Source organism: Diadema antillarum, unplaced genomic scaffold, assembly GCF_040938485.1.
Source record: "Diadema antillarum isolate AM-2024a unplaced genomic scaffold, OU_Dant_1.0 seq00000649_RagTag, whole genome shotgun sequence".
NCBI lineage: Eukaryota > Metazoa > Echinodermata > Echinoidea > Diadematoida > Diadematidae > Diadema > Diadema antillarum.
The window spans coordinates 113469-185557 of NW_027271563.1; the positions used below are offsets into that span (position 1 = coordinate 113469).

Sequence of the window (72089 nt, forward strand, 5' to 3'; positions counted from 1 at the left end):
TTTTCTATCATTAATGATTGGGTTGGAGTTTATTTCAAATTGGCATTAACAAGGTCACAGGCTATACCATATATATAAATAGGACCTCATCCACGTCAAGCTCTGCTTATGATGACGGTCCCCTGTATTGATTTTTCCACTGTTCATAGATACAGTATGCCTTGATATGTTATTTTGATTCATTATGTCACTACAGACTGATGTTGTTACGAAAATTATATTTCGTGTATTGATTTGTATGTTAAACTCTCTCTTTTTTTTTTTGGCATACTCTGTATTACTCTGTTTTCATTTGTAATTGTATTTTTGAGAAAGAAAATGCAGAAATAAACCAAACCAAACAAGGTTTCTATAGTGATATTCAACAAACCCACAGCACGGATTATAATATTTGTCAAATTATAAAAGTATGTCATTGTTGCACACTGGTTTTCACCTATAAACATTTTATGTATTGTTATTTAACTTACCAACAACACAATTTACCGTGATTGTCAAAATACAATTCTAGGAAGTCAACGTCCCATCACTGCCCATTATTAAGAGACATACATTTTATTAGATTTCACTTTTCATGACTTACTATGGTTGTATGTACGTGAGTTTCCATGTGTATGTGTGTGTGTGTGTGTGTGTTTATAATTATGTAGAGGGGAGGTGTAGTTGTTTGTTTTTCATCGAGGGTCGTCAACAGAATGAAATAAATTGCTGATGTAAAGACCTCTCCACAATAATCAGCGCCAAACTTCACTGAAAAAATAAAGAAAATCTACTATAACATGTTAAGCAATAGATTTGATATTTAAGAATTAGTTATTGGCACATATTATGGGCAATAAAATCAAAGAAAAGGGAGGGGAACAATATCCACAATAAATCAATGATTGCGGTATAGTAGTATTTTGGCTAATGTTGGAAGAAAGAACGTTAGAATTTAACCAACAGCCCTTCCAAGAAATCAACATTGATTCAGGCTCATTCGTATGATTGATGTGTCCTTCTCATTTACATATCGCGATGAATTTCTTCAATACGAGAACATATTCTTCTAATTTCATCCAGCTTGAATGTCCTTGAGAAGGAACTCCCACTCGTCATCTGACGTCACAGGTTTGAAGGACGATACGACATTTTGGGCAAGGTGCCATGAAGAGGAAGGCGCGAAGACTGGCAGAAAATGATACCAAAATCTACTCGGTTTTTAAAGAATATTAGGAAAATTCCAAAAACTATGGCAACAATTTTATGAATGTAAGATTATGCTTATCAAAATCAATCTGTCTTAACACTTTAAGATGTTCAGAATCCACACCCAAATTTTCTTTCAGGCCCCCTATATAAAGGTAGTAGTCGATTATGCTATTCACATTACTGGTTGTTTGTACACCATCGGTAATTTGTACGCCATTTAAGTACCAGATCACGTGTTCTGAGCCAAAGATTTTATCGGCTGTACATTCGGCTGTAAATTCCTGATTTGATGTCAGCGGGCTTGGTACATTGAGAGTCACACTGGTTCCACCTACATAAACCAATAAAGATATGACAGAAAAAAAAATGGGACTTAATGAACATAAAACAATATTCGCCTCCTATTGAAATCATCATGCCAGTTTATTTTCTCGGGAGCTAGCGGTAATTATCTTGGTCGTAAACAAAAAACACACATTTTGCAGAATATCATAAGCAACAATGTCTTGTCTTTATCTTTGTGTAGTTTAAGAAGGATATTAAAAAACAGCAATAGATATGAAGCCTGCTAATAAAAACAAAACCAACAACTAACTCACTTGTAAATACATACACTTTCCGTATCTTACCAATACAACGGATAGTGATAGAAACTATCCCAAGTAGGACGAATACTCGTCTTCCAGTCATCATTCCTTGACGCCGTTAGATCCTGGAAATGGAAGATAAAAGACAGGAAAGAGAAAAAAAGTATGAATATTCATCGACTGTAAAACAGTTTAAAGAGTTTTATCGCAAAGACTGAGCACAAACTATATAAGCTACGGATACAGTCTGTAAAAGACTTGACGAAGTTAACCCAGAAAATTCACTTTACATAGTTGCATTTGCTTGAGAAATCAAGAATAGACATTATCTAAGACCAAGGGAAAACCAAACTGGTTTTCTTGCAACCTGAGAAAAATGCCAAATCGATTTTTATGTAATGACCGTGAATGAGAACAAAAATGTTTACGCTGTTAAACGATGTAAAAACCTCGGCAAGTTTGATGGCCTGATGTCTGCTCTCTCTGCCGCCCTTTATTAGAATGTGTGTGCAGACTATTCGACCATCGCACACTATTCCTGCATAAGATTCTTCCGCGTTTGTTGCTGTTGTCATATAGTTCAAAATATTTGCCCAACACACATTACACATAAGGTGATATACCCAAAAAAAGTTTGTCAAAGATTATAGACCTTCCCATTACAGATACAATTTCCGTGGCTTCCAGTGTGGAACTATCTACCTCTTTGCGCCATGATAAAATCATAATCATGTATACATGGTATTGTACTCCATAACGTATGTCAGTTTGATATATGAACCCCTGTTTATTGTGTGCTTGTAACAAAGACTAAACTGATGTCACAATACATCCTGGTTTCCAAATCCAACACGACGTGTATGATTTCTTGCTACACTGTCAACATGATAATAGTTGATTATAGAAGAGTCACAGTGTGTGAAAACAATTAATTGTTGAGCTGACGAATTTCAGACCCGAAATTGATTTGATGTGATTTTTTATTTGATTTGATTTAGTGAATTAAGTGTCACTATCTGAGAAAGACTGTAAAATATCAGTAGACCTTTCTAATACTCTGTGATATGCTGTAATACTGTCTCTGAAAGTAAGTTCAGAAACACATTATCGACATTATACGATCTATGCACCTACAGCTCCTTTTAGGTGCACACTCACATACATCACTTTATTATCAATTTGCAAATTACTCAATCCTCGTGTAAAACAATAGATTTGTCTTTCCTTTATTGAAGGGAGGGTTACAATCTATATGGCAACTATAATACAAATGGCACTATAAAAAAGGACGCATTTTCCTGCTATTTCTTCAATTCAATTACTCGTCTAGAAGATGCTTTATATAGACGGCTAAGACTTAAACCCTGAAAATTAATTCCTATGTATCAGCCCAGTACCCAAACGTCTGGAAGGAGTTTCTTTTCTTTGTCATGCAAAGTTCATTTGGAAGTAAAACCCCAAAGAAAATGAATTTTTAGTCGACTGCAAAACATGGGCACCAGATTAGAAAGATAAAATTTGGCATCAGTTGCATTAATTCTATCGATAATGATTCCGAAGAGGGAGGAATTAGTGCTGTTAAAAAATTCACGAGAAGAATATTTTTCATGTGGTGTTCCTCAGGGTTCCATTCTGGGACCATTATACTGTTTGTATTCTATACATGGTGAAAACAGATGACGTTAGTAATATTCACCTTTGCACTGACGACGCAGATCCCAATCCACACACAGTTCAAATAGTGTTACAAAATGATTTTAATAGGGATTTTACTTTGTTCCGTAACAAAAGATTAAGTTTGAATTGTGATAGAACAGTTTGCATATCAATTGCAAAATAGAAAGTTATTGAATAAATACAATACTTCAGATTTAAATGTAAACGCAAGAAAATTTGATGAAGTTAATCAAGTGAGATATTTAGATAATACAGCTGATGAGGAGTTGAATTGGAATATGCATGTTGATAATGTTTGCAAGAAAGTAAGTTAAATTATTAATATATATATATATATATATATTTTTTTTTTTTGTTTTTTTTTTGTTGCAAAGGCTCAGAAATGTAAATGAACAAAACATAAGACTGATATACAAGTCTTTCATAAAACTGCGATAAGATTATGCAGATAGTATTGGACTCTGGTGAAAAAAAAAACCCCAACCAAAACCAAACAAATAGATAGGATTCAAAAAATTCAAAACAGAGCAGCGAGAATTATTTTGAAGATTAATAATTACTCTCATTAATAAACCACAAAATATATTGTAAATTTTAAGTGGGATACTATTGTTTCTAGACACACCCAACATTTACTTCAATTATGTTTCACTCTTAAAGAAAATAATATGCTTATTGCGATCTGGAGATAATTAAAGTAACCCAAGACAAAGCAGTAATTACTGTAAGAAAATGGTGTAATATAGGGGCAGTAGGACTTTTAATTCACTAAAGCCTTCTCTGATCATAAAAACGCATCCACTTGTAATGCCTATAAGGGACTCGTGAAAGAGGATATTTCTTCATGCATGTAGAGCAGCAAATGTGACTGATAGCCAAGGGGGAAACAAAAGAAGATGGAAAACTGGGGGCAATATATGATTTTGTAGGAGCACAAATTTGCATTTGTATAAAGTGTATAGTTTGACGTGTGTGTTTGTGTGTGTGTGTGTGTGTGTGTGTGTGTGTGAATTTATTGTCAATATGTTTGATTGCTTCTTTTATTTTTACGCATATGTCATATGTATCAAGTCAATTCACTTACAATGTAAACTGAACCCTCTTGCAAAACAACGGTGTCATGATGGCTATTCGTTGAGTGAGGTATCCATCTCTATTTGCCATGTATCATAAATTGTTGTGTTTGCACGATTGTTTCTTTTATTTTGACGGAAATAAATACCAACTAACGAATCCATGTATATATTGATACGATATCTTTTCAAATGTGAATATTTTGTACAAACCCTGGGAGAGTGCTGAGGATATACCATCTTATAAGCTGTATGAAATCTGCATGTGTGATGTCGAGGATAGACATAATCAGAAGACATTTGAAACATTTAACATTTCTAATAATCCTACGTCATTACTATGCTGTCTCTGTATTTTCTCTAATCAATTTTTTGAGATTTAAAAAAAAAAGGTTTGAGCAGTAACGCATAAAATGTGTTCACCATTTATTTTTCAACCCGACTGAGATTTCTATTCTAGAAAAAAAGGCAGTAAATATTTTGCTCCTGTTTTTCTTATACCACAGGGACAGCAGCTAGAAAAAAAAGATCGCTGGTGTCAAATGTTATTTGCGATTTGAAATCCAGTTTCTTCACCTATAATTTACTTATTTTTTTCAAAGAATGTATCGTTCTGGAAGCATACACCACATACATATGAGCAACCTTCCTCTTTTAATCGGCAAGAACATGAAGTCATGATCGGATATCACAGAGCACATACAGCCATTGATTTCCGTGATATCATGATAATCATGTCATGGATTGTTGTTCTTTCTTATTACCTAACAAAACACAGGAAATGGCTGGTATTGACTTTGTCAGCAGACACGTTGTAAGAGAACAAAGAACCATAATATGACACGACATGGACGGACCCCTTCTTCTTTCCCCAAAGTTTCGAAATACATTTCAACGAACCGCATATCACATTAGCCAGACGGGGTGTATACTTCCGCATAAAGGAGTGCACACATATCACTCCACAAGCTCAAAGTGCGTTCTACAGTCGAAATCAGTCGTAAAATGTCAGAGCGATAAACCTTTAGTTATTCTTGATCAACAGATGAATCTTTTCCTGAGTAATTAATGGATATCGACGTTCCCTCAAATGAAGAAATGAGTCTTTCGATCTTGATGATGATAATAATGATGATGATAATAATAATATAAAAGTATTATTATTATTTTATTATTATTATTATTATTGTTAGTATCATTGTTAGTATTATTGTCATTATTATTACCATTATTATCATTAATCATCATCATCATCATCATCATCATCATCATCATCATCATAACATCATCTTTATCTACGGTAGTCTCTTCAGTGTTAAGTGTAATCCTTAATCTCAAGCAGTTTTCATCCCTCTCTGCCATTTGTATGTCCCATACATTTTTATTTTGATATACATAGATCTTCAATTATTTGAATGAGATTAGCCCAGGCTATATACTTTGATCAAGAGAAGCAGAGGATACAATTCTGATCCATGAACAGGCTCTAACCTACGCCATCACTCCGGAAAAATAAAAGTAAAAGTAAAGTAAGAAGTAAGTAAGGTGTTACCACTGCTCTACCAGAGGACCCTTTTTTGATAATGACAATGTTGTATTGGTTCCTCTTTCCTTTTTGTCATATTCATATTAATTTCCAAAAGATGCATAGCAAATGTCTTATCAAGGCACACAAGAAAGGTCTTACCTCTCTGCGCCAGGAGTGCCACTGTGTGACAGACATCAGTGACATGGCGCATTAAAAGACTCCATTAAGAGGTACTAGGTGTTTCAAAAAACATTTCCCACTTTTGATTCTTAATAATTCAAAAACTATATATCAGATAACACTGTCATTGATATGAATGATAGCTGAATAATGTACAATTTGGTTGAAGGTGGTTTAAATATGAAAGCATAAATAAGTTTCATGAAATCCATGATTAATTTCACAGTTAGGTTCCAGACTTTGCTCTATTTTCAACCCTCTGTACAAAATTTCACTTTGCACAGGGGTCAATGGGTGTGTATGGGAGTGTGTGGTTAACACCCTGACAATGGTCCTGAACAATGGCCAGGGTTTGAATGCTTCATTATTCATTCATGAGAAATTCCACTATCACAGCTAGTCTTTATTCAGCCTCTGGCAGCATCTGTGTAAAGTCAAACGCCTGTCGATACTGTCGTTGAGTCGCGTCAGTGCTCTCCCTACTTCTGAAAAACAAAATTACAATGAATACCTTCTGTTCTATTGTAAACGTGGTGACAGGAAGTAAAGAAAATCAATTAGAGTATACACTTGTGTATGTGGAGCCTTGAATAAATCTACTCTGAAACAAATCGCCCCAATGATAAATGCTGCTGAACTCTTTACCAAAAATGATCTCTTTTTATCGAAAAAGCGAAAAATTTGTCAGACTATTTAATTAGTAGACAGTTGTATTAAAAAAAGGAATTTAAGATCATTTATGCTTATTTATATCCCAAATTTAGTGATATGTCAGAAGCAAAATTTGAAAATGATTGCCAGCTGGAATGAAATGTGGTGTTTGCAAGCACTTTACCGTGCATGAATCCAGACTAGCAGTGCCCAGGGCAATCCACATGAATTATTGATTAAGCATTCATGTGCCTGGGAGCACGAGACTGACGCCTAGTCAACAGGTGGTTCAGGCATGTCCATTGTTCAGAGCCATTGTCAGCACACACTCACATACACATCATTGGTTCCTGTGCGAAGTTCAATTATTGTACAGAGGGTTAGAATTTGACCAAAATGTGAAACCTTGCTTCAAAATCAATCTTAGATTTAATTAAACTGATTTATGCTTTCACGTGCAAACCACCTTCAACCAAATTGTACACTATCCAGCTATTACTCATATCAATGACAGTTTTATCGAATGAATAGTTTTTGAAATAATTATGATCAAAAGTGGGAAATGTTTTTTGAAACACCTAGTATGATGGCAGTCGTTTCTTTTTCCTCCTGATACGTATACGGCCCTGCACACACACACACACACACACGCGCGCGCGCACTTACATGAACATCACATCACTTTTGGGGTTTTGTAGAAGTATTAGTTTGTGTCTCCGAAAGATCTCTTTTCTGTGTATGAGTGTCTCCCGAATGCGCAAAAAATAATACCAACGTCAAGTAATTTCATCGGTTATACCATACTAGATAGACACCATACAGCTTATATGACACGCACACACGTACATGCACACACACACCCACCCATACTCGCATGAACATAGGCTTCATGATAGTTCTTAATACCTTTGGGGTTTGTGGAAATATGAAAGATAAACGAATGTTTTGTGTCTCCAAAAGTTCCCCTTTTTTGCGTCTTGTGTGTCTTCTACTGCGCCAACATTAACGACGCTCTTTAATTTCATTGCAAATACCAGGTCCTTTTACTACATGCGCACAATACACATAACTCTATGACACAATCACACACAAGCACACACACCAGCAATCACATGTACATAAACATCACTTTTTGGATTTTCCCGACGTATGATAAATATAGTAATATTTTGTGTCTCCAAAAGGTCTCCATGATGTCGTTCACAGAATAACAAAACGCAAAGGAAGCAAAAATTAACTGACGACAATGTATCTTTATTCAAAAATATACGACTGGTTTCTTTAAAAAAACACGTGGTGTTGCGATGAAGTTACACAGGTTTCCAGCTCTTTCCTGATACGAATTGCGCTACGGAATTAACATAATGCGAAGTATTCCTCTGATTTAAACATCCTTTTTATTCAAAATATGTCGGGAAGGATGAAAACATCATACTCTGAAAAAATAGAAGAAAAGAAATGGCTGATTCACATAAAATACTTCGAGGAAAATAAATGGGCCTCAGTCGTATCATTATGAAATAACTAGTCTAAAGCCTAGTTTACATAAAGACTTCTGCATTCCATTGTCTATACTATTTAACAAGATTTAAGAAATTGTCAGCATAATCGTACAAATTCTACGCATCCATAAACATTATATACATTACAATAAAAGGAAAACTAAAGAAGAGATGTACAGTAATACACGTATGATTTTGAAGGTACACTAGCAAGGGACACTTTTCAAATACAATTTGGTTTTGAGAAAAGAATTGGAAATGCAGGGGACCGTCTTCATAAGCGGAACTTGAATAGAAAGATGGACCAAGGTAATATTGCAACATATCAAAAAATAAACCTTCATAAAGAAAAGTACAGATCTTGCCTCTCACTGAGTGTATAAATAGGAAGCAAACAGCAATTGTTTGCAAGTCCGCCGGAGATCATAGATTTTTTTATATCATAATTATCAGGGAGATTGTGCATGGAATCACTAATGGTATACAATTTATTGATGATTACATTATTACGAATAAGGAATGTTGTAATACATTCTTTCACTGACTACTTCTGCTTTCAAAGCATGCTAGTCATTTCGTTTTAAGTCACTTCCAATGACGTAAAGATCGTTGGTAGGCAATAACTCTATTTCGGAAACTGTTGATAAATGATTTCCCAACTAGGTTATACACAAACTATAGAAATTATGATTCTTCAATAGGAGGAAAAATACTTGTTGCCATGAGATACGTCCAAAACTTTCCCTCGTGTTGACCTTCGCAGTGTTGCATATCTGCAGAAAGAATATCCAGAAAAGATTCTTGTCATCGTTGCCAAAGAAACTTAAACAGGACGTTCTGAGTGTTGCTCAACCTGAGCTTTTCGGAGTAACAGATCCAGATCTAGATCCAGGACAAGATGTCAATGGGAAAACAAACAAACAGACGGACAAGCATGGACAAGAGCACCGCGTGTTCTACAGAAAACCAATATTTTTTTTTTCTGTGAGAAAGAAAGTGGTACCAAAATCGTCAAAGAATAATAGAGGAACTCCTGCCATAGTAGAGTGTAGCACAAGGAAGGCAGAGAATACACAGTGGGAATAGGAAATCATAATGAATCAGAAAAGGAAGGATATAGTGTATTCATCAGCTTCTCATGCGTGAATGAGCGATGGAATGAACGATGAAATGTATCGGTACCAACATGTGAACCTCGGCGTGTTCATCAATTAATTGTCTCAGTATGTTTTCCAAGTTTACGTAGAACACAGCATGTGAAACCAGGAGTGTAATTTTTCCGACGAAAATTGTTATTCTAATTTGTTTTGATAAACGATATCATTTTGGAGTATCAGGCTTTCCTACCAAGTACTTCCACAATGATATGGTAATAGTGATAATGGTAATAATTATAATAGTAGGCAGTATTGATTGTAATGGCAATAATGATGAAGAACAGTGTTTATAAAGAACATTACACATTGAAAAAAAAAAGAAGAGAAAAAATAGTGAAAAAAGATACAATATCATATCAATATACAAGTTCATGTTTCATATTTACTGAATATGGTAATATGGTAACAAGTAGAGATTGAAAATGCTATTACATGCCACTTCTTGGTTACTCTGTCAAAACAGCAATACTGTAAATAATTCACCATGTGAATGATTATACTCACATCAATCAGTAGACAATCTTTCTCTTCATGAGGACAGTGAGACAGGTGATGATGGAGAGGATGAAAATAACGATGAGAAGAACGTACGTGGTCGACGATTTCTGAAGGAACTCTTGAAAAGGGCTGGCTATGGGACCCTCTGTCAATAAAGCACCAATGGACAACGGTAATGTTTGTTACTTCCTGGTTTATTTTCTCTTCATTCTCATAGTAGTGTCTGTTTTATAGCTTGCCTTTTTTTCTTCTTTTTCTGTTTTCTTACCGGAACAAGATACTACTGACGCAAATTCTGTCTAGTTGTAATTCGTTACGAAGAGAGCAATTATGACACATTCTTTGCCGATACATAGCATATTTTTCGATTCAAGTCTTTCCTACCTCAATGAAAACACTCTATATACCTTTAGGCAAAACCTTGCAGACTATATACCTATAGAAATGCGAAATAATTCACATGTACTGTTCAAAGTAACTATCAAGTGTGTTGTTCCAATTTCATGGAAACCTCGAACACAGGCAAGGTGTCCGTAATGGCGAACATCCGACAAACATTGGATAACAAGTACATCACCTGTTTGTATAAATTTCAATCAAAACTTTCGGTTACCCTCTGGTGTCGCTGGGATCTTGCATTATTATCTTCTTATTCAGTACTTTGTGAAATTACTGGGACATTTCTGATCCCCACCATACACACAGATTTACAAGTGAGATAGATTTAAGAACGTTGTAATTTGCGTTACTTACATGGTGAAGGGATCACATTGTATGCTTTGCTTCTTCAAGAGTGATAGCTTTTGTTACATTCTGACTTTCAAGGACCTATAAAATGTCAATGCATGCTGACTTGTACTGATATATGATGCCTTGATCATTACTTATTTAGTTAATAGATTATCTAAGTATGTGCCATAATTACGTTCATGATATTTTTTGTTCTTGTTACTTCCACATAAAAAAACCCACAACAAAATTTTTCAACCAAGGTTCTGCCGATGACATCATCTACTGCTAGATGCAGTCTAAATTATCTCCTGCTAATATGATTGCCACAAGACATTGGGATGCACTTTCCCTAGATTGAGCATAACATTTCTATACGATGCGAGTTTTTCAGTCGTATTTGTAATTTCTTTAACATACCAGAAAAAGTTTCTTTTCGGCAATGTTCCATCCATGACAACGTATCTCCAACTCCGTTGGTGGCAGAACACGTGACATTGATGCAGCCATCGGGGAGTGGAGACAGGATCGCTGAGGCACAGCTGGAGGAGGACAAGATGACATTATCAGCTGTAATGTTGTATGTGTGGAGATGTGGGTAAGGCTGGTCAGAGAGGTCAACATGACAGGTGATGATTAGAGTTACCAGGTTTCCTTTACGTCTGATTTCCGTCGTCTGGATCCTAAGGATGTGGCTACCAGGTTGTTGGGGGCCGAGTTCTACAATGAGATCGAATAGTAACAAAATGGGAGGATAAAAAATGAATAGCCTGAATGTTCCATTTCATAAGGCCAACAAAGATACTGAAAGTGACATGAAACGTGAGTATAGGGTCTGACTGATCAGTCGCCGGGACTGAGTATAGGGTCTGACTGATCAGTCGCCGGGACTGAGTATAGGGTCTGACTGATCAGTCGCCGGGACTCGTGCTAATCTAAAGACCATGAAATGGCATGCACCCTCGCCAAGAAGGCGAAGAAGGCGACTACAAGAAATGTCCGAGACGTCTCTAAAACAAGATGAAAACTTTTCGTCTGAAAGTTCGGAGGCATCACAGTGACGTCATCGTGACGTTTCCGGTTGATGGGTCTAGGCAAGGTGTCGCCGTTAAGTAGCAGAGACGTCCCCGAGACCAGCTGAAGACTGTAAAAGTAAAAAAAAAACCAAAAAAAAAAAACCCAAAAAACAAACAAACAAACAAACAAACCCGGAACATGTTTAATTCTCTCGCTACTCAGGGTAGTTTCCAGGAGACGTCTCGGAGACGTCGCGGAGTTGTCTCCGCGACCAGCGAGACTCGAGTCGCCAACAGGGTCGCCACCCAGCCTACAAGCAAATGAAACACCCACATTTATGCGCAGTTTTGACTTTGATTTTCGGAAAGCTTTAGTTCCTTTCATTTCTTAGACACTCGTAAACGAAAAAGGGGACATTGTAAACAATTCATGTTGTCGTTTTCTGTACTCTTCGTAAAGTGCGATTAGTCGCTATAAATGTAACACAGGCCAATGATCAAGACACTACGCAAAATTTCCCTAGTGTCTAGCTCGTGGACCAAGTTGCTTGTTGACTTGTTTATTTTTCTTGTCGAGCCCGAGGGCCTTGTTCACTAAAGCGTCTACCTGCTGGCTGTATGACTTATGAGCTGTAGAACTCTTGGGCTGTATGACTCGTGTACATTATGACTTCGTTGGCAGTATGAATCGTGAGTTGCATTACTTGTGGGCGTCTACTTTGTGACGTGCACCCGTGACATTTACCTGGTTGTGAAGGACAGTAGGTCTTGGTCGCTTCAGTCTCCCCGTATTCATTTATACCAGTACACACGACATCGATGCATGTGTTGGGTTGAGGGTCAATCGTCACCATAGGAGAAGCTGAATCGGAAATGACGCTATTGTCGACTGCAATGAAAAACGTGTTGATTGGTGGAAAGGGTTGGTCTCCTGGATCCACGCGGCAAGTAATGTTAAGGCTTGGTTCGTTATCATCATCCTCTTGAGTCTCAAACTCTACGCTGATGATTCCTTCTGCTGGCTTATCTGTTGGATAGGATTATTTGTTATCAGTGTCCAAATCGGCAGTTGGTTACCAATGAGAAATAATGATAGATACGAGGTAGCTAAGTTAAAATGTGATCGCCTTAGATGGACAAAAAAGGGGGCAGATATTGTTTTAACAAGATGCTTAAAATTCGTAGGAGGTTAACCTTGACTTCCAGGCATTTAGTAAGCATGTGTTATATAAACAAAGACTAGCCGTTTTATATAGTGACATTTAAGATGACTTTGTTGATGGCTTCCATAAGCATAATAGGTCCGCATGGTTGGAAAAAAGGTATCAACAAGGATGCTTTAATGAGCATGATAGATTTGTGATTTAACACGCTGCGTAACATTGATGAGAGCGTGAATGAAAACGTATACACTTAACACTTAAAGAGGTTGTTCGACTACGACGAAATCATAAAAGCAAATACCTATGTTTAAATCAAAATATCCCAACGAGTTTTGCCTCATTGGCATAGCTAACATACTTATTGTACCTTGAGGACAGTGTGTGAACGTGGCTGAGGTCGTTCCTATCCCGTTCGTCGCGGAGCACGTTAGTTCGATACAGGCGTTGGGGCGTGGCGAGAGGATGGCTGAGGCGCTGCTTGATGACGATAGAGTTGTATTCTCAGTCACGAGGGTGTAGGTGTGGAGGTACGGAGACGGCTGATCAGTGAAGTTCACGTGACAGGAGATGACCAGATTAACCAGGTTATCGTCGCCTTTAATCTCTACAGCATCAATGGATAAGATGTTCTCTCCTGGGGGTGTACCGGGACTTGGAGTGATACATGGAGTGATGGACCGGGCGGGGGATGGGGTTACAACACCTGCCAAAGTGTAATCGCACATTATCCAGTCAGTGTTAAGACTTAAAGGATAAACCCGACAACCCTATTTCAAGTGTAATCGTGGATCATATAAGAGCACAAGTCTAACCGTAAGAGGGAAATCATGGTTGATGATGGAGTCTAAGACGATAAATGATAAATACAGCTCTTGAAACGCTCATGTCAAATGCGTTACGAATCAATAATGTTTAGGGTTCGCTTCGAGTCCTTAGACTCTAATCCATGAAGATATTTGCTGCTTATTTTATTTAGCAATATCATATGGAAGACATACAAGTGTATATGGGTGTAAGTAAATTTTAGTCGAGTAAATCGTATGAGAATGAATGTTTCGACACTGATTTTTGTTCGTGAATATATGTTCCTTGTTACAAAGAAACGATAATTGGACATTACTACAAAATGTGGAATTTATATCATTATTGATACTTCTCGGTCATTTGGTCTTATGGAGAGTTTATTTGGTGTTCCAGATCCACACGATCAAAGTAACATAAGTATGATAGAACGAGTGATGACATGATGTTCATTATTCCAAAGTTTCTTTAATCATGTTAATACTATAATGAGTTAAAGTTCGTTATTTCAACACGTCTTACAAGGACTTTAATAAACATGTTATAGCTTCTAATGATATAAGAGCATTAGGCCCTACATATATTTACATATGACATTTGCCTAGGGATCGTTTTCAATAGGCCTATACTTTTGTGATTATGATTCCGCCACTATCATGATATTTGGTATCGTGTATTTTTTATGCAAACTTTGTAAACCTGGTAATTATTTAACGTGGAAATCTGAAATGAAATGAAATGACATGACATGAAGTGAATTACTGGAAATCAAGAAAAGCGCCATAAAAGCGTGACAATGTTCTCATAATAGGTGAAAATGCTAATTCTGTATGGGATAATTTACGTATTCAAAGGAGGGAATTAACCAAAACACATTTCTTCCGTGTACTAAATTCATGGACGGACTCAGCCGTAAAAACTATTTTCTCTTGGGAAGAAATCAAAGTCCGGCTAATTAATATTATCGAAATGACACGTACATCGCATTTTTTTGAATTCCCTTGACACTAAAGCTGACTCTAAGCTTATTCAAGTTGTGAACAAAGGTAAAAAACGAAGGCTATATTTAAAGAGTTTGTTTGCAAAAACCGATAAGTCTATATTTCCCAAATGGAGACATTTGCGATTAAAGGTCAAGAAAAATAAAGAGAATGATAAGAAAATTTTTGCTTCTTTTGACCATAACTTCAAAAATATATCTTTAGATGTAGTGACCAATATATCATTTAAAAGGTATTATTTTGTACTTTATGACAGAGATCGTACTTCAAAATCTTCAAAAGTGGACTTATCGGTTTTTGCAAACGAACCCTTCATTTGGTTTCTTTTTCTCAAGTTTATTTCCTGTGGAATTTTATACCAATACAAGTTTTTATTAAAAAAAAAAACATGCTTTTTTAGCTTCATGTGGTACCTCATAAACACGTTTCATCACCATCAAGTTTCAGGGTGTTTGGATTATGGCTGTGATATTATGAATACACATTTTGTCTCGTACATATTATATTATTTAGACTTTTTTTTTCGAAAAATGCGTTGGACGTCATTAAAATTAATTTCGTATCTGAATATGAATTCATCAATACCTATAAATAAGTATGTACAATGTATGATTATGTAGTAACGCAATTGGATAATGTGTACGGATATCATATTTGATAAATTTACCTGTAACCTCCAGAGTTGAAGAGCGCACGACACCGTACACATGACACTGAAGTATACTACCGTTGTTAGCTGTGGTTGGGGTGAATGTCAGTTGACTGGTGATGTCATAGTAAGTCAAGAGATCAGCTCCGTAACCCAGACCTGCATTCAAGTCTCCGTTCCTGAATATTGCCTCCGCAGCTTCCGGATCTCCTGAAATACAATTCAAAACTATATATTGAGTCCCTCACCACATCAGTACATCAAAGCATTATGACCATTATCACTCCTTGACATCTGATCAATCAGAGACAGCAGTAAAACTAAATTGTCAGAAAGAGGGGGGTGGTCATACTTCATCATGCATCTCTGGGATGTCTCATAATATACTAAGCCTTTTGAACCGATCTGCCGTATGGCAAGCCTTTTTTTTTACATTTAAAGTTAATTTCTGATATCAAGAATTCCATTTTGTGATATCAAAAAATCAAATTTCTGATATCAATGATTCAATTTGTGATATCAAGAATGAAATTTGTGATATCATAAATTCCCGTAAGTGTAGCACATGAACTTAATTTGTGATATCAAGAAATCGAATATGTGATATCATAAAAATCCATTCTTCATATCACAAATTCAATTTGTGATATCACATATTTAAATTCGTGATATCAAAAATTCAATTTGTGATATCACTGAATGAATTTGTGATATCAGAAATTCGAATTCTTGATATCAAAAATAGGTTTTACGTGAAAAACCAATGGTAATTCTTGCTGTCACAAAATCAATTTCTGATAAGACAAATTCGAATTTGTGATATCACGAAATAGACTTGTGATATCACTAATTTGAATTAGTGATATCAAGAATTCTTATTTGTGATATCAAAAATGCGAAATTGTGATATGACAAATTCCATTTTGTGATATCACAAATTGAATAATTGATATCAGTAATTCCCAGGGAATTCGAGCGTTAGTTTTGCGCTGGAATTCAACTGTGAATTAGAGCGTTAGTTGAGCGCAGAAATACACATGGAATTCGAGCGTCAGTTCAGTGCAGAAAATCGCTGTGAATTCGAGCATTAGTTTAGCGCAGAAATACAAGAGAGTTACTTTTGCCGGCGCTAAAATACACAGGGAATTGGAACATCAGTTTTGAGCTGATAATATTATTCAGATGGAATGTACACCTCTGCTAACTTTTATAGAACAATGTTCAAAATACAAATAACTATATAAGAGACTTCCATCATTCCCTAAATGATCATCGAGGTATAACATTTGATGAATTATTGATACAAATCAATTGCTTTGCAACATATAATGAATTCGATGATACTATCACTTAGGACCTACATTTAATTCATCGTTCTGGACCTCAAATTGTCGTCTATTCCTATGTCATTGTTAATTAGTAATTAAGTAAGACTTACACCAATTCGATGATAATGTGTGGTTGTATGTGTATGTGTTTTATAAAAGCATACCACGTGTTTGTAATGCGGAGGACAGCTGGAGGACCGAACGCAACGTGTTTCTCCTAAAGACATTTCTCACTCCTCAAAAATCACTCCTCCAGAACAAAGGGGTGTATCCATTGAAATCAATAGTGTTGGGTATACAGTTTGCCTGCTCCAATATGTTTATGATTTTGTAAAATAATTTAATGTGTAATCTGTTATAGGCAAGTGTATTCAGATCAGAGCAAGAAGAGTGAAGATATCCAGATCTTCTGAGGAGTTTGGTGCAACAATATGCATGACAAACAAAAAGTTAGAATTTTTATAGTGAGAAGATAGTAGTGGTACAAAGGACTTAAATTTTGTTTATCTGCGCAATGAGAAATTTCTGTTATTAACTTGGAGGAGTTACAGGGGGAGGTCGGGAGAGAGTATCTTTCATAGAGTTAAAAGAAACGCAAACAAAAGTTGTAAGTCAACCAGTCTCTGCCAAATCAGTGGCGAGAAATGAGAGGGGAAAAAAGAGGACTCTGAAGTAATTGACAACACATCACTAACGGAATTTGAGATATGTTGCTAAACGATTTATTTTCATCGATTTTTCTAAAACTAATTCCAATCACTTTCAATGAAACACGGGTTGCCAAAACTCTTCATTTAGTTTTTTCTTCAACTATCTTTTCAACTAACTATTCTATGTAAAGATAACACCTGAAATTCCATCTTAATTTCAGCGCTAAACTAACGCTCGAATTCACTGTGTATTTCTGCGCTTAAGTAACGCTCGAATTCACAGATCAATTTCAGCGCAAAAGTAATGCTCGAATTTCCTGTGTATTTCTTCGCTCAACTAACGCTCAAATTTACAGTTCAATTTCAGCGCAAAACTAAAGCTCGAATTGCCTTTGTATTTCTGCGCTAAACTAACGCTTTAATTCATAATTGAATTCTAGCGCAAAACTAACGTTCGAATTCCCTATGTATTTCTGCGCTCAACTAACGCTCGAATTCCCATTGGTTTTCCGCGCACTGAACTAAAGCTCGAATTCCCTGTGTATTTCTGCGCTCAACTAACGCTCGAAATCACGGTTGCTTTTCAGCACAAAACTAACGCTCGAATGTCCCGAGTATTTCTGCGCTTAACTAGCGCTCGAATTCACAGTGGTTTTCTGCGCAAAACTAATTTCTTCGAAATCAAATGATTTTTTTTTTTTTTTGCAAAAGATAAGTGCTGAAATTCCATGTGAATTAATGATAGTTGGAATTAGTGATATCACAAAATGTATTTCTTGATATCAAGAATACGAATTCGTGATATCTCGAATTGAATTTGTGATATTACTAATTCGATTTCGTGATATCGAAAATTGGTTTTGCGTGATAAACCAATGGGTATTTGTGATATCAAAAATGGAATTCGTGATATCAGAAAATCTGTTTAGAAATTAGATTGGCTTGCCATACTGCCGATAGACCAACTATTTCAACTTTTTATCACATTCAGCTAATATTACATCAAGACATAAAACGACATCATGAATACTCCGTGTGTAGTTTTCGAAACCTGATGACGTCATACACATTTCTCCAAAAGAGAAACTATTCTATTCAAACAACTTTAACCTTTTAGGGCGAACGTCCCGTTTATTGCATATAGCTATAGGATATTCCAGTCATGATGGATCTATTGGTGAACGATGATGTTGTATCATACCTACACAATTGAAGTTTGAGTATTCTTAAAATGTCCTCTCTCAGTTGTAATGGGAAATAGGTAATGTATGAAAGTAACAGTACTAGGTGTTGATATCACTGGTTTTGGAAGGTTAAAAAAAAAACAAAAACAATGATGTTTGGAATATTGATAGGTCTACCAGAATTTGTAACAATGTATTACACGAATTTACGATTTAAGATAGGGCCTAATGTAATTAAAATAGGATATAAGATCGATGCTAAAATTACAAACTTAATGAATTACATGTTTCAACCAACAGAATGTGGACTTGTCATCGCTGAATTATGAGTTAGGACTTTAGTTGAAACCAATATAGCAAGCGAGAAATAAGATACTTTGTGACAATACTGCAATTATGATTTAACAGTGTCATGGCAGGGTCGATAACATTGATCAGTCTAGTTTGTAAAAAAAAAAAGTTTCACCATGCAAAAACCAAGAAGCCAAGAAAACAACGATACTTAAAAAAAACATAATATGTGATATATGAAATCAACTCACGTTCTCCTTCACATCGAACGCCTACGTCATTGTTGTGCCCACAACTGCCGAAACTGGAGCATCCCCACGGTAATCGACCGCACTCTAAAAGGGAGTTTTTATCTGACGTGGGACAGTGAATGATTTTGTCTAACCAAATAGGACCCGATCCTTCTCCGAAGTGGGCATTAGAATGGACCGAGGCAGCCCCCGAGTACCCAAGCTGTCTACACACAGCGTGAGCTGCGTTCATATCCCAACCAGTGTCACACGCCGTGCCCCAGACCCCATCACAGAATATCTCCACTCGGCCTTCATGTTCGTCAGTTCCTCCGACAAGTCTCACTGTAACATGTGGAAAACATGAAGTTGTGTTGGCGATTCTTTACCACATAATCATTGAAAGCGAGTTATCATCAATTACTAGTGCACGCATTGGACCACAAAATTCAAGACGCATTCTATGCATTCTCGGTTCACATCTTGAAATCTACAATATTCATATTCTGAATTACGTAAAATGGGAAACAAGACATTGTTTTGACTCTTGACTCATATTCCTATCAACAAGACTAAAGAAATGTTACAATGACATCAAAATGAAACTATCGATAAATGTGGTTTCACATTTGAAGTTTACTTTTTTCAAAATGACATCGTAATTGACGGTACTATCAAGGTAAACACGATACGATGGGACTAGAATGATTTGGATTGAAAATTTTTGAAAAAAAAAAACCCAGAAAGTTCAAGGGCTTGGAAGGTTTTAATGCAATGACGTGTGATGCGATGAAATCTGCTGTCAACATTTGGGCCTAGGTCGAGGTGTAGGCATATACGAAGTTATCAGAGTTGATTGAAGAGAATTGAGCTTCACGCATCTGACCAAGAGAAGCTTGAAGCTGAAGAATATGAGGTATTGAAATATCTTTACTAAACTGAATTATTATTTGAGATCTCATCATTGCCTTGATAAGTAAAGACAAAAAACCACACTTGTCAATATCTTACCCTCTTGGCTTGTAATACCTCATTCTGGCTTTGTAGCGTAAATTGGTGAAATTGATGGAGTATCGATACACATGCAAACACGCATTCAGAACTTCCATCACTGTCCATGGATTGAGGAATCTAAACATTCATTTGCGCATTTAGTTCGGGTTATCCAGAACGTATCCATATTTTTCGCTGATACTCACCAGTTCTACCATCGCACGGCCGTGAGCAGTAACTGCCTCTGAACGCGTAGTTATATAACTAAGTTTGCCGCTGAGCGACTTTTGCCATCTGCAAAGTGACTCTTTTTTAATCCTTGTTCTTTTATCCCTTTCTGTTCAAAATATGCTGGCAATAAGATCACATATTCACCTATAAATTTTCAGCTTTATATTCTGGGCAATGATATATCACATTATAACCTTGCTTTCATTTTGCAACATTTCTCTGCATCATTACAAGGAATCATCGAACATAGGAACACATTGAAGGAATATTTCACTTCCGTCGGCAATATTTAAAAAAAGACAAAATGACAAATTTAGATTAACACGAAAGTCAGAGGTAAACAATTTTACAAGTCACTAGACTCTAACAGGTCCATCCTGTTGAGGAAATGGGTCTGAAATGTAATGATCTATGTGATCCATAAATTATTATCATTAGAATACTAAAAAGTTCATCAGTAAGACTGAAATGATTTCCAGCGTGTGTCAATTTCGCCCTGTAAATTCACATTGATATGATTGAAAGGCATCGGCAATATTGCCTTCGTTAAGAAAATGGACAAAAATATCCGGCTATGCTTGTCAGTTCCACATAATGAGCAGGGCTGGGACTTTGAATTGAGACATGACTTACACGTAAGCCTATAGGGTCATAGGGCAGAAAAAAGCTCCCCATTTTGAATACATTTACTCTGTTACATGATTCGTATCAGTCTTTATCCGATTTGAAAGGTGATAATTACAAAAATAAGTGTTATCATCTTTCAGTCACACTTCTTTTAAAACCCGAAAGTCTAAAAAGACAAGATTTACCGGCGACGCTAGGTAGCTTTAGAGAGTACGCTGATACGACAACAATATCTTCTTTTGGCTGTGTGTAGGATGCGTGACGATATTTGTCCTCGATTGACATGATTTTCATGACAGAATTTTACGTCCTATTATTTGCACGAACACCTTAGTATTTTATATCATACCACTATCTGAAACAGATTAGTGGTTTCCCATTCCTTCCTTTCACAAACAGAGTGAGATGTTAGAGAAAACGATTAGGAACCCCTCCAATATTACTGGAAACAACTCAGACGTATTGTGTGAAACTTTACCATTAAAAAGAGACAAAAATGTGACATATTTTATTGTTTCTAGCTTCACACAAAGTGTTTTGCAATGAACCACCTTTCATAGGAACACTTCACTAATTCACCGAAAGTTATTTTACTTTCTGAGCAGCTGCTGTCTATTTTGCTTAACCACACGAACGAAAACACCCGCGATATTTGTATGTAAATTACGGACAGTATCTTGTAACGTTAAAGAATGGCGAAAAACTTTGAGTTCTAAACGGTAATCAAGTCCTGTTTATTTCTTACACAAACATCCTGTCTCGACTATTGTAGTTTTCCTGGTTTCTTAATGCCTCGTTTATGTGATATGGTGATGGGGAGGCGATTATGTCAGCAACAAGATTTCCTTCGTTCCATCCTAGGTACCCGTAGGTTGGCCGATGTTCTTGAACGCTGTTCAGTCTTCTGACTCCGTACTAAACCTTGGTCTCATGTCATGCAAAATCTTAAGATTTCACAGCAATTATCCATGATTTCAAACTCAAAACTGTACAAAAGTTGTCTTCTCAATGTCTCGTACTCTCTGCCGAACCCTGGGGTGAATTGCGTTTTCGTTGCATGAATAGGAGAGTCATTATGTTACCTTCTACTGATATGAGGTCAAAGTTCATTTCCGTTTCATTTTGTTTCTCTTTCAAAAATTATCAAATTAACGAAGAGCAGGTTGCTTGAGAGTGTTTGGTATGTAGTTTACTAATCAGTGGTAACGCTCTGATTAGACGCATTGAAAATTGTACCTAGCAACATGCTTCCCAATGTATGGGGTTTGTGTTCTGAAGCTAGATCGGAGATTACGACGATATATCTAGCGTTGGCATAAACATCTCTTAACTGTGGCAGACACACGTATGTTGCGAGGAATGGTCTTGTGCAATAATGGACACATAGAGAACACATTAATTGGTGGAAGAAAAATCACTCCTCAGTTTACAGGAAGAGATTGCATTTTTAGATCTTTATGGTTTTTATTTCAGATGAAAATTATGATTTATGTAAGGTTGGTTGTAGTAGAAAACTAAACGGAAAAATGTGGTCGAGTTTATACATATTTTTTAATTAACATCGTCCCCTCTAGTGTCCGTAGAGATTACGATGAGAGGACGGCAAATTTCTGCCTTTGAAGCCTTTCCTCAAATCGAGGAAGAGAGCTGTGGATTTTCGTATTTTCTGGTTTAACGACAGAAACCTTTGTTCCGATATTCAAACATTATGTTGTCAGGGATATCTCGGACAGATTTCATGCATTTTCCGAGCAGCATTGCTCCATCACGGTAGTGTTAAATGGAGTTAAAAAAGTGTGGTGATGAATCTGGGTGAGAGTTCACTTCCGTCACACTAATCTACACTAATCTAATGACCCAATGTTTGGAATCGGAAAAGGAGCGGATATTCCATACTTATGAATCATCACCTTCAGTTAGGGTATCCCAGATATCATCTGTGGATTTGAATTGGGGTTAAGTTTGTCATTTATTCAATGCATTTATTTGTCTCCACGTGCAGTATTATAAAAGGGTTTTCTCGAGGTTTTTCTGCACGATAACCTTCGTCTCCTTTGCTGTAAAATCCTTGATGTAACAAATCTTACCAAGAAAAAAAAATGTTAACATCACGAGGTTTTGGGAGCTTACTGTTACTTCAACTAAAACACACATACATTTTAGAAAAAAAAGTCATTATGATGGTAAATGAAGGTAAATCGTAACTCTTTCCGGTAATGTACATTATTTTGGTTCGTAGACATATCTGAGCTTGTTTTATCTCTATTCCCTTTTGCAAATTTAGCTTAAGTCAAGTACACTTAATCTGGAAACAGCTCCGAAATCATATCAAACAGGCACCCTTAACACAAGCTTTGGCTAATCTTTATTGGAGAAGATAACAAAACTTAAAAATGAGCAACTGCTATTACACTCAGTTGGTGGGCTTATTCTATACGAGACTGTCCACTATAATGATCTTGATTCCCTTTCCTTCTTTTATGTGCGCTTACAACTTGTTAGTGATTTGCATTTTTATCATTGAAGTTATTTATGTATTTCTTTTTTTGTCCCCGCAATACTCAGCAATGTGATGATGTTGTAAGTTTACCATGAATGTGTTATATTTTACGTTATTTTTTTCTTTCTTTTTTAAATCATGTGTTTCCAATATGTGTATTTTGTGATGTATGTGTAGGGCCTCTGAGAAAAACAATGTAGTCACTGACAGAGCTACATAAATGAATATTGCCTTAACAGAATACCAATTGTTGGTAACTTAATGTGCCACCCGCAATACCCTTAAGTTTGTTAGGCATCCTGTAGTTCATTATAAGGCAATGTTGTCATCTAAATTCCAGCTTATTTTATTGAAATTTTTGTGAAAAAATTCTTAGTTCTTTGATATTGACAAGTTCCACTTTTTACGATAGTAAGATCTTTTGATTTCAATCATGCAATATACATTGTAATTCCATCTCTCTGGGTAAAAGGTCGTTTGTTGTGCAAAGAGTGGATCAATCGTTTTAGTTGTTATTACTTTGTACAAGATTTCTCTTTCGTGTCGATATACAACAAATCCACAGCACAGATTATAATATTTGTCATGTTATGAAAGTAAGTAATTGTTGCACAATGGTTTTCACCGAAAAGGATTTTATGTATTGATATTCAATTTATCATCAACACTATCTATAGTGTTTGTCAAAGTGCAATAGAAAGTCAACGTCCTGTATTAAATTTTATGAATGAAAATGTCATGATTAAATTAAGCTTTTGCTTTTCATTGATAGATTTACTATGGTTTACTATCATTGTATATACGTGAGTTTGAATGTGTGTGTGTGTGTGTGTGTGTGTATGTGTGTGTGTGTGTTGTGTTGTGTGTTTATATGTAGAGGGGAGGTGTAGTTGGTTTTTTTTTTCCATTGGGCCTCGTCAACAGAATGAAAAAAAAAACTCAGATAAAGGTTCCTCCACAATAATCAACGCCAAACTTAACTGAAATGAAAAACAACTACTACATTTTAAACAATAGATTAAATAGTTGAGAATTAGTTATTACCACATAAAACATATGGGGAATAAGATTTTAAAAATAACGGAGATAGACAGTAACCAAAATAACTTAATGATCACAGTATAGGGGTATTTCGGCTAATGTTGGAAAATAGAAAGTTAGAATATGACCAATATCCCCTTCCAAGAAATCAACATTGATTCAGGTAAACTCGTGTCATTGATCTTGCTGTTCTCATGTAAACATTGCGTTAAATTTCTGCAATGCGAAAAGTGGAACATATTCTGTTTTATTTCATCCAGTTTAAATTTCCTTGAGAAGGAACCCCAACTCGTCATCTGACGTCACAAGTTTGAAGGACGATGCGACATTTTAGGCAAGGTGCCAGGAAGAGGAAGGCGCGAACATTGGCAGAAAATGTTACCAAAATCCATTCAGTTTTTCAAGAATTTTGTGAAAATGGCAAAAACTCTGGTAACAATTTCAAGAATCTAAAATTATGGCTATCAAAATCAATCTGTCGTAACACTTTATTGGATTCAGAATCCACATCCAAATTTTCTTTCAGACCCTCTAGAGAAAGGTAGTAGTCGATCGTGCTATCCACAGTACTGGTTGTTTGTACGCCATCAGTAATCTGTACGCCATTTAAGTACCAGATCACGTGTTCTGAGCCAAAGACTTTATCGGCTGTACAGGAGGCTGTAACTTCCTGGTCTGGTGTCAGCGGGCTTGGTACATTCAGAGTCACACTGGTTCCACCTACATAAACAAATAAAGATATGACAAAAACAGAATAATGAGACTTAATTAAGATAAAACAATATTCCCCTCCTCTTGAAATCATCACGCCAGTTTATTTTCTCGGGAGCTAGCTGTAATTATCTTGGTCGTAAACAAAAACACAGTTTGCAGAAAATTATAAGCAACAAGCACACTCTCGTCTCTTTGTTAGTTTCTCAGATACATTGTCTTGTCTTTATCTTTGTTTGAGAAGTTTAAGAAAGATATTAAAAAAACAACAGATATGAAGCCTTTTACTAAAAACAAAACCAACAACTAACTCACTTGTAAATACATACACTTTCTGTATCTTACCAATACAACGGATGATGATAGAAACTATCCCAATTAGGAGTAATACTCGTCTTCCAGCCATCGTTCCTTGACGCCGTTAGATCCTGGAAATGGAAGATAAAAGGCAGAAAAGAGAAAAAAGTATGAATATTCATCGACTGTAAAACAGTTTAAAGGGTTTTATCGCAAAGACTGAGCACAAACTATATAAGCTAGAGATACAGTTTGTAAAAGACTTGACGAAGTTAACCCAGAAAATTCGCTTTACATAGTTGCATTTGCTTGAGAAATCAAGAATAGACATTATCTAAGACCAAGGAAAAACCAAACAAAGTTTTCTTGCAACATGAGAAAAATGCCATATCGATTTTTATATAATGACTGTGTATGAGAACGAAAATGTTTACGCTGTTAAACGATGTAAAAACCTCGGCAAGTTTGATGGCCTGATGTTTGCTCTCTCTGTCGCCCTTTATTAGAATGTGTGTGCAGACTATTCGACCATCGCACACTATTCCTGCATAAGATTCTTCCGCGTTTGCTGCTGTTGTCATATAGTTCAAAATATTTGCCCAACACACTTTACACACAAAGTAATATACCAAATAAAAGTTTGACAAAGATTATAGGCCTTCTTAGTACAGATACAATTTCCGTGGCTTTCAGTGTGGAACTATCTTGCCTCTTTGCGCCATGATAAAATCATGGTATACAATGGTATTGTACTCCATAACGTATGTCAGTTTGATATATGAACCCTTGTTTCCTGTGTGCTTGTAACAAAGACTAAACTGATGTCACGATACATCCTGGTTTCCAACTCCAACACGACGTGTATGATTTCTTGCTACACTGTCAACATGATAATAGTTGATTATAGAAGAGTCACAGTGTGTGAAAACAATTAATTGTGAAATCGACTACTTCTTGTGAGAGCTGACGAATTTCAGACCGGAATTTGATTTGATGTGATTTTTTATTTGATTTGATTTAGTGAATTAAGTGTCACTATCTGAGAAAGACTGTAAAATATCAGTACACCTTTCTAATACTCTGTGATATTCTGTAATACTGTCTCTGAAAGTAAGTTCAGAAACACATTATCGACATTATACGATCTATTTCGTCTATGCACCTTCAACTCCTTTTAGGTGCACACTCACATACATCACTTTATTATTGATTTGCAACTCACTCAATCCTCGTGTAAAACAATAGATTTGTCTCATGGATATTGAAGGGAGGGTAACAATCTATATGGCAACTATAATACAAATGGCACTATAAAAAAGGACGCATTTTCCTGCTATTTCTTCAATTCAATTACTCGTCTAGAAGATGCTTTATAGACGGCTAAGACTTAAACCCTGAAAATTAATTCCTATGTATCAGCCCAGTACCCATATGTCTGGATGGAGTTTCTTTTCTTTGTCAAGCAAAGTTCATTTGGAAGTAAAACCCCAAAGAAATTGAATTTTTAGTCGACTGCAAAACATGGGCATCAGATTAGAAAGAGAAAATTTGGAATCAGTTGCATTAATTCTATCGATAACGATTCTGAAGAGGGAGGAATTAGTGCTGTTAACAAAATTCACGAGAAGAATATTTTTCATATGGTGTTCCTCAGGGTTCCATTCTGGGACCATTATACTGTTTGTATTCTATACATGGTGAAAACAGATGACGTTAGTAATATTCACCTTTGCACTGACGACGCAGATCCCAATCCATACACAGTTCAAATAGTGTTACAAAATGATCTTAATAGGGATTTTACTTTGCTCCGTAACAAAAGATTAAGTTTGAATTGTGATAGAACAGTTTGCATATTAATTGCAAACTAGAAAGTTATTGAATAAATACAATACTTCAGATTTAATTGTAAACGCAAGAAAACTTGATTAAGTTCATGAAGTGAGATATTTAGATAATACAGCTGATAAGGAGTTGAATTGGAATATGCATGTTGATAATGTTTGCAAGAAAGTAAGTTAAATTATTAATATATATATATATATATATATATATATATATTATTTTTTTTTTTGCAAAGGCTCAGAAATGTAAATGAACAAAACATAAGACTGATATACAAGTCTTTCATAAAACTGCAATAAGATTATGCAGATATAGTATGGGACTCTGGTGAAAAAAACAGCAACAACATCCAAAACCAGACAAATAGATAGGATTCCAAAAATTCAAAACAGAGCAGCGAGAATTATCTTGAAGATTAATCCATATTCTCATGAATAAACCACAAAATACATTGTACATTTTAAGTGGGATACTATTGTTTCTAGACACACCCAACATTTACTTCAATTATGTTTCACTCTTAAAGAAAACAATATGCTTATTGCGATCTGAAGATAATTAAAGTAACCCAAGACAAAGCAGTAATTACTGTAAGAAAATGGTGTCATATAGGGGCAGTAGGACTTTTTATTTAACTATTTAAGCCTTCTCTGATCATAAAAGCACATGCACTTGTAATGCCTATAAGGGACTCATAAAACAGTATATTTCTTCATGCATGTACACCAGTTAATGTGACTCATAGCAAAAGGGGGAAAAAGATGGAAAACTGGGGGCAATATATGATTTGTAGGAGTATAAATTTGCATTTGTATAAAGTGTATAGTTTGACGTGTGTGTTTGTGTGTGTGTGTGTGTGTGTGTGTGAATTTATTGTCAATATGTTTGATTGCTTCTTTTGTTTTTACGCATATGTCATATGTATCAAGTCAATTCACTCACAATGTAAACTGAACCCTCTTGCAAAACAACGGTGTCATGATGGCTATTCGTTGAGTGAGGCATCCATCTCTATTTGCCATGTATCATAAATTGTTGTATTTGCACGATTGTTTTTATTTCATTTATTTTGACGGAAATAAATACCAACCAACAAATCCATGTATATATTGATACGATATCTTTTCAAATGTGAATATTTTGTACAAACCCATGGGAGAGTGCTAAGGATATACCATCTTATACGCGGTATGAAATCTGCATGTGTGATGTCAAGGATAGACATAATCAGAAGACATTTGAAACATTTGACATTTCTAATAATCCTACGTCATTACTATGCTGTCTCTGAGTTTTCTCTAATCAATTTTTTGAGATTGAAAAAAAAAGGTTTGACCAGTAAGGCATAAAATGTGTTCACCATTTATTTTTCAATCTGACTGAGATTTCTATTCTAGAAAAAAAGGCAATAAATATTTTGCTTCTGTTTTTCTTATACCACAGGGACAGCAGCTAGAAAAAAAAAATCGCTGGTGTCAAATGTTATTTGCGATTTGAAATCCAGTTTCTTCACCTATAATTTACTTATTTTTTTCAAAGAATGTATCATTCTGGAAGCATACACCACATATATATGAGCAACCTTCCTCTTTTAATCGGCAAGAACATGAAGTCATGATCGGATATCACAGAGCACATACAGCCATTGATTTCCGTGATATCATGATAATCATGTCATGGATTGTTGTTCTTTCTTATTACCTAACAAAACACAGGAAATGGCTGGTATTGACTTTGTCAGCAGACACGTTGTAAGAGAACAAAGAACCATAATATGACACGACATGGACGGACCCCTTCTTCTTTCCCCAAAGTTTCGAAATACATTTCAACGAACCGCATATCACATTAGCCAGACGGGGTGTATACTTCCGCATAAAGGAGTGCACACATATCACTCCACAAGCTCAAAGTGCGTTCTACAGTCGAAATCAGTCGTAAAATGTCAGAGCGATAAACCTTTAGTTATTCTTGATCAACAGATGAATTTTTTCCTGAGTAATTAATGGATATCGACGTTCCCTCAAATGAAGAGATGAATCTTTCGATCTTGATGATGATAATAATGATGATGATAATAATAATATAAAAGTATTATTATTATTTTATTATTATTATTATTATTATTAGTATCATTGTTAGTATTATTGTCATTATTATTACCATTATTATCATTAATCATCATCATCATCATCATCATCATCATCATAACATCATCTTTATCTACGGTAGCCTCTTCAGTGTTAAGTGTAATCCTTAATCTCAAGCAGTTTTCATCCCTCTCTGCCATTTGTATGTCCCATACATTTTTATTTTGATATACATAGATCTTCAATTATTTGAATGAGATTAGCCCAGGCTATATACTTTGATCAAGAGAAGCAGAGGATACAATTCTGATCCATGAACAGGCTCTAACCTACGCCATCACTCCGGAAAAATAAAAGTAAAAGTAAAGTAAGAAGTAAGTAAAGTGTTACCACTGCTCTACCAGAGGACCCTTTTTTGATAATGACAATGTTGTATTGGTTCCTCTTTCCTTTTTGTCATATTCATATTAATTTCCAAAAGATGCATAGCAAATGTCTTATCAAGGCACACAAAAAAGGTCTTACCTCTCTGCGCCAGGAGTGCCACTGTGTGACAGACATGGCGCATTAAAAGACTCCATTAAGAGGTACCGTATGATGGCAGTCGTTTCTTTTTCCTCCTGATACGTATACGGCCCTGCACACACACACACACACACGCGCGCGCGCACTTACATGAACATCACATCACTTTTGGGGTTTTGTAGAAGTATTAGTTTGTGTCTCCGAGAGATCTCTTTTCTGTGTATGAGTGTCTCCCGAATGCGCAAAAAATAATACCAACGTCAAGTAATTTCATCGTTTATACCATACTAGATAGACACCATACAGCTTATATGACACGCACACACGTACATGCACACACACACCCATACTCGCATGAACATAGGCTTCATGATAGTTCTTAATACCTTTGGGGTTTGTGGAAATATGAAAGATAAACGAATGTTTTGTGTCTCCAAAAGTTCCCCTTTTTTGCGTCTTGTGTGTCTTCTAATGCGCCAACATTAACGACGCTCTTTAATTTCATTGCAAATACCAGGTCCTTTTACTACATGCACACAATACACATAACTCTATGACACAATCACACACAAGCACACACACCAGCAATCACATGTACATAAACATCACTTTTTGGATTTTCCCGACGTATGATAAATATAGTAATATTTTGTGTCTCCAAAAGGTCTCCATGATGTCGTTCACAGAATAACAAAACGCAAAGGAAGCAAAAATTAACTGACGACAATGTATCTTTATTCAAAAATATACGACTGGTTTCTTTAAAAAAAAAACACGTGGTGTTGCGATGATGTTACACAGGTTTCCAGCTCTTTCCTGATACGAATTGCGCTACGGAATTAACATAATGCGAAGTATTCCTCTGATTTAAACATCCTTTTTATTCAAAATATGTCGGGAAGGATGAAAACATCATACTCTGAAAAAATAGAAGAAAAGAAATGGCTGGTTCACATAAAATACTTCGAGGAAAATAAATGGGCCTCAGTCGTATCATTATGAATAACTAGTCTAAAGCCTATCATAGTTTACGTAATACTGTGCAAGATATAACCTCTATAGTAATGTCACGTCAAATTACATCGTGTATTCATAAAGTAATAGTAGCCTACTGTTCCGTTCAATTTACTTCAGTTCACGTCAAGTCGGTTCAGTTTTACTTCTGCATTCCATTGCCTATTATATTAAAAAAAATTTAAGAAATTGTCCGCATAATCGTATAAATTCTATGCATCCATAAACATTATATACATTACAATAAAAGGAAAACTAAAAAAGAGATGTACAGTGTAAAGTAATATGATTTTGAAGGTACACTAGCAGGGGACACTTTTCAAATACAATTTGGTTTTGAGAAAAGAATTGGAAATGCAGGGGACCGTCGTCATAAGCGGAACTTGAATAGAAAGATGGACCAAGGTAATATTGCAACATATCAAAAAATAAACCGTCATAAAGAAAAGTATAGCTCTTGCCTCTCACTGAGTGTATAAATAGGAAGCAAACAGCAATTGTTTGCAAGTCCGCCGGAGATCATAGATGTTTTTATATCATAATTATCAGGGAGATTGTGCATGGAATCTTTAATTTAATGGTATACAATTTATTGATGATTACATTATTACGAAGAAGGAATGTTGTAATACATTCTTTCACTGACTACTTCTGCTTTCAAAGCATGCTAGTCATTTCGTTTTAAGTCTCTTCCAATGACGTAAAGATCGTTGGTAGGCAATAACTCTATTTCGGAAACTGTTGATAAATGATTTCCCAACTAGGTTATACACAAACTATAGAAATTATGATTCTCCAATCGGAGGAAAAATACTTGTTGCCATGAGATACGTCCAAAACTTTCCCTCGTGTTGACCTTCGCAGTGTTGCATATCTGCAGAAAGAATATCCAGAAAGGATTCTTGTCATCGTTGCCAAAGAAACTTAAACACTACAGGACGTTCTGAGTGTTGCTCAACCTGAGCTTTTCAGAGTAACAGATCCAGATCTAGATCCAGGACAAGATGTCAATGGGAAAACAAACAAACAGACGGACAAGCATGGACAAGAGCACCGCGTTTTCTACAGAAAACCAATATTTTTTTTTTTCTGTGAGAAAGAAAGTGGTACCAAAATCGTCAAAGAATAATAGAGGAACTCCTGCCATAGTAAAGTGTAGCACAAGGAAGGCAGAGAATACACAGTGGGAATGGGAAATCATAATGAATCAGAAAAGGAAGGATATAGTGTATTCATCAGCTTCTTATGCATGGATGAGGGAGGGAATGTACGATGGAATGTATCTAAAGCAATATGTGAACCTCGGAGTGTTCATCAAATAATATTCTCAGTAGGTTTACCAAGTTTACGCAAAACACAGCATCTTAAGCCCGCAAGTGTAATTTTTTTCCAATGAAAATTTATATTCTCATTTCTTTTGATAAATACTGTCATCTCGAAGTATCAGGGTTTCTTATCAAGTACTTGCACAATGATATGGTTATGGTGATTCTGGTGATAATGGTTATGATAATGATTTTAAAGACAATAATAATGACAATAAGGATAATAATGATAACAACAGTAATAATAATATTAATGAAAACAACTCTCATAAAGTGCATAACACATAAAAATAGAAGACAAAAGTTGAAAGACTATAATTCAATATACAAATTTCATGTTTCATGTTTACTGAACCTGGTAACATGGTAACAAGTAGAAATTAATAATGCTATAAGACGCCACTTCTTGGTTACCCTGTCAAAGCTTGAATACTGTAAATGATATTCCATGTGAATGATTATGCTCACCTCAGTCAGTAGACAATCTTTCTCTTCATGAGGACAGTGAGACAGGTGATGATGGAAAGGACGAAAATGGCGATGAGAAGAAAGTACGTGGTCGACGATTTCTGAAGGAACCCTTGTTGAGGGCTAGCTATGGGACCCCCTATCAATATAGAACCAATGGAAAACGGTAACATTTCATACTTCCTGGTTTATTTTCCCTATATTTCCCCAGTATTGTGTGTTTCAAAGCTCACCCTGTTTTTTCTTTTTCTTTTTGTTCCATTAACGTAAATCCTGTCTAGTTGTAATTCGTTACGATGGGAGTAAATAAGACACATTCTTTGCTGACGCATTTTGTCGATTTACATCTTTTCCTATCTTAATGAAAGCAGTTTACCTTTAGGCAAATCGTTTCAGACTATATAACTATGAAGAGAAATGAATCACGTGCTGTTGTATTATTCAAAGTAGATATCGAGTGTGTTCTTCCAATTCCTATTCCCTCGAACACGGGCAATGTAAACTCTAATCAGAGTGGATGACAAGAACATCACCTGTTTGTAGATTTCAACAAAAACTTTCTGTCACCCTCTGGTGTCTCTGGGCTCTTGGATTATTATCTTCTTATTCAGTACGTTGTGACGTGACCAGGAGATTTCTGACCCCCGCCACACACACAAATTTGAAACGAGATAAATTCTAGAACGTTGTAATTTAATTTACTCATACGGCAAAGGGATCACACTGTATGCTTTGCTTCAAGAATGGTAGCCTTTGTTACTTTCAAGGACTTATGCAGTGTCAGTGCATGTTGACTTGTATTGATTTATTTGATGATGCCCTGATCATCACTTATTTGGCCAATATATTATCTAATTATGTGCCATAATTATACTATAATTTCTTTTTCGGTTACTTTCCACCAGATTACTTTCATCCATCCACATAAAAAACCCCACAACAAAACCTCCCAACCAAGGTTCTGCCGATGACCACATCTACTGCTAGATGCATTCTAAATCATCTACTGCTAATATGATTACTAAAAGACACTGGAATGCACTTTCCCTTAACTGAGCACATTTCCATACAATGCGGTTTGTTGTTTTTTTTTCAATCGTATTTGTAATTTCTTCAGCCTACCAGAAAAAGTTTCTGTTCGGCAATGTTTCATCCATGACAACGTATCTCCAACTCCGTTAGTGGCAGAACACGTGACATTGATGCAGGCATCGGGGAGTGGAGACAGGATCGCTGAGGCACAGCTGGAGGAGGACAAGGTGTCGTTATCAACTGCAATGGTGTATGTGTGGAGATGTGGGTAGGGCTGGTCAGAGAGGTCAACATGACAGGTGATGATTAGAATTACCAGGTTTTCTTCACCTCTGATTTCAGTCGTCTCGATCCTAAGGATGTTACCGACAGGTTGTTCGGGGCCGGGTTCTACAATGAGAGCGAATAGTGACAATATGGGTGAATGCAACATGAATACCCTGAAGGCTCATTTTCAAAAAGCGAACAAAGATACTGAATGCGACATGAAACGTGAGTTTAGGGTCTAACTCAATGGAGGAGACTTCGCCGTGACTGCAGCGACTAATCAGTCCCCGCGGCTCGTGCCAATCTAAACACCAATATGGCATGTGCTGTCACCAAGAAGAAGACTAAAGGAAATGTCTGAGACGTCTCTAAACCAGATGAAATCTTTTCGTGTGAAAGTTCGGAGGCATCACAGTGACGTCACCGAGACGTTTCTGGTTAATTGGTCTTGGCAAGGTCGCGGAGACTTCTCGGAGACTTCTTGGACTAAGGAGGTGTCGCCGATAAGTAGCAGAGACGTCTCCGAGACCAGCTGAAGACTGGAATAGCTAGGTCTTCGAAAAAGATCGAACATGTTTGAATTTCACGCTATTCCCTAGAGCCCAGGGTAGTTTCCAGGAGACGTCTCGGAGACGTCGCCAGCAGGGTTGCCACCTAGCCTACAAACAAATAAAATACCCACAGTTTTGACTTTGATTTTCGTAAAACTTTACTTCCTTTCATTTTTTAGATACTCATAAACGAAAAAGGAGGCATCGTAAACAATTCATATTGTCGTTTTCTCTACTCTTTGTAATAAATGTGCTTTGTAGCTATACATGTATATTGGCGTCATCCTATGACCTAGACACCAACGACTCATACAGCCCACGAGTCATAAAATCCACGAGCTAGAAGCCATATAAAACAGGCCCACGAGCAACACACTAGGCACAATTTCCCTAGTGTCTATCTCGTGGACTAAGTTGCACATGCTTGTTGGCCTGTATTTTTATCTCGTCGAGCTCGATCTAGGGCCTTGTTCACGAAGCATCTAGCTCCTGGCTGTATGACTCATGAGCTGTAGAACTCTTGGGCTGTATGACTCGTGTACAGTATGACTTCGTTGGCAGTATGAATCGTGGGTTGCATTACTCGTAGGTGTCTACTTTTTGACGTGCACTCGTAATAATTACCTGGCTGTGGGGGACAGTAGGTCTTGGTCGCCTCAGTCTCTCCGTATTCATTTATACCAGTACACACGACATCAATGCATGTGTTGGATTGAGGGTCAATCGTCACTGCAGGTGAAGCTGAATCGGAAACGACGCTATCGTCGACTGCAATGAGGTACATGTTGATTGGTGGAAAGGGTTGGTCTTCTGGATCCACGTGGCAAATAATGATGACGCTTGGTTCGGCATCATCCTCTTGAGTCTCAAACTCTACGCTGATGATTCCTTCTGCTGGCTTATCTGTTATATATGATTATTGTCATGCATTGATCAATGTCACCAATGGGAAATAATGTTAGATATGAGGTAACTAAGTTGAAATGCGACCGTCTTTAATAGATTGACAAAAGAAGGGGGTCATATATGATTTTAAAAAGATGCTTAAAATTCGTTGGAGGTTAACCTTGACTTTCAAACATTCAATAAGCGTGTGGTAAATGAAGACTAGCTGTTTACCAAGGTAATCGCTAAAACTAACAACATGGTATACAGAGTAAGTGACATTTAAGGTGGCTTTGTTGATGGATTCCATAATGGGGTCGCATGGTTGAAAAAGGTATCAACAAGGATGCGAGCATGATAAGTTTGTGATTTTGGACACTGTGTAACATTGATGAGAGCGTGAATGAAAACATACACTTACCGAGTTTGTTCGACTACGACGAACTCATAAAAACAAATACCTACGTATAGAATAGAATCTCTCAACGAGTTCTGCCTCACTGGCATAGCTCACGACTTCGTCCAGACTGTATAAGACTATTTACTGGAGTACCTTGAGGACAGTGTGTGAGCGCGGCTGAGGTTGATCCAATCCCGTTCGTCGCGGAGCACGTGAGTTCGATGCAGGCGTTGGGGCGTGGCGAGAGGATGGCCGAGGCGCTGCTTGATGACGATAGAGTTGTATTCTCAGTCCCGATGGTGTAGGTGTGGAGGTAAGGAGACGGCTGATCAGTGAAGTTCACGTGACAGGAGATGACCAGATTAACCAGGTTGTTCTCGCCTTTAATCTCTACAGCATCGATGGATAAGATGTTCTCTCCTGGGGGTGTACCGGGACTTGGAGTGATACATGGAGTGATGGACCGAGCGGGGGACTGGGTTACACCACCTGTTAAAGTAAAATCGCACATTATCCAGTCAGTGTTAAGACTTAGAAGACAAACCCGACAACCATATTTCGAATGTAATCGTGGATCATATAAGAGCACAAGTCTAACCTTGAAAGGGAAATCATGGTTGATGTTGGAGTCTAAGACGATAAATGATAAATACAGCTATAGGAATGCACATGTCAAGTGCATTACAAATCAGTAATTTTTAGGGTTCGCTTCGAGGCCTTAGACCCTAATCCACGGAGACGTTTGTTTCACATTTTATTTAGCAATATCATAAGGAGGACATAGATAATTTTTAGTCGAGTATATTGTATGACAATGAACATTTTGACACTGATTTTCTGTTTGTGAATACATGTTCCTTGTTGCAAAGCCATGATAATTGCATATTAGTAGAAAAGGTGGCATTTATTTTGTTTTCTAGATCCACACGATCAAGGCGATATAGGTATGATAGAATGGGTGATGACGCGATGTTCGTTATTCCAAAGTTTCTTCAATCATGTTAATGCTACAATGAATTAAAGTTCGTTATTTCGACACATCTTACAATGACTGCGTCGAGTATGTTAAAGCCTCTGGTAGAGTATTAGGCCCCACATGTATTTACATGGTATCTACGCAGGGATCATTTTCAATAGGCCTACTTTTGTGCTTCTCATGATTCCAACACTACAGAGCGTATAAAAAAAGGTAATCCAACTTTGAAGGGCTGCCATTTCTTAATTGTCAGTTATGAAGAACACAATGTTAGTTGGTAGGAAAGAGGAACTCTTTCTCTTTCCATTGATATCTAATAATGTTGACAATTGTCATGCATGACTGAGCACAGGGACTTTAAAGACAACAATGACAAATTCCACTTTTTCCAAGTTTGAGTGTTATTGTGAAGGAACAATGCAAGTCTGACTGCATGGATGAGATCTGTCAATGAAAGTGGTCAAATCATCAGGCCAGCCTGCACGACTGCAAATTCGGGTTTTAGGGTTTCTTCCAACGTTTTATAGTTCATAGCCTTCAACATGACCACGTTGTCGATATTTGGTCCTTCTTATTAAGGCGAAACCATTATCCATTTTCTCTCTTCATATTCAAGACATGGTTTGCCACTGTGTGTTGAATATGAACAGAGAAAATGGATTGTGTGAGTTGGCCTCTGTTGGAGCGACCAAGTTATCGGACAAAAGGCCATGTTTATTAAAGGTTATGGACCATAAAGTGTTAGGAGACAATCTAAACACAAAACCTAAACACAAACCTGCATTTGTACAGGCTGGCCTATTTGGCAACTTCCATTGGCACATCTCATCCATGCAGTGAGACATGCATTGTTCCTTCACAATAATACACAAACTTGGAAAAAATGCAATTTGTCATTGTTATTTTTAAAGTCCATGTGCTCAGTCAGTGCATGGCAATTGTCAACATTATTAGATATCAATGGAAAGAGAAGAGTTCCCCTTTCATTACAACTGACATTTTGCTCTTCATAACTGACAATTACGAAATGACAGCCCTCCAAAATTGGATTACTTTTTTGTTGATACGCTCTGTATTATGATATGTTATACCGTGTATTTTTTAATGCAAACTGTGTAAACCAAATAATGATTTCAAGTGGAAATAAATGAAATGAAGTGACAGGGCATGAAATGAATTACTGGAAATCAAGAAAAGCGTGACAAAAGCGTGATAATGCTCTCATATTAGATGGAAATTAATGCTCATTCTGAATAGGATGACTTGTTTAATCAAGGGAAGGAAGGCACCAAATCCCAGTTTTGTATTCATGTTGTTAAAGGGATGGCACAGTATTAGTGGAGATGAGAATTGGGCTTTTAACTTTTTGCGAGATACCAAGAAAACACTTATGATATAGTACAGAGCATACCCTTTTAAGAGGAATTCAAAGTTTATTTGATGAATATCGGGTTTTTAATAACTGAAACATCCAAAAACAGAGTAAAACAAAGCGATCGTAATAAAGTATGGGTCCCACACTTTATTAGAATCGCTCTTTTTTTTATATCTTAGCCATTTCAAAACCAATTTTCATCAAATAAAAGTTGAATTCCTCATAGAATTACATGCTCTTTCATATTTCATAAGAGGTTTCTCACTATCTCACCAAAAAATGTTAGAAACCTGAAATTAGGTCTCAACCAAAACTACACAATCCCTTTAACATAGGAATGTGAACGAAAGCTATATATGGTTCCTTTTTCTTAAGTATATTTCCTCTGGAATTCTTTACCAATACAAGTTTATTGAAAACATTTTTTTCTAGCTTCACATTAAGCATGGTACCTCATAATACGTTTCATCACCATGGTATTTGATGCATAGACCAAGCTTCAAGGTGTTTGGATTTGTGCTGTGGTATTGAATACACATTTTGTCTCGCACATAATTCTTTCGTTTGTTTTTATGTGTGTGTGTGTGTGTGTGTGTGGTTTTTTTTTTAGAAAAGTGCGGAGGAACGTATTCTTGTAAATTTCGTATATGAATACGAATTCATCAGTACCTATACATAAATGTGTGCAATATATGATTATGCAGTAATGACAATGTCATTGGCATAGGTGTACTGATATCAAATTTGATAAATTCACCTGTAACCTCCAGAGTGGCCGAGCGCACGACACCGTACACATGACACTGAAGTATACCACCATTGTTGGCTGTCGTTGGGGTGAATGTCAGTCGACTTGTGATGTCATAGTAAGTCAAGAGATCAGCTCCGTAACTCAAACCGGCATTCAAGTCTGCGTTCCTGAATATTGCCTCCGCAGCTTCCTGATCTCCTGTAATACAATTTGATATTAGGTCAATTAAAAAGAAAACTTTACGCATGAGTGAGCACATTCGTTTTTGTCCTCCAAGTCACTAAATCAAAAATTGCAAAAATTGACATGTTCTCTTTCATTTGCAAATGCCCTTCACGATAACACTGACAACAAAAGACCAGTTGAACACAATGAGAGACATGAATGAAATAGGAAAAATAAGTTTTTGTTCGTTTTATCTCTTTATTTCCTCTAAGAAAACAAAGTGGGAAACTAAAGGGGAAAAATAAGAATTTTCTGTCAAGTCAAACTTCAAATGACATAGGGAAAATAAAAAGCATAAAGATGGTTAATTGAGCAGAATTTCTTTATCTATTTCTTTTAAACTAGTGATATAAAATCCATATGACAATTTCAAGAACCGGACATTATTTACAATTTCCTAATTTGAAAAAAAAAAAGCTCAAATTTGTAACATTTTTGTTGATTATTACTTCTTCTCTTATTTCATTTGAATTTAGATTTGACATAAGATGCTTTATTTTCCTCAATTATTTTTAGCCTTCATTGGTCTTTTAGGCTTTAAGGATATCACAGAGATCAAAGGTTTGTTTTTGCAACTTAATTCATGTTTCTTTCTGTGTGAAATTTGTTGTTTCTTCTTATTGTTCTATGGAAGAGCACATACGAATGAATGACAACTTGTTCAGCTTTGCAATTTTGACTTTTGTGCCCTGGAAGAGAAAAACAATGGTGTTCACTCATGCGTTAAGTTTCACTTTTTGTTGACCATCCAGGTTGATAGCCAATTAAATTACCTTCAATGTGGTATATAATAAGTTGGCTTTAAGCTAAATATTCTATGAGAAATCTAAACTTGAAAAAGCGTTTACTTTCTTTTTTTGCTGAGTGTATATGTATATATATATATATATATATATATATATATATAGTGTGTGTGTGTCCCTCAACAACGTCTACATCCAACACCATAAGAGCATATTGATCATTATCACATGACACATACTAAATAAGAAACAGTAGTGAAAGTGAATTGTCAGAAAGAGGTAAGCAATTGGTAAGGTGATATATACTTCTTGCATCTCTTTAAGTCTCATTATATGCTCGGCCTTTTGAACCGATAGACCAACTACTTCAACTTTTTATTTCATCAAGTCATAAACGATATCATGAATACTGCGTGTGTAGTTTACGAAACTTGATGGCGTCTTCCACATTTTTTTACTCTTTCAAAAAAAGAAAAAGAAAAGAAGAGACAAACTATGTAATCAAGTATATGTGTGGTCATAATGGAGTCAGTAGGTAGCATCTTGCAAGTACTGTTACCGGGGAAGTCCATCTTGACAATTGGTTTGTGTGAATCATTAGAAGCAGTAAAATTAGTCGAAAATGCACGACTGTGGAAGTTTGAGCAAATTCTAATCGAGCTCTGATTACTTAAGCTGTGATCAATCAAAAGCAAATCGGTAACTTTATAATGTCACGCACGAGTTCAAGCCCTATTTTCTCTGTACTGTGGAATGTGGAATTTTTCATACTCCCGTCTATTGCAGATTCCCCGTTAACATGGTCAATGCAATCATTGATTTTGTTTTTTCTGTACAATATCAATAATGGAAAAAAGAAAGATATTCAGTTATAAATTAAAGGGGGGACAGAGTTTATGGGGTTTTCTGCACAGGACAAGGTAAGTCAAAATGCATCAACACAAAATCATAAATTTCTGTTTGATTTGTCACATCTGCAAAATTGTAAAATATCCTTACTTTTTATTAAAATACAGTCAAATTTCCACTCTCTTGTTCCCCTCATTATTATTATTCCATTCAAACCAACTTAATTTTTCGGAGGAACGTCCCCTTTATTGGTTATAATTATAGGATTATTTCAGACATTCACAAATCAAGTTTGAGTGAATGTTCCCTCTCAATTGCAGCGGGAAAAAATCCCTGAGTGAGAGTAACAGTAATAAGCGTTAATGTCAATGATGTGGACAGGTTAAAAACAAGCATGACTGGAATATTAATAGGTCTGCCAGAATATGTAACAATTAGGCTTACACGTACTTACGATTAAAGATAATGTGATTAAAATGTGATGTAAGATCGATACTAAAATTACAATATATGTAATTCTAATTTGGTGAATTACAGGTTTCAACAAATAGAATTTGGACATGACATATCTGAATTATGATTTTGTACTTTTGTTGAAACCAAAATAGCAAGAGAGAAATAGAGTACTTTGTGGCAATACTGCTATTATGATTTAATAGTGTTAATATTCATAATCGAGAACAGGTGATCAGATTAGTGTGTAGAAAAGTTTCTGCAACAAAGACCAACAAAGAAACAGCACTATTCGTTAAAAAAACCAAAGATCATGTGATATATATGAAATTAACTCACGTTCTCCATCACATCGTACGCCCACGTCATTGTTATGTCCACAACTGGAGTAATGGGAGCATCCCCATGGCAATCGACCACACTCTAAAAGGGAGTTTTTATCCGACGTAGGACAGTGAATTATAGTGTCTAACCAAACAGGGCCCGATCCTTGTCCGAAATGAGCATCAGAATGGACCGAAGCAGCCCCCGAGTATCCAAGCTGTCTACACACAGCGTGAGCTGCGTTCATATCCCAACCAGTGTCACACGCCGTGCCCCAGACCCCGTCACACAGTATCTCCACTCGTCCTTCATGTTCGTCAACTCCTCCAGCGAGTCTCACTGAAAGATGCGGAAAACATTGAGTTGTGTTGGTTATTTTTTTTTCTTGAATCATGAAAACTGAACAGAATTTCAGATTCTATACCACGTAATTACTGAAAGCGAGTTATCATCAATTATGCATGGATGGGACCTATAAGATTCGAGATACATTCTCTACATTCTCGGTTCACATCTTGATATCTACGAAATTGTTCTGAATTACGCAAAATGCGAAACAGAACATCGTTTAGACTTTTCACTCATTTTCGTATCAACAAGACTACCGAAATGTTACGATCACATCAAAATGAAACTATCGATAAATGTGGGTTCACACTTGAAGTTTACGAAAAAAAGGCATCGTAATGGACGACACTATCAAGGTAAACACGATGCAAAGGGACTAGAATGATTTGGATTGAAATTTTTGAAAGACAGAAAGTTCACGGGTTTGGAAGGTTTATAATACAATGACGTGTGATGCGACGAAATCTGCTGTCAAAATTTGGGTCCATGCCGGGGTCCAGACGAAATCATCAGAGTTGATCGAAGAGAATTTAACTTCACGCATTTACCAATGAAAGAACGTGAGGCGTTGAAATGATTCTACTGAACTGCACTTTCATGTCAGATCTCATTATTGTCTCAATAAGTAAAGAAAGCATTCTATTTCTTACCTTTTTAGCTTGTGATACCTTGTGCTGGCTTTGTACCGTGATTTGGTGAAATGAATGGAGTATCTATAGACATGCAAACACGCGATCAGAACTTGCACGGACTGAGAAACGCGTTAAGATCTAACCATTCACCTATTTGTTTAGTTCGAGTTATCCAGAACGTATTCATACTTTTTCGCTGATACTCACCAGTTCTACCATCGCACGGCCGCGAGCAGTAACTTCCTCGGAATACGTAGTCATAGAAATTAAGTTTGCCGATGAGCGACTCTTGCCATTTGCAAAGTCGGTGTTTTTCATTCCCTGTTCTTTTATCCCTTTCGGTTAAAAATTTTCTGGTAATTGGAGCATTATATTCTTCTTCAAAGTTTCAGCTTTATCTTCTAGGCAATAATATGTCACATTAAAACCTCGCTTTTATTTTGCAACTTTCCTCTACATCATTATGAGGAATTATTGTACATAAGGAACATATGAACGGAATATTTCCACTTCCGTCGTCGATATCTAAAAACAGACAAAATTAAAAATTTAATGAACACGAAAGTCAGAGGTAAACAATTATGCAAGTCGTTAGACTGTCACGGGACAATGCTATTGAGGAAATGTGTCGGAACCGTAATGAGCTACGTCATCAATGAATTATCATTATCACAATACTAGAAAGTTCATCACCATGACTGAAATGATTCTACATGTATGTCAAAATCATCCTGTAAATTCACAGTGATATGATGGAAACGCATTGGTAATATTGCCTTCATTCAGAAAATGGACAATTATACCCTGCTGTGCTTGTCAGTGCGACATAATAAGCAGGGCTAGGATTTTGAATTGAGACATGACTTACACATAAACTTATGAGGTCCTGGGGCAGGAAAAAACCTCCTTATTTTGAACAGATTTACTCTGTTATATTATTCATATCAGTCTTTGTCCGACTTGAGAGGGTGATAATTACAAAATACATGTTGTCATCTTTCTGCATGCTTCTTTTAAAACCTAAAAGTCTTAAATGACCAAGTTTACCGGCGGCGCTAGGTACCTTTAGATAGTACGCTGATACGGCAACATTATCTTCTTTTGGCTGCGTGTAGGATGCGTGATGATATTTGTCCTCGGTTGACATGATTTTTATGACAGAATTTATGTTTTATTATCTGCTCAAACTCGTAAGCATTTTATATGACACCACCATCTGAAATAGATTAGTGGTTTCCAATTCCTTCCTTTCAAAAACAGAGTGAGATATTAAAAAAAAAAGGTTAGGAACCCCTTCGATATTACTGGAAACAACTCAGACGTACTGTGTGAAACTTTACCGGTAAAAAAGAGACAAAATGTGAGATATTTTATTATTTCCAGCTTCTCATAAAGTGTTTTGTAATCAACCACCCTTGATAGGGACACTTTCACTAATTCTCAGAAAGGTATTTTACTTTCTGAGCAGCTGCTGTCTATTTTGCGTAACCACAAGAACGAAAACACTCCTGATATTCTTATGTAAATTACGGACAGTATCTTGTAACGTTAAAGAATGGTGAAAATTTTTGAGTTCTAAACGGTGATCAGGTCCAGTTTATTTCTTACTCAAACGTCGTGTCTCGACGGTTGTAGTTTTTCTGGTTTCTTAATGTCTCGTTTATGTGATATGATGATTGGGAGTCGATTATGACTTAAATACAAATTTCTTCACTCCATCCTAGGACCCGTAGGTAGGCCGATGTTATCGAAAACTGTTCAGTCTTCTAACTCCGTACTAAACCTTGGTCACATGTCATGTAAAATATTAAGATTTCACAGCAATTATCCATGATTTCAAGCACAAAACTGTACAAAAGTTGTCTTCTGTCATGTCTCGTACTCTCTGCCGAACCTCGGGATGAACTGCGTGTTCGTTGCATGAATAGGAGACACATTATATCACCTTCCACTGGCATGAAGTCAAAGTTCATTTCCGTTTCATTTTGTTCGTCTGTCAAAAATTATCGAATTAATGAAGCGAAAGTTGTTTAAACGTGTTTGGTATGTAATTTGCTAATGAGTGGTAATACCTGTGATCAGACGCGTTGAAAATTGCACGTGTCAGCATGTTTCCGAATGAAAAAAACCCGAGTTCTGAAGCTGAGATCGGAAATATTATGACATATCTCGCGTTGGTATAAAACAGCTTGTAACTATGTCAGACAAGCATATTTTGCGAGGAATTGTGTGGTGCAATAGCGGACACATAGACACCACATAAAGTGGGAGGAAGAAAAACTAGGCCTTTGTGTACCGGAAAAGATTGCGTTTTTAGATCTTTATGATTTTCACGTCAAGTGAACATTACAATTTATGAAAGGTTGGTTGTAGTCGAAAACTAAAACGAAAAACGTAGTCGACTTAATACATATTTTTAAATTAACATCATCTCCTCTATACTCCGTAGAAATTACGATGAGGGAACGGCAAATTTCTGCCTTCGGAGCCTTTCCTCAAATCGAGGAAGAGAGCTGTGGATTTTCGTATTTTCTGGTTTAACGACAGAGACCTTTGTTCCAATATTCAAACATTATGTTGTTAGGGATATCTAGGACAGATTTCATGCATTTTCCGAGCAGCATTGCTCTATCGCGGTACCGTTAAGTGGAGTTGAAAAAGTGTGGCGATGTATCTGGGTGAGAGTTCACTTCCGTCGCACTAAACTTTGTATGGTAGTGACCGAATGTTTGGAATCGGAAAAGGAGCGGATGTTCCATAATTATGAATCATCATCTTTAGTTGTAGGATATCCCAGATATTATCTGTGGAATTAGACTGAGGGATAAAGATTGTCATTTATTCAATAAATTTATTTGGTTTGAGGATTTTCTTTACTATTAAAGTCTTGATGTAAAAAAGCCTTATTTCGAAAAAGAAATATTAACATCACAATGTTTTAGGAGCTTATTGTTACCTCAACTCATATAAATATAAAACTTAGAAAACTGGTCATCATGATGGTAAACAAAGGTAAATCTTAACTAATTCTTAATTGTCTTCGTTCACTTAGTCATATCTGAGTGTGGTATATTTCTCCCTCTTTTCGCAAATTTAGCTATAATTGAAACAGCCTTAATCTGAAACCAGCTCCCCATATCATAAAAAAACAGGTACCCTCAATACAACCATTTACCAATCTTGACTGAAGAACATAGTGAGAGAGATATAAAAGTGAAAATGCAAATACCTGATAGTCCACTATCTGATCTTTGTTTCAGCTTTCTTCTTTCATGTGCGCTTATAACTTTTCAGTAAATTGCAATGCTATAAATGGAGTTATTTATGTATTTTCTGTCTCCGCAATACTCAACAATGTGCCCATGTTGTAAGTTTACCGTAAGTGTATTATGTATTATGTTAATCTTTTTTTTCATGTGTCTACAGTATGTATATTTTTTGTCTTTTTTTAATTTTTTAACAATCTTTTTATGTACTTTTTTTTCAATTTTTTTATGTGTCTACAATATGTGTATTTCGTAAATTTTGTTTGTGACGTATGTATAGGGCCTCTGAGAATAACAGTGTTTGTATCTACTGACAGAGCTACCCTACTAAAACAAAACAAATTCATAAATGCAATAGTAAATGAATATTTCCTGAACTGAATGTAAATCGTTGGTAATTGAATAAATGTGCTACCCGCAATGCCCCTAAGTTTGTAAGGCATGCCGTAAAGACCAGCTTTTTTTAAATTGAAACTTTGTTGAAAAATTCTTAGTTTTTATTGAAAAGTTCAACTATTTAACTATATTTTTGTATTTTAATTTAGTAATTCAATATAATGTAAAATTTCCATCTCTCTGGGTAAAAAGTCGTTTGTAGTGCAAAGTTGTTATTATTATTATTTAGTTGTTATTAGTTTGTACACGATTTCTACCGTGATAAACAATAAACCCACAGCACGGATTATAATATTTGTCAAATTAACACTGATTTTCACCAACAAACATTTTATGTACTGTTATTTAACTTACCAAGAACACAATTTATAGTGTTTGTTAAAATACAATTATGAGAAGTCGACCTCCCATTTTGAATTCTATGAATAAAAATGTCATGATTGAATTATGTTTTTGCTTTTCATTGATTGATTAAGAGAAATACATTTTCTTGGATTTAACCTTTTATGATGTACTATGTTTATATATACGTGAGTTTGTATATGTGTGTGTGTGTGTGTGTGTGTGTTTATAATTATGTAGAGGGGAGGTGTAGTTATTTTTTTTTCATCGAGGGTCGTCAACAGAATGAAAGAAATTGCTCAGGTACAGACCTCTCCACAATAATCAGCGCCAAACTTCACTGAAATGAATAAAGAAAAACTACTTCAAGATGTTAAACAATAGATTGAATATTTAAGTATGATATATTAGTACATATGGGCAATGCTGGAAGCTAATGCTGGAAGAAAGAAAGAATTTGACCATTAGCCCCTCCCAAGAAATCAACAGTCATTCAGCTGAACTCGTGTCATTGATTATGTTGTTCTCATGTAAACATTGTGTTAAATTTCGGCAATACGAAAAGGGGAACATTATTCTGTCTTATTTCGTCCAGCTTGAATGTCCTTGTGAAGGAACTCCCACTCGTCATCTGACGTCACAGGTTTGAAGGACGATGCGACATTTTGGGCGAGGTGCCAGGAAGTGGAAGGCGCGTAGACTGGCAGAAAATGATACCAAAATCCACTCAGTTTTTCAACAATATCGTGAAAATGCCCAAAATTATGGCAACAACTTTAGGAATCTAAGATTATGCTTATCAAAATCAATCTGTCGTAACACTTTATGATATTCAGAATCCAAATCCAAATTTTCTTTCGGACCCTCTAGATAAAAGTAATAGTCGATCATGCTATTTACAGTACTGGTTGTTTGTACGCCATCGGTAATCTGTACGCCATTTAAGTACCAGATCACGTGTTCTGAGCCAAAGACTTTATCGGCTGTACATTCGGCTGTAACTTCCTGGTCTGGTGTCAGCGGGCTTGGTACATCGAGAGTCACGCTGGTTCCACCTACATAAACCAATAAAGATATGACAAAAACAGAATAATGCGACTTAATGGACATGAAACAATATTCACCTCCTCTTGAATCCATCACGCCAGTTTATTTTCTTGGGAGCTAGCTGTAATTTTACGGGTCGTAATAACAAAAAACACACTCACACATTTTGCAGATGATTACATGCAACAAGTACAGCCCCATCTTTTTGTTAATTTCTCAGATACAATGTCTTATCTTTATCTTTGTTTGCGTAGGGTTTAAGAAAGATATAAAACGTAACAACAACAACAACAACAGATATGAAGAGTGCTAATGAAAACAAAACCGACAACTAACTCGCTTACATGGATACATATACATATACATGCATATCTTACCAATACAACGGATAGTGATAGAAACTATCCCAAGTAGGACAAATACTCGTTTTGCAGTCATCATTCCTTGACGCCGTTAGATCCTGGAAATGGAAGATAAAAGGTAGAAAAGAGAAAAAAGTATGAATATCCATCGACTGTAAAACAGTTTAAAGGGTTTTATCGCAAAGACTGAGCACAAAATATATAAGCTAGAGATAGAGTCTGTGAAAGACCTGACGAAATTAATTCAGAAAATTCGCTTAAGTTGCATTTGCTCAATTAATCAAGAATAGACACTATCTAAGGTACAGGGAAAACCAAATTAAGTTCACCTTCAACCTGTGAAAAATGCCAAATCGATTTTTATAATGACAGTGAATGAGAACGAAAATGTTTACGCTGTTAAACGATGTAAAAGCTTCGGCAAGTTTGATGGCCTGATATCTGCTCTCTCTGTCGACCTTTTATTAGAATGACGGTGTGTGCAGACTATTCGAACATCGCACGCCATTCCTGCATAAGATTCTTCCGCGTTTACTGGTGCTATCGTATTATAGTTCAAATATTTGTCCAAACACACATTACACATAAGGAAATATACCAAATATGAGAAATGTAAAAAAAATCTAGAAAAAAAAAGAAATATAGACCCCCCTAAAAAATGTGTCTAGGATTATCGTGGTATTTAGTATAATTTCCGTGGCTTTCAGTGTGCAAATGTGTGGAACTATCTATACCTCTTTGCGCCATGATGAAATCATATTCATGCACAATTGTATTGCAAAGTAGTTTGATACATGAACCCCTGTTTCTTTTGTGCTTGTAACAACGACCAAACTGATGTCATCAATACATCCTGGTTTCCTAATCCATTACGACGTGTATGATTTCTTGCTACACTGTCAACATGATAATAGTTGATCATTAAAGAGTCATGGTGTGTGAAAACAATGATGTGGGAATAGGCTACTTCTCACAAGAGCTGACTGATTTTAGACCCGAATTAAAGCTTCACTATCTGAGAAAGACCATAAAATATCAGTACATCTATTGTGGTATTCTGTAACACTGCTTCTGAAATTTATCGACATTATACAGTCTATTTCGTCTCCAATTCATTTTAGATGCACACTCACACACATCACTTTATCCAATATGATTGATTTGCAGATTACTCAATCCTTATGTTATATACACTGTAGATAAATTTATCTCGATGTACATTGCAAGGGAAAGTTACAATCTATATGGCAACTATGTGATACAAATGCACTATAAAAAAAGATACCTTTTCCTGCTATTTCTTCGATTCAATCACATGTCCAGAATATTCTTTATAGACCGCTTAGACTTAAACCTTGCAAAGTTCATTCCTATATACCATCCACAGTACTAAAATGTCTGGCATGCACTGTGACCAGTTTTTTTTTCTTTGTCATGCAAAGTTCATTTGAAAGTAAGACCCCCAAAAAACTGAATCTTTACTCACCTGCGAAACAGTGCCGTTACTACAATTCATGGAAGAATATTTTTCATAAGTTCCCAGTTCCATTCTGGGACCATCACTGTTTGTATTCTACACATATATGATATGGTGAAAATAGTTTACGTTTGTGACATCCACCTGTACGCTGACGACACAGATCCAGATCCATACAGAGTTCAAGAGGTGTTACAAAGAAACGAAAATGAGTGGGATTTTCACCTTAATGCATAACAAAAGATTGAATTAAGAATGAAGACAGTTCGCATTTTATTTGCAAAATAGAAAGTTATTAGATGAATATAATAATTCAGATTTAAATGTGAACGCAGGAAAACTTGATCGGGCTTATCAAGTGTGATATTTAGATATCACAGTTGATTTGGAGTTGAATTGGAATATGCATGTTGATAATGTTTGCAAGAAAGTAAGTAAAATCATTTAAGTGTTTGGTTTTTGTTTTTGTTTTTTTCAAAAGCCCTGAAATGTAGTTAATTAACAAAACATAAGATTGATATATACAAGTGTCTCATATTACTGCAATTAGATTATCCAGATATAATAGGGGATTCTGGTTAAAAAAAAAGACAAAAAAAGACAAAATTTGAAAAAAGAAATAAAAAAAGAGCAGGACGCATTATCGTGAAGATTAATCCATATTCTCATGTATAAATCACAAAATACATTATACATTCTTAAGTGGGATACTGAGCATACTGTTTCTAGACGTACCCAACATTTGCTTCAATTAATCTATAAAGTTCTGAACAATATTACACCTTGCTTTCTTACAGAATGTTTCACTCTGAAAGAAAATAATATGCTTTTGCGATCTTAAGATAATCTAAGCAACCCAAGACAAAGGAGGAATTATTGTAATATGCTGATCATCAAAAAAGCACCCACTTTTAATGCCTATAAGGGACTCATGAAAGAATACATTTCTTCATACACGTAGACTAGGAAATGTGACAGAAAACCAAAGAAAAAGAAAGGGCGTATTATTTTCATAACATATGATTTGTATAGGAGCAATGAATGCAGCGTATATTTTGATGTGTGCGTGTGAGTGTGTGTGTGTGTGTGTGTGTGTGTGTGTGTGTGTGTGTGTGTGTGTGTGTTGGTGGATGGGTGTTCGTGTTAATCTACTCTCAATTCGTTTGTTAGTTTGCTTTCTTTTGGGGTTTTTTTCCGCGTACAATGTATTTCATATGTATCAAGTTAATTCATTTACAATGTAAACCGGACCCTACTGTAAAACAGTAGTGTCTTGATGGTTATTCGTTGAGTGAGGCCATCCAGGCGTATTTATCATGTTTCATATTGTTTAATTTGCACGATTTTTTCATTTATGTGTTTTGACGAATATAAGTATCAAGCAACGAACCAATGTAATTATTGATACGATATCTTTTAATGTGATCGTCATGTACAAACCCATGGGAGAGTGCCAAGGATATGCACCTTATACGCGGTATGAAATCTGCATGCGTGATGTCGAGGAATAACTTAATCAGAAAAAAATTGAAACATTTGACATTTCCAGTATTTTCCGTGTCATCACTATATGCTGTCTCTGAAATTTTCTCATCAAATTTTTGAGATTTTTTCAAGATTTTACCAGTGACGTTGTTTTTCCACATCTTTTTTAAAACCTGACTGAGATTTCGATTCTAGAAAAAAAGGGCAATGAATATTTTGCTCCTGCCTTTCTTATACCACGCAGGGACAGCAACTAAAAAAATGAAGAAGATCGCTGGTATCAAATTTTAAAACATTACACATCGAAATTCAGTTTCTTCATCTCCTATAATTTGCTCAATTTTTTTCAAAGAATGTATCGTTCTTGGAGCATACACCACATTCATATCAGCAAACTGCCTGTTTTGATGTAGGCAAGAACGTTAAGTCATGATCGCATATCACAGATCACATACAGCCATTGATTTCCGTGATATTATAATAATCATGATGCCATGTTGTTCTTTCCTATTACTTAACAAAACACAGGAAACGTGCGTATTGACTTTGTCAGCAGACACGTTGTATGTAAGTGAACCAAAGAACCATAATTTGACACCACATGAGTGAACAACTTTTCTTCCCCCAAAGTTTCGAAATTCATTTCACCGAACCGTATTACCATTAACGCACCGTGGTTTATACTTCCGCCTGAATAATTACACAATTTAACGTGCCTGTGCGTTCTGTAGACGAAATCAGTCTTAAAATGTATAGCAATAAACCTGTAGTTATTAATGATCGATAAATTAATTCTTTTCGAGGTAATTAATGGGTAAATACGTTATCTCAGATGAGGATTTTTTTTTTTGACAAATGTAATACAAGGTTGTTTTGCTTTCCTCTTTCCTTTTTGCCACATTGTTATTAATTTTGTATAGCATTAATGTCTTACTTAAGACACACAGTAAGAGGTATGATGGCGGCCGTTTCTGCTTCCCCCTGATGCGTACGGCCCTGCACACACACACACACACGCGCGCGCGTGCGTACACTCTTACACTCTCACTCCAGCGCTGACGTCAACATCGCGTCACCTCCTGGGTTTTCTAGAAGTATGAAAATTTAACTAATAGTGTGCGTCTCCGAAAGGTCTCTTTTCTCTGTGCGGGTGTCTCCAGAATACGCAACAGTTATACGTTTTGTAAAAACTTCTACCATGCTAGACAAACACAGGACAACATACATTACACACACACACACCCACATACACACACACCCGTACTCACATGACCACATACATAATAATTATAACAACCTTTGGCGTTTCTGGAAATATGAAAAATATACTAATATTTTGCGTCTCCAAAATGTTACCTTTTTTTTGCGTGTCTCCTAATGAGTAAAGAACAAATGAGAAACGGTCTTTAATTTCATATCGCTTTATTACAAGCACACATGTACATTATAGCTCTGCGACATGCGCACACACGCGCACACATACAAACAATCACATGCACTCACATATTACTTTTTGAATTTTCCCGAAGTATGACAGATATAGTCATTTTTCATGTCTCCAAAATATCTCTTTCCCCCCTCTGGTTATGCGATATGTTTCCCCGACGTCGTTGCTCAAAGAATAACAAAAGGCAAAGGAGGTAAAATTTGACGACGATATGTCTTTATTAAAAAGTAAACCGTTTTTTAAAGAAATGAGTAGTGTTGCGATGAAGTTGAATGAATTCCCACATCTTTCTTAATACAGGTGGTGCTGGGATTGATATAATGTGATTAAGTATTCATCTGATTTAAAAAGAACATGACATCCTTTTTATGGAAGATATGTCGGAGGATGAAAACATCACACGCTAAAGAAAAGAATTGGTTGTTTCACATAAAATACTTCGATGAAGAAAAAAAAAAGAGAGAGTCAATGGTATGATTTTGAAATAACTACTCTAATGTAAAGTTTCCACAAAGACAAGACATAACCTCTTAAAAGTGATGTTATGTCAAATTACATCATGTAAATTAAGTATACTTCTGTTCCATTCATTGTGATGCATTCTGCATTCCATTGTCTATACCGTGATATAACAAAATTCAAGAAATTGTCAGCATAATTGTATAAATGCTATGCATCCATAAACATTATATACATTACAATAGAAGGAAAACGTATGAAGAGATGTACAATGTAAAACAACAAGATTTTGAACATAGTAGGGAACAGTCTTCATAGCAGAACTTGAATAGAAAGATGGCCCCAGGTAATTTTTCAAGATAAGATAAACTGTCAAAAAGCACACTATAAATCTTGCCACTCACTGGGTGTATGAATCCAAGCAAACAGCAGTTGTTTGCAAGTCCGTGGGAGATGTAATCATAAAAAACATATTAGGGACATTGTACATGAAATCACTAAAATATATAAGATTTATTGATCATTACATTAGTAAGATTAACAACTGTATGCATTCTTTCGCTGACTACTTCTGCTTTCAAAGCAAGCCAGTCATTTGCTTTCAAGTCTCTTCCAAAGGTTAGGCAATAACTCTATTTCTGAAACTGTCGATGAATGATCTCACAACGAGGTTATCAGTTATTCACAGAGTATACAAAATTATGCGTCTTCAGTCGGAGGAAAGACTGTTACCACTAGATTATACGTCCAAAACTTTCCTTCAGTTGACCTTCGCAGTGTTGAATACCTGCAGAAAGAATTTTCAAAAAGAATTCTTGTCATCGTCGCCAAAGAAACTTGAACAGGACATGGTGTTAATGCATAACAAAACTCTCAATAAAACAAAAGAAAACAAGCAAACAAAGAAAAAAGATGGACAGGCATGGTAAAGAGCACCGCGTGTTTTACAGAATACTAACTCTTTCTATAAGAAAGAAAATGGCACCAAATTTCAAGGCATGATTCCTAGAGGAATTTCTGTCATAGGAAAGTGTAGCATAGGTAGGGCAGAGATTACACACTATGGGAACGGTAAATCATAATGAATCAGAAAAGGAAGGATATTAATAATAATAGTGAATGGTCACGATCGATTGCGATACAAGATTTCGCAGTAGGTGAAAGATATTTTAGAGGCGCTCTATTCAACGAGGCGAAGCCGAGTTGATGAGTGCTACTCATTTTTCACCGAGTGCGAAATCTTGTTCCATTGCACGAGTAAAGACCAAGTTTTTGTTTTATACAACACCTACGAACGTCAACAGATGTGGTCCACACAGATTCTCGAATTTAGCACACAAAAACATTTTTCCGTGAAGTTTTTCCCTGAATAATATGGTGACAAGTAGAAATTAAAAATTAGTACATGCCATTTCTTGGTTACTCTGTATAATAACAAGAATAGAGTCTATTGTAAATAATTCACCATGTGAATGATTATACTCACCTCAATCAGTACACAGTCTTTCTCTTCATGAAGACAGTGAGACAGGTGATGATGGAGAGGATGAAAATGACGACGAGAAGAACGTACGTCGTTGACGATTTCTGAAGAAACCCTCGACGAGGGCTAGCTATGGGACCCTCTGTCAATAAAGCATTGATGGACAACTGTATAGCGTTTCAGCCTTCCTTTCCTGATTTATATTCCTTTCATTTCCTGGGTTTATAGTTTATGCTTCAAACTCGGTTTTTTAAAGACATACCACTAACTTAAAAGCTGTCTGTAGCTATAATTAGTTACGAAGAGCGCAAAGACACGTTCTTTGCCGACACATATTTTTATCGATTTAAGTTTCTTTCTATCTCAATAAAAGCACCATACATTTAGCCATAACGTTGCAGAATACACATAAAGAGAAATACGTTACAAATCACATGATTTTCTATTTTCAAGCTAATTATGTTGTTCAAATTCAACAGTAACCTCGAACACATACTGGACTCATATTGCAGTGGCTAACGCTGGACGACATTTTTATAGATGATGACTGGCGGGGAGGGAACATACCGAATGTTCCACCCGAAGAGTTTGAAATGCTATTGAGGGAGGTTATAAGTCCCGAGACGAAGTTGAGGGACTTGAGGAAATAGCATTTCAAACCCTGAGGGTGTAACGTTTGGTACATGTTCCCGACAAAAAAGTCATCATCTGTTATATCTTATGGGTTAGTCAAATTATCACACTTTCGTACGCATTACAATAATCGGTCATCTGCTTTTTCCCATTGTTTGGAATAGGCAAATTTCCTATCGATTGCGAGAAAAATATGATCGTTCAATCGTTTTGTATCGTTTGTCATTTGTTACGTGAAAATGTTTTCCCATGGGAGAACATTACAAAAATGCTCTGCCCATGGGCGAACATAACCAATGTGCCTCCACCACGTGACTGTGTTTAGCCAATCACTAACCGGTATTTGACTAACCCATTTAATATTAAATAATAAGCACTCAGTCATTTATAGCTGTCAATCAAAGCTCTCTAGCGCCCTCTCTTGTTTCTGCGCTCTCTGATTATCTTCTTATCCTGTATTTTGTGAAATGACAAGGAGATTTCTAGAAGTGTTTTACAAAGAATCGTAGTCCATCTTAAAAGTTAAGATCTACTTAAAATCATGGCATGCTGTGTGTGTCTTCTATTTTTTTAAGCACCCTGTAATATTCAAAATTACAGTATGTAAGAAATGCAAGAAATTTTCGGTAGAATTTGAATTTGATAACAATTTGAAATACATTCTGAAAGGATGATAAAATTTAGCAGGAAAAGCAATGGCATACCAAAACTTTAAGTCGATTATGATTATTAGGACCGATTAGATCGATTAGATTTTTTGTGCAACACCCCCTGATCCCCTACCATACACACAACTCGGAAAGTAGTGAGATAGAGCTAAAGACGATTGAGAAGGTTAACCATGCAGTGGTACTTTCCTTTACTTAATGTGGTGAGGGATCACGTTGAGGCCCACACATGTATACAAACTGTATACTTTGCTTCAAGAATGATAGCTCTTTGATACATTTAAGGATTCATTTAATGCAAATGATGTTGGCCTCTGTTCATTTTTGATTCCATGATGATTATTTATTCCGGCTAAAAGACTATCTAAATAATTATTTGCCATATTCATATTCTATGATACTTTTCTACTACTACGGTTTAGGTTACTTGGATCCAAGCAAGGATCTTCTGATGACATCATCTGTCAATCACTGCTAGGGTATGATTAAACAAAGACATTGGGATGCACTTCCCGTAAGCTGAGCACAACATTTCCATACAATTTCTTTATTTATCGTATTTGTAATTTCTTTAACCTACCAGGAGGAATTTTTGTCCGACAATGTTTCATCCATGACAACGTATCTCCAACTCCGTTGGTGGCAGAACACGTGACATTCATGCAGCCATCGGGGAGTGGAGACAGGATCGCTGAGGCACAGCTGGAGGAGGACAGGGTGTCGTTATCAGCTGTAATGGTGTATGTGTGGAGATGTGGGTAAGGCTGGTCAGAGAGGCCAACATGACAGGTGATGATTAGAGTTACCACGTTTCCTTCACCTCTGATTTCCGTTGTCTCGATCTTAAGGATGTTGCCAATAGGTTGTTCGGGGCCGGGGTCTATATAATGAGATTGAATAGTGACAAAATGGGTGAATGCAACATCAAGCCTGAAGGTTCCCTGCAGCGACTGATCAGTCGTCACGACTCTAAAGACCATGATCTGGCATTGATTGGCGTGCACTCTCACCAAGAAGGTGGCTCCAGCAAGCGTCCGAGACGTTTTTAAACAAAATGACAACTTCTTAACCTGGATGTTTCCGAGACATTATCGGGACGTCACTGCGACGTCTCCTAGACGTCTTCTCAGTCGCGGAGACGTCTTGGCAACGTCTTCTCAGTTGTTGGGTCTCGGCAACATCGCGGAAAGGGTCTCAGAGACCTCGCGGACAAAATTAGTCTGAACAACGCAGGGACGTCTCCAAGACAATATGAAGACTGTAAAAGGTCTCCAAAAATAAATGAACCAGATTGATTCTCTCAAGAGACCAGGCTATAATAGTCTCCAGGAGACGTCTCCGCGACCAGCGAAACTCGAGTCGTCACCAGTTCGGCATCTAGTCTCCAAGCAAACTAGATGACCACTTTTATCTGCAGTTTTTTACTTTGATTATTGGGACATCCTGTGTTCACCCAGCACATGGTCGTTCGTTTACTTTTCTTGTCAGTGCTAATACGATATTGTTACACTGTCAACACCCTGACTTCTCTTCATTCGACTTATTGACACTATTTAGATGTACTTAATTCTAAATTCTGAAGTTTGCAGATCAGCTGTTGATCAGACATGGTTATTCCGGTGAAACCTTTGCGGAATCACGTGAACAAAAGCCACTGAAGGTTATAATTCCTTTTATCTCGGGGAGACAGTTATAAAGGGATAAAGAAAACATTGTAAACTTTTCATATTGCCGTTTACTTAATGCCTCACTATTCGTTAACTGCGCTTTGTTGTTAAATTTACCTGGATGTGAGGGACAGTAGGTCTCGGTTGCTTCAGTCTCTCCGTATTCATTTATTCCAGTACACACGACATCGATGCATGTGTTGGGTTGAGGGTCAATCGTCACCGTAGGAGAAGCTGAATCGGAAATGACGCTATCGTCGACTGCAATGAGGTACATGTTGATTGGTGGAAAGGGTTGGTCTTCTGGATCCACGTGGCAAGTAATGATGAGGCTTGGTTCGTCATCATCCTCTTGAGTCTCAAACCCTACGCTGATGATTCCTTCTGATGGCTGATCTGTTGGATATGATTATTTGTTATGTATTGATCAATATCCAAACCAGTACCCGGTCACCAATGGGAAATAAAGTTAGAAGTAACTTCATGTGATTGACTTTGCTGGACGGAAAAGGAGTCAGATAAGATTTCATAAAAAGATGCCAAAAATTAGTAGGGCGTTGATTTTTACTTCCACACACTGGGGAAGCACGTGTTTAACAAACAAATGCCAGCCGTTCACCAAGGTAACAGCCGTTTACCTGGCAACAGGGTATCATACAGTGTCAGTATCATTTTAGATGGTTATGCATATAGCTTCGATAATGGGACTCGTGGTTAAAAAAAAGGTATCTAAAAATTAAGGATGATTTACCGAGCATGATAGATTTGTGATTTCACTCATGAATAACGTCGATGAGAGCGTGTATGAAAACATGTACACTTAAAGAATACATTCGACTACAACGGATTGATAAGAACAAAAGTATGCGCTAAGATCTCCGCAACGAATGCTGCATTATTTACATAACTGAAAACTTTGGCCATACTGTATGAAGACTTGTTACCTCTTGGACAGTGTGTGCGCGTGGCTGAGGTCGTTCCAATCCCGTTCGTCGCGGAGCACTTGAGCTCGATGCAGGCGTTAGGGCGTGGTGAGAGGATGGCTGAGGCGCTGCTTGATGACGATAGAGTTGTATTCTCAGTCACGATGGTGTAGGTGTGGAGGTACGGAGACGGCTGATCAGTGAAGTTCACGTGACAGGAGATGACCAGATTAACCAGGTTATCCTCGCCTTTAATCTCTACAGCATCGATGGATAAGATGTTCTCTCCTGGGGGTATACCGGGACTTGGAGTGATACATGGAGTGATGGACTGGGCAGGGGACTGGGGTACACCACCTGGTGAATTATTCAAAGTGTAATCGCATAATAGATTATCCGTATAAGACAGATAAATAGATAAAATACATTTAACAAATGTAAGACAGATAAAAACGAATGTTATCATAGATCATATCTATATGCACAAGTTAAACCTGAAAATGGGAAACAAAATGTTGATATCCATAATGGCAGTCTGTGGTGATAACTACAACTACAGAAATACACATTTCAAAAACATTTCCGTTCAATAATTTATAGGATTCGTATTTCAGTCTTTAGCAACAAAGCTTCGTTTATTATTGACCAATAACATGGAAGGCACACGTATGCAGGTAAATGTTAGTGGAAAGAAATGCAAAGGAAGGGAAGGAATTCAGCTTTTGAAGGTCACAAGACGTACTTATTTCCATTACTGAATTCATAGACGGACTCAGCCGGAAAAAAAATATTTCCTCTTCTGGAGAAATGTACGTAAGCAACTCTGGCTAGTATTCTTGTCCTAACGCATTTTTGAATCCCCTAGACACCAAAGACGTATTCATCTTATCAACAGAGGTATGTAAACGCAGGTCATATTATTTGGTTCCATTTCTCAAGTTATTTCTCCGGTCGAATTACATAATAATATTACATCAACATTATCAAGTATTATACAAGATAGAGTTTGATTGATATACATAAGTTCAACGGTATTTGATTTATAATTATAATGGAGCCGTCTAGGTTCTGCTGTAGAATTGAGTGCGCGTCTGTCTCTCACATAGAATTCTTTGTTTTTTTCTCAAAAATACCAGTGAATACAGGGGAATTTATTCATATAAATTCCGTATAATGCATGTGAATCCACCAATACGTACTTTATGCAAAGTAGGAGGGTACTGCCATTGGAATTAATAAGTAATGATATCAAGATTCATGACTTCACCTGTAACCTCCAGAGTGGCCGAGCGCACAACTCCCAACACATGACACTGAAGTGTATCGCCGTTGTTGGCTATCGTAGGAGTGATAGTCAGTCGACTGTTTATGTCGTAATAAGTCAAGCTATCAACTCCGTAACTTAGGCCTTCATTCAATTCTGCGTTTCTAAATATTGCCGCCGCAGCCTCCGGATCTCCTGTAATACGATAAATATAAAATGTTTAACACATCAGTACATCAGTACAGCGTCTACATCGAAGGTTATGGGAGCACACTGACCATTGTCGCGTGACATCTGTCAGGTTAGAGACAGTAGTGAAAATTACTTGTAAGATAAAGGGAGGTGGTATATGCTTGTTGCATCTCTTCAAGTCTCTGGATTATGCTATACCAAAATTAAAAAAAAGGTGTGATCACGTACAGCGATATTATGAATACTTCGTGTGCAGCTTTTGTTTTCGCGACTTATTAATGGTAATATACACGTCTACGTAGAAGGGGATCATATGAAAGGGATCTTAACATGTTAAAGGGGAAGGCTAGTAACTGATCAGTGGGAATCAGTGGAAATGCTGGGAGATGATTGTTCCAATCCTTATGGGATTCATTCAAGAGTACATTATCATGTCTATTGTTGTGTGAAAACTATTTGCTTCAGAATGGTCTCATATTCAAGTAATGTGCAGTTTAATGTTTCCAGGTAAGCGTCCCTGGTCAGTGACGGAGCATTAATCTGCACATTACTTGAATATGGGACCGTTTTGAAGCAAATGATTTTCACACAACCGTAGATATGTAAAGTACTCTTAAATGAATCCCACAAGGATTGGAACAATCATCCCCCAGCATTCGCACTGATTCCCACTGATCAGGTACTAGCCATCCCCTTTAATGTCAATACCGTTCAAGTAGTCCATCCTGGCAATGCGTTTGTGTGCATCTGGGGCCCCGGGGCAGGGGCCCCGGACCCTGGCCGCGGAACATTTTTTTTTTCTTTGGGAGGGGAGCGGTTGGTGACACTAGTATGAACAAAAAGTTTAAACTGGCAAAAACCAAAGAAGAAAGTGATTTTATTGATTTAGAAAAACAGCATACAGTTTAAGGTACATGCCACTAACTCACGTTCTCCAGCACATCGCACGCCAACGTCATCGCCGTGGTCACAACCGGCGTCATGGGAGCACCCCCACGGCAGTCTATCGCACTCTGAAAGGGAATTTTTGTCTGACGTGCGACAATAAATTCCATCGTCTAACCAAATAGGGCCTGTTCCTTGTCCGAAGTGGGCGTTTGGGTGGACCGAGGCCGCCCCCGAGTACCCAAGTTGTCGGCACACCGCGTTTCCCTCCTCAGTACCCCAACCTGAGTCACACGCCGTGCCCCAGACCCCGTCACACAGTATCTCCACTCGGCCTTCATGTTCGTCAGCCCCGTCGACAAGTCTCACTGAAGAATAATGGAGAAAACATTTTTTTTTTCTTGCATCATGAAAATAGCCATAACCGGAAGCGAGTTATCATCAAGTATGCACGGCTGGGATTTACAAAATGCAAGACTCATTCTTTGCATTCTAGACTCAAAACGTGAAATCTATACAAAAATGTTTAGGCAGTGGCGTATATAGGGAAAACGGCGCCCGGGGCAAGCGCGAAAATTGCGCCCCTAATTTCTAAAAAAGTGTTCAACCCAAACCCCATCTTAAATCAAGTGCACATGATATGCTTTTTCAAGCACTTAAAAAGGGTATTTTGAGAGTGATTTAAATGTAATGAATTTTGATACATTTTTGCGAGCGAGCGCAGCGAGCGAGCCGAAAATTTTTGCATTTCAGCTTACAAAACATGGAATTCTTGTCATTTTTTGCTTATCAAATCTTACAATTCTAATCAAGATATAGTGACAGCCTGATAGATAACGATTTATACCAACAAACTGAGGACTTAAAAAAAACCTCTAAATTAGTACGCGCGAGTGAGCCGAATTTGTATATTTCCGCGTCATCATCACGTTTTGTTCTTATCACTTTTTTGTATATAAATTTTGGCGAGCGAGCGCAGCGAGCGAGCCGAAAATTTTTGTATTTCAGCTTACAAAACATGGAATTCTTGTCATTTTTTGCTTATTAAGTCTTACAATTCTAATCAAGATATAGTGACGACCATATAGATAACGATTTATACCAACAAACTGAGGATTTGAAAAAATACTCTGTTTTATAGTACGAGCGAGTGAGCCGAAATTTGTATATTTCCGCGTTGTGATTACGTTTTGTTCTTATCTTTTTTGACTTGTTTTTTTTGGGCCCCCCCCCCCGTATGTTCGAAACCGTTGGCGTCCTCTTGATCCAATCGGCGATCGCTTCAGAACGAATGAAATTGCAGCCGCTGCTCCGAGTAACATTTTTCCTGCTAAATATAAAATGACATGTGTGAACACAATAGACATTGCCATTTTGTCTATTGTGTTCATCGTCATCGTCACGTTTTTGTTTTTGTTTTTTGATAAATTTTGGCGAGCGAGCGCAGCGAGCGAGCGAGCCGAAAATTTTTGTATTTCAGCTTACAAAACATGGAACTCTTGTCATTTTTTGCTTATTAAATCTTACAATTCTAATCAAGATATAGTGACGGCCGTAGAGATAACGATTTATACCAACAAACTGAGGACTTGAAAAAATACTCTAAACCGTACGAGCGAGTAAGCCGAAATTTGTATATTTCCGCGTCATCATTACGTTAGATCTTATCTTGTTTGATTTGGGTTTTTTGCGCCCCTACCCCCCCCCCCCCCCATGTTCAAAACCGTTGGCGCCTTCTTTTGATCCAATTGGCGATCGCTTCAGAACGAAAGAAATTGCAGCCGCTGCTCCGTAAAACATTTTGCCTGCTAAATATGAAATGACATGTGTGAACACAATAGACATTGTCATTTTGTCCGCGTCATCATCACGTTTTGTTCTTACCTACTTTTTTATATAAGTTTTGGCGATCGAGCCGAAAATTTTTGTATTTCAGCTTACAGAACATGGAATTCTTGTGTGAACACAATAAACATGGTCATTTTGTCCGCATCATCATCATGTTTTGTTTTTATCTTGTTTGATTTGGTTTTCTGCCCCCCCCCCCTTTCCGGGCGATTTTTTTTTTCTTCTTCTTCTTCTTTTCTTTTTTTTTTCTTTTTTTTTCTTCTTCTTCTTCGTTTTTTTTTCGTTTTCTGCGCCCCCTAGGAGTGGCGCCCGGGGCACGTGCCCCCCTTGCCCCCCCCTAGATACGCCACTGTGTTTAGGCCCTATCTGCAATATCTATTTTTCTCAGTTACATATCAGTTAATGTGGATTAGGAAAGCTTTAAAAATTTGGCTCATATCCGTATTCACAAGACTAGCAAAATCTTGCAATTTGCATCAAAATCAAAGTGACACTGGTTCACACTTAAGAAAAGGTAGATGCTAAATCAACGAGTCAAAAATTGAATCTTTAAGCTGACGTTGTCGTGCTTTTTAATTATTTTTGCTTACCTTGTGTTTTGTAGTACGAATAGGTGGAATAGATGGAGTATCAACAAACACGCAAATACACAACCAGGTGTTTTGGAGTATGAATAGGTGGAATAGATGGAGTATCAACAAACACGCAAATACACAACCAGAACCTCCATGGAGTGAGAAAAGCGCAAAGATCGGTGCTGTGACTATTCGCTGGTGTGTTAGAGTTATCTGGAACGAATCCATATTTTTCGCTGATACTCACCAGTTCTACCATCGCAGGGCCGCGAGCAGTGGCTGCCTCGGAATCTGTACGTATAGGTTTGCCGCTGAGCGACTTTGGCTATCTGCAAATTCAGTGTTGTTCATCCACCCTTCTTTTATCCCTTTCCGATCCACTGTTCTAGCAATAAGATCATAATTATATCTATCCATTAAATTTCAGCTTTATATTCTGGGTAATGATATATCACATTATAATCTCTCATTGAGTTTGCACCTTATTTCTACATCATATGAGGGATAATTCTACATATGAACACATCAAGGGTATATTTTCATTTCCGTCATTGATATTCAAAAACATACAAAGTGACATATTTTAATGGAAACAAAAGTCGGGAAAACAATTTTCTAGTGCGCTAGACTTCAACAGGTCAATGCTTTTGAGGAAATATGTCTAAATCGTTGTGATCTATTTTATTCTTTAATTTATTGTCATTTAAATGGATTAAAAGTCCATCTTTATGATTGAAATGATTTTAGGCGTGTGTTCAATTCGTCCAGCAAATTCACAGTGATATGATGGAAACGCATCGGCAATATTGCCTTCATTCAAAAAACAGACAATGATATCCGGCTATGCTCCTCAGTTCCATATAGTAAGCAGGACTGGGATTTTGAATTGAGACAAGATTTACACGTAAACCTATGGGGTCTTAGGGCAGAAAAAACTCTTCAATTTGAATAGATTAATCTGTTACCTAATCCACATCTGTGTTTATACAACTTGAGAGATAAAAATTAGAAAATAGGTGTTACGATCTTTCTTTCACACGTTTTTAAAGCCGAAAAGTTTAAAATGAAAAGATTTACCTGGCGTCGCTAATAAACCACTAGAGGGTACGCTGATTAAAGAACACAATCTTCCCTTTTCTGTATGTTGAATACGTGGCGATTATTTGTCCTCGATGTACGTGATTTTAATTACGGAGTATTATGGCTTATCATTAGCTCAAACACGTAAATATTCCATAGAATTACCACTATCTATGATAGAAAAGTAGGTTTCAATCCTTTCCTTTCACAAACACAACCTGATATTAGAGAAAATGGTAAGGAACCTATGTAATATTACTGAAAACACACAGGGGAATATTGCGTGACGCTTTCCAGAAAAAAAGAGACAAAATGTGAGATATTTCATTGTTTCCCGCTTCTCACTAAAGTGGTTTCATTATTAACCCCTCTTGATAGGGACACTCTCACTAATTCGTTCGGGGTTGTAGTATTCATTAAGTAACTGATGTCCACTTGGCTTGAGTACATAAACGAAAACACACCAGATATTCGTATGTTATATACGGACAGCATCTACTAACGTTGGAGCATGACGAAAAACTTTGAGTTCTAAACGGTGATCAAGTCCGGTTTATTTTTTACACTCAATATTTTGTATCGAAGGTTATGGTCTTCCTGGCTTATTAATGTCACATTTTATGTGAAATAATGATCGGGAGGCGATTATTACCAAAATAAGAATTCCTTCATTCCATTCTAGGTACCCTTAGGTAGAACGATGTTCCTGAAAGCTGTTCAGTCTTCTAACGCCCGATTAAACCTTGGTTGCATGTTGTTTAATGTCTGAAAAATTCACAGCAATTATGGGTGATATCAAACTCAAATCTTTACAAAAGTTGCCTTAAATGTGTACCAAACTCTCTGCGGTATTTTGGGATAAACTGCGTGTTCGTTGCATGAATAGGAGACACATTGTGTCACCTTCTACTGGCATGAGGCCGAAGTTCATTTCCGTTTACTTTTGTTCCTCTGTTAAAAATGATCGAATTAACGAAGGGAAAGTTATTTGAATGTGTGTGGTATGTTGTATGCCAATCAGTGGTATTACCTTTTCTTGAAGGCATTGAACACTGTAGCTAGCAACATGCTTTCGAATGTATAAAGCTCATGTTCTGAAGCGGAGAACGGAAAAATTGAGGACACATCTCGAGTTGGCATAATACATCCCTTCACTGTGTCAGACACGCGTCTTCACGCGTAATCATCAAGTGCAATGATGGACACATAGAGACTACATAAAGTGGGAGGAAGAAAAATCACTCCTTATTGCAACGGAAAGGATTCCATTTTAATTCTTTATGGTTTTTATGTCAGGTGAACACTATGATTTATGTCAGGTTGGCTGTAAACGGAAAGTGTTCCACGAAATGTAGTCGACTTTATACACGTTTTTAAATTTACGTCTCCCTCTCTACTAAGTATTAGAGAGTCCGATGAGGGAACGGCAAATTTCTGCCATCGAAGCCTTATCTCGGATCGAGGGAGAGAGCTGGGGATACTTCTATTTTCTGGTTTAACGACGTAAGCTTATGTTCAGATAATCAAGCATCATCTTCCCAGGGATATCCAGGGCAGATTTTGTGTATTTTCCGAGCAGTATTGCTTTGTCGCTGTACTGTTAACGGGAGTTGAAAAAGTGAGGTGATGTATCTGTGTTAGAGTTCACTTCCGTCACACCAACTGTGCATCGTAATGACCCAATGTTTGGAATCGGAAAAGGAGCGGATATTCCATAATTATGAATCATCACCTTCGGTTCGGGTATCCCAGATATTATGTGTGGATTGGATTGAGGGATGAGGTTTCTTATTCATTGAATGCATTTGTTTGGCTCAACGTGCAGCTATGAAATTGTTTTCTCGTGCCTTTTTATTTTTGTTTTCTGCACAATGCCTTGCGTCCTCATTTATTTCAATGCCTTAATATAACAATAAGAAGAAAGAAATATTTACTTATATCAAAGGTACAATTTTCGTCTCTCTGGGTTAAAAGTCGTTTGTATCGCAAATATTGTATCAATCGTCGAGGTGTTATTACTTTGTACCCGGCAATGCAATCTGATTCTACCTGTTAAGACACATTACCTTGTACGAGATATCTATGTTGTATTATTGTTCAACAAACCCAAGGCGTGGATTATAATGCATGCCAAATTTAAAGTTAGTCAATGTCACGGACTGATTTTCTTTAATAAACACTTTTTTCTTATATGTGTGGTTATATAGCTTATACCCATGACACTGAGTAATAATGTTTGTCAGAATACACGGAAGTCAATTTTGTTTTGTTTTTGTTTTCATTAATACGTTAAGAGTTTTTTTTTTATTCATGACGTACTGTGTTTATGAATAAAGTGAGTTGACATATGTGTGTGCTTGTATATATGCAGAGGGAACGTGTATACTTTACTTTCACCGAAAGTCATTGACATAATGAAAGGAATTACACAGGCAGTCACGGGTAAAGGCCTCTCTTCAACAATCAGGGCTAAATTCCACTGAAATTTAGAATAAAACAAACTACAAGAACAAGATCAACAATAAGCTGGAATATTAGCTCATATTGGCAGAGAGATGAAAAATTAGGGTATTTTTCCACTTTATATAAATGATTGTAGTATTGTCGTGTTTTAGCTATAATGCTGGAAGAAAAAAAGTTCAGATTCGAAAAAAGGATTGCCCCAAGAAATTAATATGTCTAATTTCATCCAGCTTGTGTAACTTTAGGGCTTTTTACACTTGTGTTTCTTAACCCCGGACTTTCTCTGACCTAGGACTATCGTTAGTCCCGTACCAATTTTTTAAGCTTTTTACACCCGCCAATTAGTCCCGTACTATCTCTTGTCCGGGGCTAAGGAGAAAACTGACCTTTTTACACTCGTATTTCTTAGCCCCGGACTTTCCAAACCACATGAATATTCATAATTACGCTGTGTACTGTACACGTACACGCACGCACCGGCAGCACTTGATTACCTCGTTTCTGATTGGTCAGTGAGGGTCGCACTTCGTCTCCGTCGCTTAGCCCAGGATTATTTTTTCGTTCTGTTTACACTCACTTGCTTGGCACCGCAATTGCGGTGCTAACCCCTGCTATTTTCAGGGCCAGATAGTACCGTACTATCGGTGGGGCTAGCCCACTTTGGCAAAAACGAGTGTAAACAGAAAGTGGGCTAAGGATAGTCCCGTACCAACGGTGGGGCTAAGGCCCCCCCCCCCTTAGCCCCACCGTTGGTCCGGGGCTAAGCAAAAATTTACAAGTGTAAAAAGCCCTTTTGAGAAGGAACTCCCACTCGTCATCTGACGTCACAAGTTTGAAGGACGATGCGACATTTTGGGCAAGGTGCCAGAAAGAAGAAGGCGTAAAGAGTGGCAGAAAATGATCCAAAAATCCACTAAGTTTTTCAAGAATATCATGAAAATGTCCCAAACTACGGGCAGCGATATTATGAATTTAAGACTATACTTCTCAAATTAGATCTTTATGAACTCTTTTAAATATCCATAATCTATCTCTTATTTTCCTTTCAGACGCTCTATTTAATAGACATAGTTGATTAGACTATCTACAGTGCTGGTTGTTTGTACGCCTTCAGTAATCTCTACGCCATTTAAGTACCAGATCACGTGTTCTGAGCCAAAGACTTTATCGGCTGTACAGACGGCTGTAACTTCCTGGTTTGGTGTCAGCGGGCTTGGTACATTGAGAGTCACGCTGGTTCCACCTACATAAACCAATGAAAGACAAGACGGAAACAAAATAATGCGACTTGATGGAATTAAGACAGCATTCATATCATCTGAATTCCATTCTGCCTCTTCATTTTCTCAGAGATACACGAGCTATATAGCTGTAATATTTGTAGTGATTCAATAGACACATATTCGAGACATAATTGAGACAAGCACTGTCCTGCCTTTTAGTTTTCTTTTGTTTAAATATTATTTCTTATCTTTATACCCCCTTTTTTTTTAGAGAGAGGTTTTTGTCTTTCTATAACAAAAGTATTTTCAAGGAATTCCCCAGAAAAGGGGTGGTAAAAAATAATAGATAAGAAGAATAGTGATGCAACAATCCACAGTTATGACTCAGCTTTGAAAGGTATATTGACGTAAACCATTTTAATGTTCGTAATCTTACCAATATGGCGGATGGCGATGGAAACTATCCCAAGTAGGACTAATGCTCGTTTTCCTGTCATTGTTCCCGGGCGCCGTCGAATCCTGTAGTAAAAGATTGAAGGTAGAAAAGGGATAAAAATATAAATATTCAACAACATTGATAAAAGCTTGATGGGATACTTCAAAAAGACTCAGAAGAAACCATACAAAATAGTAACACAGAGATTTTCGCTTTCCATGCATTTGCTTTAAGTTATCACCACTACAAAATTTTTAAGAAATAGAAAAAGCCAAACAAAGTAACTTTTATCATGAATAAAATGGCGAATATTATTTGTTAAATAAGGTAAAAATATTTACGGTGTTTTGCGACGTTAATGCTTTGGTAAGCTTGATGGCCTGATGTCCGCGCTCTCCGTCGACCTTTTATTACAGTGTGTGTACAGACTATTCGACCATATCACACACTATTTCTGCATAAGATTCTTCCGCGTTTGCTGCTGTTGTTAAATAGTTCAAAATATTTTCCCAACACACATTACACGTGAGATAGTATACAAAGTATAAGGATGTCAATGATTACCATCCTTTTCAGTATGATTACAATATTCTGGGCATTCAATGTGCATATGTGTGGAACTATTTTATCTATTTGCGCCATGATACAGTGATGATCATGTTGAGTGGTATTGCGATGTAGGCCTATGTCAGTTTGATACATAAACCCCTGTTTCTTGCGTGCTTGTAACAAAGACTTAAGTGATGTCATCAATACATCCTGGTTTCAAAATTCAACACGACGCTTATGATTTCTTGTTACACTCCCAACATGAGAATACTTAACCAAAGAGATTCATGTTGTGAAAAAAAAATGTTATGAATAAGCTACTTCTGATGAAACTGGCAAATTTTGGAACCTTATTTTATATAGTGCCACCAGTCGAAAAAAATCCGTAAGGTATCAGTACACTGGACTAATATTCTGTAATATTTTGTAGCACTCTCAGAAAGCGAGTTAAGAAACACATTATCTACATTATGATCCATTTCAGCTATATTCCTACAGCTCCTTCTAGGAGCATGTTAGGTGCTCAAACTTACCTAATCACCAATACATGAATTTTATAAACTACTACACATAGCTGCATGCATGTGTCTGATAATAAATTATTCGTGCTTTGTAACGAGAAAGTTGCAATCCATATGTCAAGTGTACGATACAAATGCAATCTTATAAGGGACACATTTTCCTGCTATTTTTTATGTTCAATAAGAACATCTATAAAGATGCAATACAGACTTAAACAGACAAACTCAGTTAATAATTTCCTACTACCCAAAATTAATGACTGGGATGTTCTGCAAGGAGTTTCCTCCCTTTTTTGTCATTCGAGTTGTAAGAACAACTCAATGAAAACGAAATATCTATTCAGCTGATAAATATAGGAAATAGTCAGGTCAAGACGACAGTTAAGAAAAAATTCAGGATCACTTGCAGTGACCTTAATTGATAATAATTCTGAAAGGGGAGGAGTAAAAGTCTTAACCAATTTATTGGCACGACTTACATTTTAACGTAAATGTCATACAAAATCCTCTTGTGGTGCTAAGTATACACTATCTTATACGCTCTATGATATCTGTATATGTGTGATGTGGAGAAATAACATAATTGAAAGAAGCTTAAAACATTTGATGTTTCTAAAACTCCTAACCTTTATACTGTGCTGTCTCTGAATTTTCTCTAATTTTCACATTTTCAGAATGCTCATTTAACAATCTGCCAGCAACGTATAAAATGTTTTCTCTCGCTTTTTTTTCTTTTGAGTGCGACTATTCTCCCAAAAGGCAATATCATTTCGTTTCTGTTTTGTTTTTTTTTTTGTTATACCACATTGGGACAGCAGTGAGAGGAAAATCAATGGAACAAATTTTACTTTCTTAATTTGACTTCCGTTTTTTTTTTTCAAAAAAAGGTATTGCTCTGCATACACTGCATACAATGAAATCAGTCAAACTTCCTCAATGGGTTGGAACATCAAGTCAAGATAAGATATCACAGAGTACATACAGTCATTGATTTCAGTGATATCATAATATCATGTCATGGATTGTTGTTCTTTCCTATTACCTAACAAAACACAGGAAATGGGTCGTATTGACTTTGTCAGCAGACACATTTTAAGAGCACAAAAGAACCATAATTTGACACCACGTGAATGAGTCTCTTTCCTCTCACAAAGTTTCGAAATACATTTCACTGATCCCGCGTGTATGCATTCACAAGCCGTGGTCTACTTTGGCATGTAAGGGAGTGCATACAATTTCATCTTAGTTCATTTCATTTCATCCCCTCCCCCCAAATGCGATTATAGAATAACATTATAGAAATTTATACGAAATAAATGCAGCTTATTTCATAACATAGGAAAATATTGTTGAACAAATGCCGTTACTTAACTGTATCAAAGAAAAGTTGTTGGAAATGGAGGGGACTGATGAAAGGGCTTGGCTTGTAATTTGGAGTCCCCTTATGAAAAATGAACAATTACTGAAATAACAAAATTAAAGCAGACTGTCTGCAAAGATATGAAAGAGAAAGACAATGAGAAAAAGAAAATACGCACAACCGCTCATACGAAACACACACTAATCATCTCTCTGTAAATGAGGATAATCGTCGAAGGAACTGCAGAAGAGACTACTGTAAACAGGAAAAAAAAAACAAGACAGGAAATGTGGGCGAAGAAAGGAGTTTCAAGTTCAATACTTACGCATGCGAAGACAAAGCTCACAAAGGTCTAAAAAGAGACTGTGTTTTAGGGTGCATAAACAAAGATTAAACAAAAGAAAATAGCAAATTACATTTACTGCTCTCAGGGATATAAATCTTCTGCGATACAGGAATTCACAGCAAAATGATGATGTTGATGATGATGATGATGATGATTATAATGATAATGATAATAATAATAATAATAATAATAATGATTACAATAATCTAAAGGTTTAAGTATTTAAACTTGAAGCTTTTATCATGCTTTTTTCGTGTGAACTCCATTTAGGGCAGGAAAAGGATATTATAGATTTTGTAAAATTTGTCCAAGACAATGGCAAATGAAATTCATTGTATTGCAGGGTGGAATATGAACGTACGGTTATGCTTTTAATAAACATAGAATCAAAAACAAGAGGGAGGGAATGACGATTTAGTTTATACATAAATCATCCTAAATGCAAACGATACAAATCATGATTTATTAAATTTAAATGATTCATTAAAGATAAAGGAAGAGCTTTTGGCTTCAAAAATAGTATCCTTTCTACATACAAAGAATATGTCTTTTCCCAAGCGAGTATGCCATAGTTTAACTAGAGTTAAATCAAATTTGAGTATAGCACTAAAAAACTTCTGTAGGAAAACTCAGTTTTGTTTATGTAGAGAAATTCTTTTTCATTAAGAATCACACCAAAAGTCTTGATTAAAAGAAAGTATTCAATAATTTCATTATGCAAGAAAATATTACCAAATAAAATTTCGAGGGAGTTACTAAAAGCTTAGATTTAGCTGTTTGTAGATTTATTGATTATATATTATTAGCTATTAGCCATCTGAGTAATGTTATCAATCCGGTATTTAAAGTATCAATTAATACATCAGGATCGGAGTTTGAGAGCAACACATAAGATTCGTCAGTGAATGATAAAAAAGAAAGAATACTTGATAAATTCTGCATATCGTTGACAGAGAGAACTGAAATACGCCACAATTGAAATTTTGCATAAAAGATGTATGGCCGTTGATAGAAACGACTTGCTTGGGAATGGTAAGGTAATTCATGAACCACTCCAAAGCCCTCCCTCGAATACCATAGTGGGATATTTTTTTATGAAGAAGCATGTTTTAAAGGTGTCAATAAATC

The 72089-nt window shown here is 36.6% G+C and overlaps 1 protein-coding gene across 1 annotated transcript; it reads right to left on the minus strand.

Moving 5' to 3' along the window:
- Window positions 1-10055: 10055 nt before the first annotated feature.
- Window positions 10056-44537, minus strand: LOC139736472 (uncharacterized). Its single transcript, XM_071647223.1, has 7 exons — window positions 44510-44537; window positions 41600-41923; window positions 38997-39188; window positions 13320-13655; window positions 12535-12816; window positions 11194-11493; window positions 10056-10189 (listed from the first exon to the last, which is right to left on the minus strand). Exons 1-7 carry the CDS (start codon window positions 44535-44537, stop codon window positions 10056-10058), a joined length of 1596 nt encoding a protein of 531 aa, XP_071503324.1.
- Window positions 44538-72089: the final 27552 nt, after the last annotated feature.

Coding starts and splice junctions, on each gene's coding strand:
- LOC139736472 (XM_071647223.1), bottom strand. CDS start 44,537: ATGAACTTTGACTTCATGCCAGTGGAAG. Junction 39,189..41,599: donor CGTACGATGTGATGGAGAAC/GTGAGTTAATTT, acceptor ATTGTATTACAG/GAGATCAGGAAGCTGCGGAG. Junction 10,190..11,193: donor CCGAAAAGAAACTTTTTCTG/GTATGTTAAAGA, acceptor CTTTATTGACAG/AGGGTCCCATAGCCAGCCCT.